Genomic DNA, 72,089 nt, shown 5'->3' with positions numbered 1-72,089 from the left:
TCATTTTCGGATCCTGAACCTAGGGATTCTTGGGATTCTTGGGATCTAGCACACGAGAAGACTCTCCACCATTTGCCCTCTGAGTCCCATTTGGTATCATTCTGGTAGGCAACCCAATCCTCCTCTCCTGCCCATGCTACAAGGCTACAACATAATTCCTGTATGATCACTCCAGGCAACAGTGACTCAGAACATCTGATGGAGCCACAGATCCAGTGAAGTCTTACATCAGGTTTTGGGAAAAAAATCACCCATCTTCTAAGCCGAGAGTATCCAAGCCAAAAACTGTATGCACAAGGACACCTAAGCAAGTTAAGATGTATTACCTGAAGGTCTGAAGTGAAAGCATATTAGTTAAGCTGAGCTAAATTTCCGTGAAGATGCTCTTATTCAAGGCACCTTTTCTGCCGTCTGTAATCAGTCTGGATGATATATTAAGAAGCATTGCTGTTAATTACTTAGAAAAGTATGTGACCTGGAAATCAAAACCACTTCATGTTTTAGCTGTGAAGATATTAGTCTGAATTTAATTAATTTATTTATTTTGAAGATTTCATTTATTTCTATTCCAGTGCTGCTACTTCAAAGCTGAAGCTGTGTCTCTGAAGTGTGATGTATCCAAATGATTTCATGGTGCTCCTTCAGTTCAGTTATTGGAACAAGGTTAAGAAAAAGGGAGAAGAAAATAGAAAGGTGAGAACTGTGTTTAGCAACAGACAGTCAAAGGAGTAACCTGTCCAAAGGTAATTGGAAGTACCTGAGTGTAACAGAAACTATTGGACCAGATCTATGTATCTGGAACCACTGTGGTTTTGGGATGAGCTGTTTATTCCATTGCTCACCAAGCATATGGCAAGAGTTGATAACTCTGGCACAAGGCGTAGTTGAAAGCAGGTGTTATGCACATTTTTGCTTGTTCTTCCACTAATCTATATATGTATAACATGACCTTCTATGAGTTGTGACTGAAAGAGAAGAGCTAATGGGTATGGATGTTGTTTTGGTGCTCCCCAGGAGCACCAGCCCCATGAACTTAATGACATTTCGGACTGTCATTTGACAGTCTTCCAACAAAATATTCTGATCTTCTAAAGCATCTCAAGGAAACAAGTACATTAAATATCAAAATGGCCCTTAGACATTCCTGTTATCCTTCTGTTTGTCCCAGAAGTTTAAGAAGGTGCCAAATACATGTCTTTCAAAAGGTTTTTAAAGTCAAACTGGGTGAATAATGGAAAATTTCAGCAACTATTCTATTGAATATTTAAGCAAATTCCGTCCAGATATATCCATCCTCTCATCCGTTAACTCTCTGCAAACACTCCAACAATTGAGTTTTGCTGGCAGGAATGTTTGTAGAGAGCTAATTTCAAAGTGGCATACATATTTGCAAATACTCAGTTTTAGGTTTATTTACGCATATATCTGTCATGGAGATATTTGCATATTCATTCAAATAAAGAGACGGGAAAATATTATGCAACTTGTCTGTCCAGCCAAAACTAATAAACCTGACACACAGTGTTAGTAAAGGATTTTAATGTTGTATAGAATCCTGTGATGAATGAGGATGCATGCAATTGGATTTAAGCATGTTAAGTGTACTGCTGAACTGGAGTTTGCAGGTAAGTTCCAACCCAATGCTTGGAAGCTATCTGTTCTCTCCAGTCAAATGCTTGGAGCAGTGGGGCTATTTTAGGTTTGTTGTCAGTTGTTCTGCAAGCAGTGAGGTTGAACATTGGACCAACTGTTGACTGTGAATTATTCCCCTAACACTTCTTATAAATGAATAAATTTAACAGACATACAGAGGGGAAGGCAGGGACAGATATGACTAACAAATTGAATGGAATAGATTGTCAATATTTATTTGCATGAAAGATTGAAGATGGACATTTGCCAAAGTTTCTGACTCCCATGATGCTGACACTGTGGCACTGCAAAGCAGAACTATCTAGAAAACTCCACATCTAACGAGCACGGAGCATCCGTTGTCTGATTAGTTGTGATGAGAAACAGAGGTATGAAAGTCAGTGGCTGAACTCCCTTTCCACTCAGAAGCTACTTGATATCAAGCTTGGGCCATGGGACCCAAACAGATAAAACTGTGTAATTTGATTTTCCCATTGATTAATTTTGTGAACTGTTCAAGGAGCTCAAATGAAATCAGGAGAGAAATACAGGGAAAAAGAGATGTTCCTTAATACATTTCAGGGGAAAAAATGTGAAGGAACCTATTAAGATTTTAATAGGCTGAACATTTTTATGAAATGTAACAAAATTTTAAGTCTTTATGCAATGCTCTTGCTTTTGATTATATTTTCACAAGGAAAAATATAGAACTTAAATATTTTGACAGTGTCAAAATATTCAATTTTGATTTTATCTGAACATTTTGATTTTGGGGGTTTCAAAAGGACATTTTGTTTTGAAAATATATTATATATTATTAATACAAAATTATAACACTAAAATTAAATAAAAAATCTAATGACAGTTTGATTTCTATTAGAACAGAATGTTTTGATAGCCCAACAGTAATATTTTTTCCCAATTTCAAGGAAATTTCAAAAAAATTCTGTTTTTCTCAGATTCTCCCAGCATGTTGCCCATGTGGCCCCTTGCTGATTACATACAGCATCATGTTATCCTTCCTGGCTAGAAGCTTCAATCATTTCCTAAGATGGGATGGCAGATAACAATTCCTTTATATTAATTTCCTTCCTTTTCCTAAACTTTGGGCATGACATTATTCCTCCCAAGAACAGCAAAAAATCGTTCCGAGGAAGCAGCCTTATCCACACCAAAGCCCTGTAGAGAAAGTGGAATGCTTTTCAGAGGTACCCAACTTATTCACATGATGCAGCTCAGGTGCAATATGAGCCAGGTTAGCATGGCAATCTGCTGTGAGCACAGAGCATCTCTGACAAAGAGCAACAGGAACAGCTCCTGCCCCAGGCCTTGGGCTTTGAAAGGTTGCAAATATTTTAGTGATTCCCAGGAGCATACCAAAATGTGTCTCCAGAGCTGCAGAGGTGTAACTATGAATTCTTATCAAACGAGGAGACTCTGGAGTCACTGGTGCACCATGAGATTTTTCTTGCTATCCTTTCGCTTGCTGCCTTTGAAACTTTTCTACCAATACTAGAGAGGCGATACACCACAGAGCCCGTGGTTCTCTTCAGACCATGCTGGATGCACAGCAGACAGCCTGCTGAAACATGCTGTTCCTGGAACTCAGATTCTTTGGACTAGATACATCTCCTGAATCATATGGATTTCTGCTTTAAGTGTTTATTCTAAGAAGAAAGTGGTTGGCACATACCACAGGGTTGTTAAACTCATGGCCTGGTTCTGCTCTACAAGGTGGGAGTCACTACTTTGAGTATATTACTGCACAAGAAAAGAGAGTCATGGCTTGAGTATTTTTTCCTATATCTTTTCTTCACTAAATCTTCCTGTTGCAGCAAAGCAGAATATGCCAGCCAGTTAAATTCATTATTTTATCATTTGAAAAGAAGCACAAAATTAAAATGGAATGAAGCCAAAATGACCTTATTTAGAAAATTAAAATGAATTTTGCAAATATTTCGGGAGGTATTTTGCAAATAAATGGGAGGTATTTGTATATATATCTCAGCTAGAAATTGGAAAAGAACTAACAATAGTATTTTTCTTGTAACCCACACAAAATTTTAAAGCTCTTAAACATTAGAGCACTGTCTATTCCGGAAACCCATGGTAACATCTAAATGTGAATGCAGATCCTCAGCTGTGTACTTGGGAGTCTCTTGATTTCAGGAAGTAGAGATCAATTAAGAATGAACACAATGGTCCCTTTCCAGTTCGGTCTGTCTTTACCTTTAAATACCTGACATCTGTCTCCAAAGCCAAAATTTCAATATAACCAATGATCTTTGTCGAAAACCCTCTAGAGTTCAAAGTACGTGGGAGCATATGTGTGTATGTGCATGTGAATAGATGATGGAACGTAAAAAAAAAATCACCAGATTCAGCAGTCGCTAGTATTAACCATGTCTAATTGAAAACATTTCATTCATCTTTGATCTTAATAGCTTTTTGAAAGTGGCAGCCCAAATGCCTACTGTCAGAGCATGGGCTTTAGAGTCCAAGACTGAGTAGAATAAATCTATGTCTCAGCTGCCTTTGATTTTTAGTTTCTCTAACTTAATAGCAGCATCCGCATCCACCCACTTCCTTGTTCCTCTCTAGCCCCAGTGTCCTTCTTGAATCCCACTAAATGAAAGTTGGAAAGAGAGGGAGGAAGAATGCATACTTGTAATTAAAACAGTATTCATAAGCATTTTAAATCCTCATTTTAAAACAAACAATAAAACAAAAACAAGAAACACACACACACACACACACACACAAAAAAAAAAGTCCCAGACCTACAATTCTAAGATCAGCATAGTCAGGGAAATGCAAAATCTTGAACAATAAAATATTCTCTTCCCATTTCCTCCTTCTAATAATAGTCAAATGTGCTCAAGTCTCCAAGGATGTCCATCTGTAAAAAGAATTATGCAGCCTCCCTGTGGAAACTTATTATTTTGAAAATTTGGATTCAGCTGCTCATCTGTTTTCTTAGTCTATTACAAGTAGCTCAGCTGGATTCATCACTGTGTTGGAACTGATGGGATGCGCCTGATTGCAGCATCTTCCATCTGGGATGGAAAGTTTAGGTTCAGCTTACCCATCTTTGGAGACTTTCTTTTTTTTCTGCTGCAAGACACATCAAGAATGATTTGATAAACAAACACAAAACAGCAATAATAACCATCAAATCCCTCAGAAATCAGACACTTTGATCTGAGTGCCTAAACTGTTAAGAAGATGATCTCCCAGAACAAAAGGTACAAAAGAAACAATTATGAAATGAAATGTTTGTTTTCCAAAAAATGACAAAGGGAGGCAAGGCTGATCTTTCAGCTTCTAGCAAGGACATCCAACATTCTGAGACAATACTAGTTATTCTAGGGGCTTCTGTAACTCTTTAGACCCCAACATGTGTACAGATAGCTTGGTTAAGTAGCTAACCCACATCCCAGTAAATCTGGGTTTTAAGGCAGGTTTATTACAGAAATCCCATGAATTAGGTTCTGATTTTTCACCCTTTCAGCACAGCATTAACACAGTGGCGGACTCTTGTTCGCTTGGCGAAAACATACATCTACTTCTAAAAGCTCATAATCTGCATATCAATATGATATACTTCAATGGGGTTTAATCTCCTCACATTTTTCATTTGAGGGACCTGTATGAACAACTCTAACATATAGAATCATAGAATATCCCAAGTTGGAAGGGTCATCGAGTCCAACTCCTGGCTCCACACAGGTCTACCCAAAATTTCAGACCATATGAGTAAGAGCACAGTACAAACAGTTCTTAAACTCTGACAGGTTTGGTGCCATGACTATGTCCCTGGGAAGCCTGTTCCAGTGCACAACAACCCTCTCAGTGAAGAACCTCTTCCTGATATCCAGTCTGAATCTCCCCTGTTGCAGCTTGACACCATTCCCTCGGGTCCTATCACTGGTCACAAAAGACATCAGCAGCGCCTGCCCGTCCACTCCCCCTCATGAGGAAGCTGTAGGCCGCGATGAGGCCTCCTCTCAGCCTCCTCTTCTCTGGGCTGAACAGGCCCAGTGCCCTCAGCCGCTCCTCATATGTCTTCCCCTCTAGGCCCTTCACCATCTTCGTTGCCCTCCTCTGGACACTCTCCAACTGTTTAATGTCCTTTTTGTAATGTGGTGCTGAGAACTGCACACAGTACTCGAGATGAGGCCGCACCAGTGCACAGTAGAGTGGGACAATCACTTTCCTTGACCAACTAGCAATGCCGTGCTTGATGCACCCCAGGGTATGGTTGGACCTCCTGGCTGCCAGGGCACACTGCTGGCTTATATTCAGCTTCCTATCAACCCCAATCCCCAGATCCCTCTCTGTGGGGCTGCTCTCCAGCATCTCATTGCCCAGTCTGTACATATAGCCAGGGTTGCCCCGTCCTAGGTGCAGGACCTGGCACTTGCCTTTGTTAAACTTCATGCGGTTGGTGATCACCCAGCTCTCCAATCTGTCCAGATGTCTCTGCAAGGCCTTTCCACCCTCAACAGAGTCAACAACTCCTCCCAGTTTAGTATCATCAGCAAACACCTTCTAGTCCTACATTCAAATCATTTATAAAAACATTGAAGAGAACTGGCCCTAAAATGGAGCCTTGTGGGACCCCACTGGTGGCTGGCCACCAGCCTGACGCATTGCACCAACAACTGCATTGTCCCCCAGGTGCGCTTCAATAATTTAAATGATAATCTTCTCCATAATTTTATCAGGCAGACGTGAGACTGACAGGCCTGTAGTTGCCAGGGTCTTCTTTCTTGCCCTTCTTGAAAATTGGTACAACATTTGCCAGGTTCCAGTCTACTGGGAGCTCTCTAGATTAACAAGACCATTGAAAAATAATTAAGAGAGGTTCCACAATAATGTCAGCCAGCTCCCTGTACACCCTGGGATTAATCCCATACAGATCCACGGACTTGTATGGATACAGGTGGGGCAGCAAATCCCACACACATTCAGGGGCGGCTGGGGGTTTATCATTTCCACTATCACGGTCCTCCAGCTCAGGGCACCTGGCATCCTTGAACCCATCATCTGTGCCTAAGACAGAGACAAAGAAGGCATTAAATGTCTCTGCGTGTGTCTTTGTCTGTGAGGTGACCTTCCCCATCAAGTAGCTGACCTATGTTTTCTCTGGTCCTCCTTTTTCTATTTACACAGTAAAAACAAACATGGTCTCCCACAAACCTGGCCAGCTTCAACTCTAATTGGGCTTTGGCTGGATGAATTTTCTCCCTACAAATGTGAACAGCATTCCTGTATTCCTTCCAGTTTGCTTGAATGCTTCCAGCAGCCATACACTTTCTTTTCATGCCTAAAATCCAGAAGAGGATCCCTGGTCAGCCAAGCTGGCCTTCTGCTTAAAGACTGACCTTGCTAACCAGTTCCCTGAGCAGCCTGAAGTCTGCTCTCCCCACATCCAAGGCTGAAGTTTTGGTGGCAGTTTTCTTCCTGTCACCAAAATTTTAAACTCAACCGCCTCATGGTCACTATGACCAAGATGGCTGCCAACTGCCATTTCCCCCACAAGACCCTCTCTGTTCTCCAGCAAGAGATCTAGGATGGCACCTTTCCTAGTTGGCACCCTTAGCACCTGCACCAATAAATTATCATTGAGGTGCTTTAGGAACCTCCTGGACTTGCACACATGTTGGCTATGTGATAATGCCAGTTGATGTCTGGCAAGTTGAAGTCCCCCAAAAGGACAAGGGCAGTTGATCTTGAGTTATTTCTTAATTCCTCAAAGAATAATTCAGCAGTGTCATCATCCTGGCCTGGTGGTCTGTAATAGACTCCCACAACAACATTGCCTTTATTTGTTCATCCTTTAATCCTACTTATTTCATGGAATACAGCACATTTAAGCTGTTTGTTTATCATGTTATCCTGTCAATAGTTGTGGCTTACATTTTTCACGGACAGTGTAACAGTAATCATTAGAAATTATTATGCCGATGTTAAAAATGGAAAAACTGTTTTTGTGAATTTCTTGGGAGAAGACAGTATCAGAATTTGTAGCTCATGGTAAATAAATGTCTTCTGAGAAATTGGAAAATAAAATCTGAGTTTTTCTTCAGGGTAAGGAGACTGATTATTTTACTGATTTTTTTTATTATTATTATTTTATTTTTTTACTCCAAGTAGTGGAGTGATAAATGAGGAATACATTGCTTCAGTCTCTGCCTTTTTATTTCAAATTCCTTACTTAGTTCTTTTGACAGGAATAGAGACTACTACTCTAAAAGGATGTTAGTTGTAGTACCTACTAATATTCAGTCTTTACTACCTAAAATGGACTCCCAAGAGCCTGGAACACAAGAGAAGGAACACACTTCATGAAGCATACATAGGTGCCTTAAAATAGGCTAAAAAGAGAAGTTGCTGACAACAATGGAAAATATAATAGAATTCAGTTTAATATACCACCTTTCCAATTCCAGGTATCCCAAAGAGCTTTGTGAAGCAATATGTTAGGAAAATGTAAGCAGTGGCATAGGAACTCCATAAATAAATACTGTGGCTATTATTCAGTTTAGCAATAGTTCATGTTATTTAGACATTAAGGGCTAGATTTAGGCTGGTTTTCCACCAGCTGCTTTCTAGGCCTGGGGTCTTTCAGGGGAAAGTTCATGCTACAAAAGACAGAGGCACTGAATAAGGAAATCACATTTTCCAAAATGAAAATGAGCCAAGGAGTTAGTGGAGAGAGCTGGTGAAAGACCAAATAGTCTCACGTTTTCATATTTGAATGAACTCATGATTTTGAAACACAAATGAGATATCTGAGGATAACTGGAACTGAAAGATTATGTGCGCCTGATGGGCAGGTGGCATCCATGGAAGCAGTTTCTGCACCAGTCCTTAATAGACCCCTTATTTCATGAGGTAATGGAGACATTCTGTTAGTTTTCAATTCCATGAATAATAATGCTAAATTTAGTCTGACTTTGTGAAGGCTTGTGGAGTTAATAAATTACTTGTCAAATCTCTTGTGATAATGAAAGACACGCAGAGGGGAGGAAGGCCTAGGGTTGGTGTGGGCCTGCTGTGCAGGCCTTCTTGTGGGCCTCGCCAAGAGACCACACCTCTTCCTCATGGTGCATAAATACAGGCCTCCAGGCCTCAGAAGGAAGTGATACATCTGAGACTGTCTTAATTAGGTCCAGTCAATTCAAAGCTCACCTGTCTCTATTCCTATGTAAATCTTTTGGCCTGTCTAAGCCAAAAGAGTGTCTCAGTCTATTCAGGATGCTGCCACAAAGCAGAGAGGGCTGCACTGAAAAACAGACGCTGTAGCAGTCCTGCTTTTCTCCTTCGAGCTGTGCTTTACTGATACATCAAGTGCTTTACTGTTACATTAAGTCATGTGTCATCATCTACACCGTGTCAATTTGCTTCCTTCAGAGTGTAAATCCTCTTTCCGGGAGAGGGATGGCTGTAGGCTTTCCTCTGAAAACAAGAGACATCTGCAGGTTGTCCTCTCTCCTTCCCTCTGTCGCTGTGAGATCAGGCATTTGTACACGCTTCCTGCTCTTCGCCCACTCTGAGGGAATTACCCCCTCAGCTTCTCCAAGAGTGATCCACTAACTTGGTGACATATGGTCAAGCACAACCCTGCCAAGTATGCAGAAAAACCACACTCCAGAAGATTTTCTCCCTGAACAGAAGGAAGTTGCACATAAGGTGCTTTAGACTGGAGGTTTCTGTATCGCTTCAGGGATTAAAATCTAAAGAATAAAGAACTGCAGAGCTTCTTTGTGCACCTAGGAGCTGTATGTGAAAGAAACCTTGGGCTCAGAGGCCTGTGGCTGCACATCTGTGTGTGTGTCTTTCACAGCCTGTTCCCAGCTCCTTGGGCATGTCCACAATGTGTCCCCACATGGAACAGAGGCCCGGGTGATCTCTGTGGGCTCCAGGCAGGGATGGGGAAGGATTTGGACAGACCCAAGTTTATCATATTGGTGTGGGCTCCTGCAAGGCCTCACCAGCAGAAGTAGTGCTGGTGGTGGTTGCCATGTTGAGCTAAAGAACTCCTGGATCCAATGGCAGCCACTGTGAAGCAGCAGAAAGAGGTGGAGAAGAACAGAGGGAACAAGCAGGTGAAGGTGACTGCCTCTGTTTTTCAGTTATGTCTAAAGACTAAAACTAACTGGTATCTCAATCACTAGCACCTAAGAATATCAGTCCTTGTGTTCAGCTGTGCTGCCACATTGTAGAATGCCTCTAAGTGACACATTTCAGAAGTCTGAGGTTTTGAGAAGCCTTCAGAAATCCTGGGCTTTCTGGAGGCAGCAGAAGATACTGAGGGCCCCATTGCTTATCTTCCTCCTCTAATTAGCTCCTATGTCAGCATAGCTTCCTCTGTTTTTCAAATCCTCTCCACAATCCCAAGATCACTGGCAAGTTACAGCAGCATAGAAAGTGTGTTTGTCCCCTTAATTTATGTAAAACTGAGTGGTTGCTTCTCTGCAACATGATAAGGGAGCTAAAATGCTAGAGGTTAGAAACAAATTGAGGGCACCCCCTGACTTTTCCACTCTGCTGCACTAAGGAGCTGGAATCCATTACCCAGCACACCAAAAATATCTCACAGTCCCACACAGATTAATTTTAGGTTGGTCGGCTCATTGCTTTTACACCTTGTGTGCAGGTGTAAAGCTTGATCTACAGCATTTAAATTTAAACAGCCTGTATTGCCATTTTCTGTAGTGGTACTGATAGGCACACAGGATTGTCAACAAATAGTCACATTACTTTTATATCCAATCCAAACACATCATCCTTTCTGACTTCCTCCCCTTAACCAGATCAAAAAACAACCTTTAAATTTTATTTTTTCAAATGGCAGGCTGCTAATATTGTGTATGGATATGATTTCTGTTTCAGACTCCAAAAGGGAATTCCTGAGATGCTGAACAGGAGGATGAATTTAAAAAAAAAAAAAAAAAAAGATATAGGATGTGGTATGTGAAGTTGGCTGGAGGGCATTTATTTTATTTCATGGCAAATCTGGAGGTTTTGTTTAACTCTGGAATAAATATTGAAGACCTTTTGAATGCAAAAGCCAAGCTGAATGCAGCTAGTGGGGATATATTGCAACAAGAGGACATGTGCTAGCTGCCCATCTGAAAAAAAAAAAAAAAAAAAAAAAAAACCAACCAGACAACTCTAATCCAGTAACTGCAATTTCTGTAATCCCAGACCTCAGCCTGAACCACACAGCTCCCTGACTGAACGAACAGCCCTTTGTAACTTTTTAGACACTTACGCACCAACGAGAAATCCCAAGATCTATAAGATAGATGCCTTGAATCCATGCTCTTCCCTTTTGGGAAAGGGGTTAATTGCAAGCCAACATTCAACTATAGCTCCAGGGTAATCTGACTAGCTGGGCCACAGCTGCAGATGGGGGCTAATGTGTGTTGGGTTTAAAAGCAAGAGTGTGGCTTTACATTTTACTAGATAACATGTGAAGGCTGTACTGTTTGGAGACTTTTTTTTTTTTTTTTTTCTTCTGAGTTGAAATCAGCATAAGACCTCAAAGAAGCCCGTATCACAGGTTAGGAAAAACAGTTCTATGTCTTCTGTGCTCTATCCTGCACTTACTCCTCCATACTTCAGCATGGAATGTTACAAGCAATGCAGAATATGCAAATCTCAGTCCTGTCATGATGGGTAAGGGTGTCAGTGAAGCAAAAGAATTTTTTTTCTTGTTTCATCCAGCTGTAAGGCAGATTGTGACTTCTTTGCAGGGAAAGTTGCAAGGCAGTGTCATCTGTAAACTGCCTGAAAAAATCTGCTGCTGCAAATCCCATCTGCACCTCTGCTAATGTCTTCTTGCAGGACCTGGAAGTTCTACCGAAGCCTGTGGGAAGATCTCCTGGCTCTGAGTGTTACAAGATAAGGAGCATGCAGGTCTCTTCACACTGCTGTCACAGCAGCTTCCTGAAGTGCTATCTGAGTTAGTTTTCAACTAACTGATCTGGGATTTAGTAAGAGAGAGCAATTAAAGCAGGATGGAGTTCAGCAGAGTAAATGATCCCTCCCTACTGCTGTGACCTGATGTTACCCCTATCCAAGGTATTAAAAACCCAGCAACCCCCAGCACTCCTCCAGGACTTTGCAGACACCTGCAGTACATCTGTTGTTCAAGTTTAGGAATGCCTACAGTAACAGAGAGCTCTGGCTCCTAAACAGAAGCAAGCAGAGACACTTGCAGCAACCCTCCAGGTTGCTGTGCACAAAGGGCAGCAATGGATTTTATTTCCTGAGCTTTTCATCATCTTTTCCTTCCTATCCCTACTGCCATGCCTGCTAATGCCTATGCACATTAACCATGAAAACAGTGCCCATTTGTCTCCTTCTCCACTGTGCCTGAAGTATTTTTGGACTCTGGCCAACAGGAGTAGCGATTCAACTGACACGGAGCATTGCATTGAGCATATATTCACAAGTGCGTGTTAATGAAATTACAAGCCCAAATGAAACTCTTCTCCCCTTCATAAATAGCTTCAACCCTGCAATCCTAAATCAGCAATCCAGTAAATTTGGGGAAAACAAAAGGCTTCCTTAATAGGAAGATGCAGCTTTCTTTCTTTTATTATTTTGTTTCTTCAACTGTGTGTGTGATGCTAAATGGCTTTAAACAGCCATTTAGCCACCCACAGAGAGAAACTAGGTTTACAGATTTTCTTGTTGCATAGTTTTGCTACGTGTGCTCCCCAGAGTATTGGCATTTTGTTTGTTTTCCTGCTTAGAGAAATGGATGGATCCAATTTGCAACCCCAACAAAAATGAATAGAAGTTAATTCCTCCCTCCCCCCTGGTTTTACAGTCTGCTTTGATGGAGATAAAAAATAAAATAAAATCAATGAGAAACAGAAGATGCAATGTACAGAAGACAAAAACAAGAGGAGCCCTGTTATTGCAAGAGTAATCCTGGAAAGGAGGATGCCTTTCTTGTGAGTAAAGGAAAATAAATGAGAATGGCAAGAACAATCAAAGTGTAAGCAATGTGACCCTGAGGAAAGACCAGATGAGCTGAGGGTTTCAGCCTGAAGAACAGAAGATAAAAGGGTATATCATAACAGCCATTGTCCTTAAAGAAGCATTGAACTGTCCCCTTGCCTAACCCACACTAGGCAGGACTGGAAATGATGGGTTTACACTGTAGCAAGGCAGATTTAAAGCAGAGATTAGGAGAAAAAGAACTGCAATAGCAAGGACAACAATCACAGAAGCCTGTGGACCACCTGGAGAGCAGAGACACCCTGAAGAAGGCAAAGAAGCTCCCACAGCAGCCACTCTGGGCACAAATTCAGTCATTTTTCAAACACGGGACTGATCCTGTTTTGGGTTGGGGGAAGCTCCTAACATTGTCTTCCTGCTTTGGTAGGGATTTCTTACTAAAAAGATCTGGTATTTGTGACCCTGTGAGAAGAAAACACCTGAGAGCCTGCCTGTGGTTGGTGGGTGCAGCTCCATTCTCCTTCACAGATGTCTTTGCATGTAACACCTTTTTTCTCTCCCTGTGCCCAGATACTTTCTGTCTCTGCTGTTCATCATCCGGAGTTAAAAATTCAAGGGTTGGTTTGATTATCTTATTACCATGGTGACCAGGATGACTTTCATGCCCATCTGCGCATGGCAAGATGCTACAAACCTTTACTTCAGTGCAAACCAAGAGAATTGTTATCTGCATTTTTCTCTTCATAACTTAGGGCCATCTTAATGCAGTAGTTGGAACTGCTGCACAATGCAGTTACCTGGTAAATACCAGGTTTTTAGGGAGCACCAGAGAGCTAGAATCTGCATGGAAATCTTTTGTTTACCAGATGGAGAGCAAGATTTCAGTTTGAATTGACATTTCCTAAAAGCCAAAGTGGTGCCAGTCCCAGGGGATGAATATATCCCTATCCTTAGGGTCCTGCAGAAGAGAATAGGTTGTCATGTAAGGAAATATGTAAACCCAAATAGGGCTAAAAGTTTTCTCTAAGTAAAATAGAAAAAAAAAAAAAAAAGAAAGAAAAAAAAAGATGACAAAAAATATTAAAGAAACAACCATCAGGATTGTTACAAGATCTGGGAGATGGATAGGATTTTGGAAACAGCCTCCAAGCAGTGCTTAGAGCAAAGGGTTTAGTATCTGGCTGTCTCCATTTCATTACTGTTAATGGAATCTCCTATGTCCAAATGAAAGACTAATTTAAGTCTTACTTAAATATGCCTTGAGTCATTTTAGTGCATTTAAGTCTTAATTAATCTTCCTTAACTCTTTTTGTCACTTCCTTTGAAAGGAAGATGAGTTTAATTAAAGGAACTGTCAACTTTATTTTAGTCTTAAGATATTTTTTTTGTCTTAACTTTGAAAGGTCTGGTCGTTATTGCAGTCTAAGATCTAGTAGATTAAATGTTCCTGTATCTTAAGGACAAGTCAGTCCACCACTTGGAATACTTTCATTGTGCTTAGCTACAACATTTGGACTGACTTCAAGGCTTTGTTATGATAAGAAATATTAAGGTTTTAATTAAAGCTGCGTGCAGAAAATGTCTTCCATTTAAAAACATTTTATTATTATTATTATTCCAGACCAAGCCCCAAGCTTTGTAGCACAGATACTTAATTCAGATGGATTTGACATGGGTAGCATCATGTGTACTTCCTCCATATAATCAGGATAGGCCTGCTAGAGCTCATGTGTGTGGGGCACAAATAGGAGCACCCTCCTTTTCTGGAAGAACTGTACAACAATAACTGAGCTTTATGCTGCTTGTGTCATACGCAGAATCATCTAACTGTCTGTGGGAATGATTCAGCAGGTGACAGTACCCAGCAGGTCAGCAATAATCCATCCACAAAAAGGGGCTCAGACCCCGAAGAGGAAGCACAGCACTGTGCTGCATCTGCCGCTACAGTTTTGATGCTGCGTGAGGAGACGAGGTCTGGAAATTCAGTCCTCCCAGCCTGTCACATGAGTAAACTGCTGAATGGCTGTATAGGCTGAAGTTGTGGTTTCACCAGTGCATTCTGCAAATTTGCTGCTTCTGCTGCAGTGTCTGCAGTCCCATCATGTCTTAGATCTGATAGGACAAAAGTGCAGTGCCATAGAGGATGGAACATGTTTTTTCATGGCCAAGTAACTGCCTGTCTGAGCAAGATGCTTCAAGAGAAGCAGCTGGAAAAAGAAAACTCCTTTTTACAGTAGCAGCTTGTTTCACCCAGCTGAGAGAAATTCAGCAGAGGAAAGGAACCAGGCAGTCTCAGGGAGAAAGTCGTGGAGATCTGTGTAAAAGTACGGGTGAAAGACGTTGAATGTTACTGACTGGGAATTTCCTTCCACTGACTGCCTTCAAAGACTGGGAAGTCCCTGCACCTGCAGTCTTGTGTTCCTCAGGTCTCAATCCTGGAGGAAATCGAGGATAAGTCCCTGGCTCCATGGGGCTGCCCCTTCCCTGCTTGTAGGCTTATTTCTCCCTCCATGAGCTGGATACATTTGTCATTTCCAGCTTCAGCCAAACAAATTCCAATCCACTCTTGTTTACTTTTGATTGCTTTGTCCTTAATGTAGCATACAAGGATTTTATGTGCTTCTGTTTCATCAATGTAATTCTTTTGTTGCTATGGCAATCAGCTTCAATTTTCTTTCGTTCTGGCAATTGTATTTTTATAGTCTCCTGCTCTCAAAGAGATAAGATGCCTTGTATATCACACAGACACTAAGTATTGCCTCTATATAGACACAGCCAACCTTTGCTTTAAGACTTCCTTGCTGTTATTTGCAACAGTAGTTTACTGTTGCTGATGTCATTTTTATTCCTTTTTGTGGGCTCTGTTTCAAATAAGCCGTTTGCCCAAATTTACTCATCTGTGCTACTGCTGAGGAAATGCAGTAGCATAAGAGGTGCATTCCTGCTGGCAGTCGGTGACTATGGAGAGCACACGTTCAAACCCCAGGCTTGAAAAGAGAGATGAACACAGTGGTTACAGCAGAGTAAGGATCACCCCAAATTCTCTGCTTTTTTTTTTTTTTTTTTTTGATTATGCAGAAAATAATATCAGAAAGATTAAGTATCAAAGAAAATCATTCTTCAAATTTACCAATGCATCTTACAATCACATTTTCCAAAATATCATAGGAGAAGTTTTGTGGGCACTCCATCACCTTGGGTCACAGAAATACTGCATCAGAGGTTCAAGGCTACAGCTTGTGATGGGTAGCAGGATGTGAGAGTAGGAGGGTGGCTGGGCAAACCTTGCTGTGGGAAGAAGCCAGCCCCAAGGACAGACAAGTCCATCTTTATGGGATGGTCCTGATGCCCCTCCACCATGTTAGACAACCTGCCCTCATTGACTCTTGATGGCCAAGAAAACACCAGTAACCATAAGAGGCCCAAGATTTCCACAGTGTTGTGAAATATGCTCAGAGGCTTTGTGCAGGATCATTTAATCTCTGTATAAACGTATACCAAGACCCACTTCCTATCCCAGAGAGAAAGGGGGAGAATCTAAGCATGAGGAGCTTTAATAGTATGCCTAGGTCACACAGAGAAAACATTGCAGGAATAGAAAATAATCTGAGATCTCTCAAGTGCCAACTGTCCCTAGTCAAATATACAAATGGCTAATCAGCACATTTTTTGCAACCTGCTGATGTGTTTGAAAATCTGTGCCTATTTTTTTCTCCCCTTAGAAAGCTAGTGCCATTCATTGTTAGGCTCTGGAAATGCTCCATACTAAAGTTATCAAGTCTGTCATCTCTTCAACGTGGTGCAACCAGCCTCCTCACTATCCTCTCCACCAGGCAGAGGGTGGAATAGGAGACAGAATTAAGAGAGTCATTCTGCCAATATGCTGAACTACGTATTGCATTTGTTAGGCCATATGGCTTTCTGATCATCCCTAATGAACATTAGGTAGTGCTTAAAACTGGATAACATATTAAGGAGCAGAATCTGAGAAATCACACCCACTTGTCTCTGCAGCTTCCCTGTGGCATGCTAAGGCTCTTCCCTGCTGACAGCCATAGCTTCTACACGCACGCAAACCACTGAAAAATTCATGGCATGACAAAGTGGACATAGGAATCAACATTGGCTGGATCGGTCCTGTTCCCAGCAATTTAGAGTGACAAGATTTTACTATTTGATAAGCTGCAGTCCTATTATGCAAGAAGATGTCCGTTCATTGGAGTGAAGTCCATTATAAATGACATGGAAGTATTTTTTTTTTCCCTACAAAAAACCTTGCAACCCAAATGCAGGGAATAAATCATGCAGTCCCTGGGGAGACGATTTGCCTCAAACAATCAGGCTTCCTAGGATCGCCAGTCAGAAGTGGTTAGCATATGAGTAGCACTGCTGTGTGCCTGCTCTAGAAGAATATTCCCAGTTGCTTTGGGAGAGAAGGGGCTGCACCAGATGGCAATTAATTAAAATGGAGCACTGAGAAGCTGATTGAAGATCTAATGAGTGATATTTTATTGATTTAACTTTTTTTTTTTTTTTGGTAAATTATTATTATTTAATATGTTTTTGTACTTTTCAAAGAAGCTGCATTCTTCAACATCCTGTGAGGGAGGAGTTATAATCCACTTTCTCAGACAGGACCCAAAATAACTGCCATTAGTTTAGAGCCAAGAGAACTGGACACTTTCAGACTGAGAGTTTCAAACCCCACTCTAAAACAGGGACTTGAAACCCACTACTTCTAGATCCCAAGTGGATTTAAGCAGCAACTGGTCTGTTCCAAAACCAGGAACATGCTGTCTGTGCTGAGCATACAGACATGTTCACGGTCCCATTGCTGAGGGTGTCATTGCTGAATGCATCCCAAATGGAAATGGAGAATCAAAGCTCCCTGTCCATGAATGCATGTGATGTGGGAACACATCTCTCAATGACTACAGTTATTGCAAAAGGCTGCTCGTTTTCCTTTTCGGGAAATCCATATCCATAGCTAATCATTGTTAATTTTTTAGAATTGAGCAAATGAATGACCACCATTTCAGTGATGTCCATCTTCATTTCACTGATTTAATCACAAGTGGCTGAGCTTCCATCTGTTCAAGCTAGATAATGACAGAAGTCTGAGATATAAACTCCCTTCCTACTCCTCCCTGTGGTGTAAATGCCTGAAGTAACTAGGAAAATAAAACTAACATTCACATTTTTAAGGAAAAGGTACAGCTTTGAAGAGGCTTTCAGGGTAGGGCATAACTGCATTATCTGAGCGTTCCCTAGGCTCCCAACCTTAGATGCTATCGCGCTGGGGAAACTTGGTGTGCTAGCTCTAAGGAACACCACGGAGCGTGGAGTGGAGTGGAGACACCACGGCTAGGCTCTGTGATCAGGTGGGACCTCGATTGTTCTTGTGCACAAAGCAGCACTTTTTGCCACCCTAAGCCAAAGACCTGTCATGTTTTGACAAATGCTGTACCCTAGTGTACTTTTTGCTCATTATAATATCATTATAATACCAAAACACACCTCCATCCCAAAAGCTACCCGCCTCCAAGGTGCGACCACCCCTCACTGAGCATGCGCTCTGAATTTCTCGGAGCCTATTACTTTAAACGGAGACGGGAAAACTTTACACCAATCATAACTAAGATATGCTTGACTAGAGCCACTCAAGCTCCACCTAAAAGATAGAAAATAATATAAATTGGCTCAAGAGAGAGGGGATGTTAGGGAAGATACCATCGTCAGGGGAGATACCATCCCGAGGACATACAACATCCTTAGGACCTCCTGACTCCTGGGATCAGTCGACGGGCTGAGCCTCTCTTCCCCCCCCATTGGGACGCCTTTGGGTGAGATCTGAATATTTGCTTATAAATCTCTATATAGAGTCTTTGATCCTTTCAACGCGTTTATTTCTAGGCTGTGCACCCATAACACTTATAACACCTATAACACCTGTAGCACCTGTAACACCTGTAACATCTATACCATCTATAACATCTGTAACACCTGTAACACCTATAACATCTATAACACCTATAACACCTGTGTATTTCATACATACTAACTTGCTTTTGCAGACAGTCACTATCGCCGGCAATCCAAAAGAACCTGATTATCTGTTGCTGTAATAAACCATACTTGATTGCATTGTGATAGCTTTCATTAATGCGACTTGGGTGAGGGTGATTATCCGTGATAATTCAGTGTTCTGAATCTAACCAGACCCCCAGACGGTTAATGCATTGTTGGTGAATGTCTGAACGGACCCCCAGGTGGTTAATACGTTTTTGGTGAATGTCTGAGTGGACCCCCAGGCGGTTATTACGTTTTTGGTGAATGTCCGAACGGACCCCCAGTTTTGGTGAATGTCCGACTGGTTCAGTACTCTGAATTCAAACGGGCCCGTGACGGTTAATCAGCTACACCCCTTTAACGCGACAGTAAAATTGGCGTAGTCGGCAGGATTGCTATGGATAAACTACTGCAAAAATACAAATGTGCCCCTTCCCAGGCGGGGAAGGAATGGGCCCAAAAGTTTTGGAAAGATGAGGAAAAGGTGGTGGAGCGCATTGAGCAGTGTCAGTCTTCACGAAGGATTGGTCTAAGAAAGGGTAAAAGTGCGATTTGTGCTGTGTTAGGAGCTTGTTTGACTTGTGCTCAGCAAGAAGCTAAGGAAACTCCTGCTCCCAAACTAATCTCTGATGCGGAACATACCGCTTTGAAATCAGAGAATGAAATATTGAAGTCATCATTGGCCTTTGAAAGGGAGACAGGAAAGGCATTAGGAGTTAGAGTGGATAAACTCGTGAGTGAAAATAATTATCTTAAACAATTGCTGGAAAGGGTTAGTCATCTGTTAACTAAAATACAGCCTTGCGCTCCGGTTAAGCAGATTCGTAGACTGTTGTATAATGCAGACCCTGAAAGTTGGGATGGTGATATCTGGTCTGACGATGATGATGGTGTTGAAGAGGTTTCTGACCCTGAACCTCAATCGATTTCCTTGAGACCTTTGGTTAAGACTGAGACTGCTGTTGATGATAATGATGAAATCCGCACTACTGTGCGAACGATTCCGTTGCCACCAGCAGAGTTGGTTAAAATACAGGAGAAGTTCTCAAGGCGGTCAGGGGAATCAGAAGTTGAGTATGTGTGTCGAGTTTCTCTTAAAGGAGGAGATCGAATGATGTTGAGTGAGAAAGAGGTAGTAGGCTTTTGGAGACCTGGAGTATTTTTAACCACCACACCAGGAGCTGACCTGGCTGTAGCAGTACAGAAAGCAGCCTGTATTCAGGCGATATATGAAAGAGATGAATTTAGGAAATCCCCGATGTTAGCTCCTATTGATCCGGTTCGGTTAACCCCTCTTATCCGTGGGCTCCCTGATTGTCTTAAAATGTTTGTAGCAAACACTCAGGATCGTATACAAGCTGCTCATAGGGATGGTGATCGTGGTCGTAGGCGAAATCCAAACTTTCCTATTCCCACATGGAGTGAATTTGTCCAAGACCTAGATAAATACGGACGCCGAATGGGCTGGATTAATTCATCCAGTATTAAGCCCCAAGATCACTCTCGGCGAGTCCGCCAAATACACACTAAAAATCCCAGATACCCTAATTTTAAAAACAGGTTCAAATTTAATAAAGAACGGGATGAGCTCTGGCGTAAGGCCCTAGCTTTGGGTGCATCCCGACCACTCTTGCGTGGTGCTTCTCTAGATGACCTCCGTACATTAGTCCAATCTCTGGGTAAGAAAAATGTTCCAGATGGAGGGGATTGCTTAACAGGAAAAAATCCCGTCCGTAAAGAATGTACACCTTCGGCACCAAGCTTAAGTGACAAAACAGAATCCCAGCAAAAAAACTCCTATCCCCGGGGACGGCAATGAGCCACCCTGCTCGGCAGGTATTAACAATTCAATGGCTCTCTAATGAACAATCTGACCCTATCATTGCCATTCCTGTTGGACCCCGAAAAATATTGGTAAATTTTCTTATTGATACTGGGGCTCAAATGTCAGTAATCACACATGAGACCGCACAGACCCTGGGTATAACACCTGGTCGACGCAGGGTTAAATTTACAGGAATCGATGGTGTGGAAAAACAATGCCCTACCGCAAAAATTTCACTCTGGTTGCCAGAGGAACAAAAATTAACCAGGGTAGAAGTATTAGTTGGTGCTGCATACACTAATATTTTAGGATTTGACGTACTGCGTGGTCGTATGTGGAAACTCCCTGATGGAACAGTGTGGAGTTTCGCGACATATCAAAGGGATTCGGACACAGTAAAATTGAGCCTGCTACAAACATCCATACCCTTACCTCCCTCTAAAATTACTAATGTTCGGCAATATCCGTTGCCAGCAGCAGCACTTATGGGGATTGACGGGGTGGTAACAGAATTGGAAGAAAGAGGCATTATTAAAAGGACCCATTCACCTTATAATTCCCCAGTGTGGCCAGTAAAGAAATCAACTGGGCAGTGGCGCTTTACCGTGGACTACAGACAGTTAAATGCTAACACCGCACCTTTAACTGCTGCAGTCCCAAACATAGCAGAAATAGTGACATTAATACAAGGCGCTGCCCATCCTTGGATGGCTGCTTTGGATGTTAAAGATATGTTTTTTATGATTCCTCTCCTTGAGCAGGACAAAGCTCAGTTTGCTTTCACCTGGAAAGGAATCCAATATACTTTTAATAGGCTTCCACAAGGATACAAGCATTCTCCCACAATTGCCCACAATACTTTGGCTAAAATTCTAGCAGAAATTCCTATTCCACCGGACAACACAGTATATCAGTATATAGATGATATCCTGATAGGGGGAAAGGATCAGGAAAGCGTAAAAGGCACAATGGAAAATATCCGGAAGACACTGACTGATTTAGGATTGGAAATCCCTGACTCAAAGTGCCAAGGGCCTGCTCAGGAAGTTAAATTCCTAGGAGTATGGTGGGTTAATGGAGCTGCCTCTATTCCTCAGGACACGCTGGAAAAAATAGAACATGGACAGAGACCTTCTAGTGTAAAGGAATTACAACAAGTATTGGGTGCTTTAAGTTACTGGCGTAAACATATTCCAGGTTTTGCCATCATTGCGCGTCCTCTCTATAACTTGCTTAGGAAAGGAAAATCATGGGAGTGGACTGAACAGCATACTAATGCAATAGAATTATTAATAAAGGAATTAAGGTTGTTCCAACAGCTTGGTCCTATACACCCTACTGACCCTATCCATGTGGAATGGGGGTTCAGTGAACATGGCTCTCATTGTAACTTATGGCAAAGGGGGCCAGAGGGACCCGAGAGACCACTAGAATTCAGCTCCCACTCTTTCAGTGATACTGAAAGGAGATATTCGGATCTTGAGAAGGGATTATTGTCTTTAGTGCGAGCGGTGAAACAGACAGAGCAATTAAGGAGAAAACAGAATGTGATTGTTCGAGGACCTTTCCGTATCCTGGATGTAGTTCGTAAAGGAACAATACCACCTGCTGGCATTGCCCAGAAACCCACGGTTCGTAAATGGTATGCCTATCTAGAAGGTATTAATGAGATTATGCCAATCACTGAGGGTAATACTAAAATATCCAAACTACAAAAGGACATAGATAGTACCCTCCTGTTTCAGCTTCCACCGACCAAACCATCTCCAATCCAGGAAGCACCTCCTCTAAAGGAAGACAGTGATCTTACAGGAGTGTGGTTTACAGATGCCTCGTCTCATAGGGAAAACAATAAGTGGAAATACAAGGCTGTGGCATTGGAAGTAGCCACAGGAGAGAAACTGATTGAAACCGGTGAAGGCAGTGCACAGGTAGGGGAACTCAGAGCAGTTTTATTAGCTGCACAACATGGTGCTACCCATATTTATACTGACTCATATGCTGTTTTTAAAGGAGCTACTGAGTGGACCGGTCACTGGGCAGTTAATGATTGGCAGGTAAATAGAGTTCCAGTCTGGCAAACCGAAAGTTGGAAACAACTGTTAGAGATAGGAAAACAGCGAACACTACATATAGGATGGGTAAAAGGACATGATCAGTCGAACACTGTAGCTGCCCAATTCAATCAGCAGGTAGATAGCCTCACACGGTTGCGTCAAGTTGATCTCACTAATGATAACCAAGAATGGGAACGGTTGCTCGAATGGTTACATGTTAAGCGTGGCCACACCGGACGGGCTGACTTATACCGGGAAGGTATAGCTCGAGGATGGCCTGTATCAGTCAAACTGTGTGAACAAGTGGTGACTGCCTGCTCCCAATGTCGCTTACGGCTTAACAAGGACCATCCGAGTAAGGCACCTCCCTTGCACATTCGGGACAGGAAAACATTGTGGCACTCCTGGCAGATTGATTACATCGGCCCATTGCGATCATCAGGAGGGAAGAAGTATGTTCTAGTAGGAGTAGAGGTAATATCTGGTCTCACTATGGCTACTGCTTTTGCATCAGCTACTGGGGAAAACACAGTAAAAGGATTAAAAGGATGGTTCAGTACACTCCCCCTACCTGAAGAAATTCAAAGTGATAATGGCTCACATTTTACAGCTGCAGTGGTACAGGACTGGGCCAGAGAGGAAGGGATCCGATGGGTATTCCACACCCCCTATTATCCTCAAGCAAATGGTATTATAGAACGCACTAATGGATTGGTCAAGCGTTTCGCAAATATTCACAAATCTGGATGGCATTTGCGGTTACATGACGCCATCTATCAAATAAATAATAGATGGAGTGGAGATGGCTGCCCCAAAATGAAAGCCTTCTGTACATCTTCTACCACCATCACTCCAAAGCACTACACTGAAACAGAAAAGCATCATACCAAAATGGAAAAGCACACTGTAGGATTTTCTCCTGGACAGCCTGTGCTGGTAAAAATGCCTCAGATTGGAATAGTACCCATGACACTAACTACTCCCAAAAATCCCTATGCATGGGAAGCTAAAGATTGTTCAGGAAAAACACACCGGATCAGCACCCGGTGGATTTCACCCTCTTTCTAACCCTGCCGGTTGAATACAACCGAGCATATTTTATTTTCTTTTGTGTTCACAGGAACCCTGAGCGAACTGTATATGGACAGCTGGAAGATGACGAATCAACAGTTTGGATTAATGATGCTATGCTTTACCCTGACCTTGATGCAATTACAGACCTTAAAGGAAACTTAGCTACTGTGGCTGTGCATGGAGCTGAGGTGTTTCACCATGGCATTTAACCATGTATTGTCACAGTATTGCACAGTCACTGGAACATCTCAAAACAGAAAGGACCTAAATCTCTCTACTTTAGTTCTACATGGAAACAAAATATTTTCAAAAGATGAATGGAGTTGGAATGATTCTCTAAGAATGGCTGAACTTTAAGCCATGTCTGGACAAACAATACAAATTGGTTGCCAAATAACTAAAATAACTGAACCAAATTTTGATTGCTGGTACAATTTTACTTTCACCAAACCTATAATTGTGTACTGTCTTTGGGGCTACAGAGGCACAGAATTACTATTTGAATTCATGGTCAAAGGATATGAAGCCTCTGCCCCTGCAGATATTTGAAAACGAACCGACTCAGCCTCCCATTGGTCTAACTCCTTCCATCTTCAACACAGGTCCTTACATAATTAAAAATGTGGGACAACAACAAATTGTCTTTAACCCTAGTTGGTCCCTAAAAAAGGGCCACAGGATGCAACTGGGTTATTAGGGACAGGATTAGGTATATTAAATAGCATTGATGCTGAGGTTTTAATGAGTAGAGTAACTGCTACTACAGATGACCTAAGGAAATTGGAACAACCAATAAAATCATCTTTATTGGCTTTAGGAGCAAATCAATGGCTTCTATCAGATATTTTACCCCATTGGGAACAAATTGAGGAAAATGATCATCAATTAATTGTAAATGCCCTTGGAAAAGCCCAAGGCAATACCTCCCTTGCCTTGAGCTGTATCCAAGCGCAGTTATGGATACAATCTGTAGCAGCAGCTATTATTAGAGAGGGAGAAGGAGGAACTTTGCCCACTGAAATTCGAAAATTGATTTGGGATAATGCTTCAGAATTTGAAAAAGAATTTCAAGCTTGGTGGCAATTAGTCAACTTTACCCATTATGCAGAAAATGATAAAATTGTTGCCTTTATACTTACTATAAGTAATGCCACCGTATACAATGTATATCCAATCATTGCATTAGGACTCAACCATAATGGAACTATACTTTATCCTAAAGAGCATAAAGTATGGGCCCATCAAAAGGGAGGAAAGTGGCAAACAATTGATGTAAATGCATGCATTGTGCGTGAACAAAAAGGTTTCATCTGTGAAAGTAACACGCTGGAATCTCAAGACATTTGTCTTGACACTGAGCAAAATATTTGCCACTTCGAGATACATCCTAATGAAACCCTTGAAACTGTACTTATATATATTGGGAAAGGTTGTGTTTGTATGAGAACTCATTGTGATTCTATAGTCGTAGATGATACAGTGGTAGATACCAGTAATCACTCTAATGTTTGTGTTTGCAATTTTACCAAAATTCTAGGATGTGATTTTAAATACTCAGCTCCTGTCACTTCTTATCAACTTATTGCATCTAATTATATTCTGCTTCATGAACTGCTGCCTACTCCTATTGGAATGAACCTCACCTTGGTGAAGAAATTGCTGGTACATGAGGACCTGAAGCAGCTGATGACACAAGTCCGAGAAAATGGACAAAAGACTCTGATTACTGTCCACCATGATGCACAAGAAATACATCGAGTGATGGAAAGAGTGCAGAGAGATGAGAGACACCGATGGTGGGACACTTTGTTTGGATGGTCGCCAGCTGCCAAGGGAATCTTCAACAAGATGCTTCACCCTGTTATTGTTCTGCTAATACTCACTGTATTATGTTTTATACTGACAATTAGTTTGTATGTTAAACTCTGGTTTATGATGAAACGTTTAGCATCCCTACACAATGTACATACACTCGATAAACCTCAATCCGAGAATGTATGTGACATCCCCGACATATTCCAACTGTCGTGAAGCTTGAGTGACTATAGTCACGGGGTGGATTATGTGGTGTAAATGCCTGAAGTAACTAGGAAAATAAAACTAACATTCACATTTTTAAGGAAAAGGTACAGCTTTGAAGAGGCTTTCAGGGTAGGGCATAACTGCATTATCTGAGCGTTCCCTAGGCTCCCAACCTTAGATGCTATCGCGCTGGGGAAACTTGGTGTGCTAGCTCTAAGGAACACCACGGAGCGTGGAGTGGAGTGGAGACACCACGGCTAGGCTCTGTGATCAGGTGGGACCTCGATTGTTCTTGTGCACAAAGCAGCACTTTTTGCCACCCTAAGCCAAAGACCTGTCATGTTTTGACAAATGCTGTACCCTAGTGTACTTTTTGCTCATTATAATATCATTATAATACCAAAACACACCTCCATCCCAAAAGCTACCCGCCTCCAAGGTGCGACCACCCCTCACTGAGCATGCGCTCTGAATTTCTCGGAGCCTATTACTTTAAACGGAGACGGGAAAACTTTACACCAATCATAACTAAGATATGCTTGACTAGAGCCACTCAAGCTCCACCTAAAAGATAGAAAATAATATAAATTGGCTCAAGAGAGAGGGGATGTTAGGGAAGATACCATCGTCAGGGGAGATACCATCCCGAGGACATACAACATCCTTAGGACCTCCTGACTCCTGGGATCAGTCGACGGGCTGAGCCTCTCTTCCCCCCCCATTGGGACGCCTTTGGGTGAGATCTGAATATTTGCTTATAAATCTCTATATAGAGTCTTTGATCCTTTCAACGCGTTTATTTCTAGGCTGTGCACCCATAACACTTATAACACCTATAACACCTGTAGCACCTGTAACACCTGTAACATCTATACCATCTATAACATCTGTAACACCTGTAACACCTATAACATCTATAACACCTATAACACCTGTGTATTTCATACATACTAACTTGCTTTTGCAGACAGTCACTATCGCCGGCAATCCAAAAGAACCTGATTATCTGTTGCTGTAATAAACCATACTTGATTGCATTGTGATAGCTTTCATTAATGCGACTTGGGTGAGGGTGATTATCCGTGATAATTCAGTGTTCTGAATCTAACCAGACCCCCAGACGGTTAATGCATTGTTGGTGAATGTCTGAACGGACCCCCAGGTGGTTAATACGTTTTTGGTGAATGTCTGAGTGGACCCCCAGGCGGTTATTACGTTTTTGGTGAATGTCCGAACGGACCCCCAGTTTTGGTGAATGTCCGACTGGTTCAGTACTCTGAATTCAAACGGGCCCGTGACGGTTAATCAGCTACACCCCTTTAACGCGACACTCCCCCCCAAAATTATTCCTATAAGTGGCTCAGTGCTTCAAAAAAGGAAACATTTCCCTTCATTAGTATTTATTTTCAGATTAATACAAATTCATGAAAAAAATAAGTCTCACTACCTGTACAGCTTGTCTGCCTGCGTTGGGATGAAGCAGTAACTCATCATCCTGACTTTGCATGTAAATCTCAGTGCACACAGGGTAACATTTATGCCTTAGTTCAGTCTAGCACCACCGTCTGAACCTGGTAGGAACTTTAATTACAATTTTTGAATCTCAATTTTAAGACTAATTTATTTATTTATTTATTTATTCCTTGATTCACTTCCCAACTAGGACATGTCAGGTTTGGAACACTTTTTTTCCCTGACAAAGAAACAAAATTACTGATGAAGAAAAGGTCATGTATTTATTTATTTATTTATGTATTTATTTTGGTGGAAAATTCAGAATTGTCAAAAATTTCTTGATATCTCCCATGCCAACTCTTTGACCTATACCATCTCCATCTTACCAAAAAAAAGAGAAGGCCAAATTTGAAGTTTCACTGCTACTGTGTGGTTATACTACCCAGGCCTTATTTCTGAGTGCAAACACCGTCATTTCTGGTTTATGATTTACTGCCAGGCTGTTGAGGTTTTTGTTGTTGTTGTGGTGGTGTTGGTTTTTTTCTTAAGGTGTTTTAGGAGACTTTTGTAGTGATAATTACTCAATGTCATGTTAAGCTTTCATCCAATCACGTTTGTAATGTTTTAAGCCTGCTTTATCATCCCAGTTATTGCACTACATTGATCTGTGCAAACCAAGTACATTGCTTTAGTATTGCTGTCTTTCAATTCCCTGTAGAAATGCCTCACATTTTAAAACCATTTCCTATGGCCTCAGGGAAGTAATGGATTTATAATAGTCTGAGTACAAATGCACACAATCATTTAATAAGCGTATAACTATAAGCACAACTCATGCAGACTGTAGGTGTCAAAGCTACATCCTGAAGCGTATGCTACCTGCAAGAAGTAGAGGAAGAAGAGAATTGCAACCACATACATCTCATGCAGCAAACAACAGCCTTTTCTCTGATGCTGAATTGTTGTCAGACTGATACAGGTCTTCCCTTCTTTGCTAGATGAAACTGCCCCTCACCCATTTTTAAAGAAAGAAAAAAAAAGAAAAAAAAATATCATCCACAGAACCGTACAGTGTCTATGTGTGCAACCTCAAGAGCCCCTGAACGGGGCCACTGAGCTGAGACTGTGATATTGGGTCACTTTCTCTTCCGTGTTGCAAATGACTCATCTGAAGCTCTCAACTCTCCCTGCTTGCTGCCTCAGCTGTCTGCATCCCTTCCAAAAACCTCTCTGTATTTACCAGAGTCATCTACATCAGGAGGCAAGTCAATGAAAACAGCTAAGGGTACTACAGGGCACTAAGGAAAAAATCTTTTTTCTATAGTGGCTAAGAGCCATATTTAATAGAGGTTCAGGTCCATTACAGGATGATCAGGAGGGCATGTCAGAGGGGAAAAGAAAGGAAATCAGAGAGCGAACTACAAATCTATATATGGCACCAAGGAATCTGGCGGCGGAAGGTAGGGAGAGATAACTCTCAGACATGCTGAGCAGCAGATGTTTAGATGTGTTTTAGTTTATGCTAGTGTGGAAATCTCACTCAAGCATTTAGGTCTGGCTGAAATGTTTGAGTCAAAGGAGCTCCTTCCAGATTACTTCTGCACAGAGCCAGAAAAACATACAACTTCAGCTGATCTCAGAGAGGGTCTTCGCCTGTGAAAATAGCAGCAACGGAGTTATGCTACAGTGATTTCACTACTTCTGGCCTTGCCCAACTTTAATCTGAATGTTAGCAACTCTGCGAATTTAGGGGAAAAAAAAAAACTGGATGGAAAAGGCACTAACATTCTTTGAGAAAGATAGTCTCATGCCATGAGGAAAAAAAAAAAAAAAAAAAAAAAAAGAGAGAGAAATCTGAGAAGTTTTAGCTAGCACACATGCACAACAGAATGCCAGCAGGTTCTGATCAACAGGTTGTAACTTCCAGAAGAAAATGTGGGCGGGCAGTCAATTGTCAAAACATCCCATGGTGGAAAAAATTATAAACATGATTTTTTACTTTAAAAATGGTATTTTTTCTTTTCACAGTTTTCTTGATTTCCTCAACCATTTTTTTAAAAAAAACTTTTTCCAAGTAGAATAGGCAAATCTCCAAACTGAATGTTTCTTCATTTAAATTTCCCTAGAGCAAAGGAATCATGAAACTCTTTCTTGACAAAAAATCCAGCTCCTTCAGTGATATCTTTTTTTTTTCTTTTTTTTTTTGCATGTCTTGGTTTGTGATCCAACTGGAATATGTTAAGAGTAATAGCACTAAACTTCAAGGATTAGCTCTAAGTTGGCAGTGATGCATTATGTTCCTTGGTTAATTCATTCATAACATCAATATGTCTGAAACAAGAACAGAGAGAAACATAATTACTTATGGCAATATTTGGTTGAAGTGAGACTCATTTGTGCTGTACAGATTTTTTGCCCTTTCTCTTGCGGTAGAACTTACATTGTGATGGAAGGAATAAAGAAGGAAGAAAGTGAAAGAGAGAAGAAAAGGGTTTTTGATATATTCTGATTGAAATGTTTTCCAGAGAAAAGTAGTCAAGATGCTTTTAAGTAATTCTTGAAAGAGTGGCAGCTGGATCGGATATCCTCCCTCTCAGAAGTGACCAAGATTCGTTGTTGTTGTTTTTTTCTCCATCTCCTGCTGAATTAGAATATTCCCCGTACTTGCTTTAGCCATCCAAGCTTCTGCCAACATTGCCTAGGCTTACATTAAAATTTAGGGGAGGAAGTGTTGCTCTGCTCCCTGAGGATTTGATGGAAATTTTGTTTTTGAATCAAACACTCTTGGCAAAAAGCTTCAGATTATTTTCTAGCTTCATCATTAAAAGCTTTGTGATTCTTCCACTGTAAACTGATTTTTACCCAGAAGTAGCACTTCCTCCTTTGATGATGCACTGACATAAGAACACTTTATCAAAGCAGTTAGGCAATGATGTGTTCCTGCGTGGGGTAATGATAGCACAAGGGTTACTTTTTAAATGGAAAAGATTGAAGGGCAAGGGATCAGTCACAGCTGATGTTCAGTGAATACAAGGAAGCATCCATCCTAGTTTTCTTTCCTGCATTTACCACTTGCCTTGGAAAAGGAGGAAAATAGAGAGATTTTCTTTAGGTGTCAGGTTTCCATCAAAGGAAATGGAGCTGCAAAGCAGGCCCAGGTGCAGTGATGTTTTTCACTACCGCCTTCAGTGCGTTGTCCCCCACACTAAAACAAAATGTAAGTCTCTGCTTTGGTGCTCTTCTGGACTGACGTTTGACCAAACATTAACACTGTCCCGACAGCCCTATCAACCAGCAGAGCATGTCTTGCCTTGCTTTCACATTTCTGTGCTTATTTCACCATTTAGCTGCGCTTTCCTCACCAAAATGACGAGGTTGAGTATTTCCGGACATACAAATGTCTCCTAGACTGCACAGAGTAGTGAACGTACTGCTAATGGAGAAATTGCAGATATACTCACGGTGCTGATCCCCGTGTTTGGCATCACAGGCTGTGATGGACAGCTGGACCCTGTCTCCTGTGAGCAGCACTGCCATGGGGCAGCTGAGCTTGGGTTGTAGCCATGGTCATCATGGGGAAGCTTTGTGCTGAGGGCTAGCTGGGGCCTCCTGAAGCTTTCTGGATTTGAAAGGCGCATGAGCACTTGGTGCAGACCACAAAATGTCTCCCGGCACCCACCCCTTTCATCTTGCTCCACATCAGTTAGCAGCTGGAAGGAGAAGATGGAGATTTTGTCATGGCAGCCAAAGCAGAGGGGGGATTCTGAGCAGCCAGACGGGGAGATGTTATCTGTACGAGCACTGTGCTTCCTCATCCCTTAGCACTTATTTGCAGCTCCCTGGTATCCAATAATTATTGTCTTGGAGCCTTTCCAAGAGTACTTTGCTGTGTGTGAAATTCAGCTAGACACATTCTGGATGGCACAGTCTCCCGGCTGGATGAATATCACTTGTCACATCAGGTCTCTGGCAGAAATTCTGAACTCCAAATTATTGTTTCTAACAACTCCACTGAAACTTTGGCTTGAGATCTGCCATTCCACCCAACTTTCCTGCAGGGCAGTCCATTTGCAAGAAAATGGAAGAGAGGGAATTCAGAAAGGATGCAAGAAAAGTATGCTAACCTAGGCCTGGATTTCAAAAAAAGCACGTAGACATTGGCCTAAATTTTCAGTAGGATTTAAATGAGACTTCTATGTTGTCCTGAGTAAGAACCATCAATAAATTGTTCTTAAAACCTTTACAGTAGCATTTCTACAGCTCTCATTGCTCTTCATAAGTGCCAGAAAAAGAAAGGAGCGGTGAGGGAGAGGGAACACTGGGACATGGAATTTTATAGAGAAAATATAAATAAATTATATTGTCCTGTGCAATTAAAAAACGTTATTGCTAAATAATAAATAAATACTAAATAATACATTATTTTTTTTTAAAAGGTTAACAGCTGATTTCTGTAGGGAAGCCATGAATTAAACATCATGCAAAACAATTAAACTCTGGGAAATAGGATTTCTGATATAGTGGTCAACAATTAAAAATGAATGTGCTGCTTCACTCCAGGGAAAAGCAGTAAGATGTCATGCTTTCATGCCATGGGGAACAAACGTACCATGTGTCTCCAGCTGGAAAGTTCTGCAAAATAGAAAGAAAATACACAATGAGTGGCAGAGACTTAATCTGAGACACTTCTACACAAAAGGTGCAGGCTGCAGTCGTTATTTCTGAAGGAGAGACACCACTGAGAGACACTCACTCCTCCCAGCAGCAACCTTCTAAATTCTCCACCTGCACTTGCAAATGCAATTCTTAACAGCATGGGCATCTTTACGAGCAAATCCTGATTCAGGTCCACCAATTATGATAGGTTTGTTGAGAAATTGGTTGCTGTAAGTGTAACCAAACCGCAGCCTCCTTTCATAGACAACATCTACGGCCAGAAGACTGCAGTAACAGCCCAGGAGAAGGTTTAGCTAAACACATATAAGAATTCATGTGTTTCTTTGCAGCTGTCTCTGAGCAACAGAGTATGAACACAGTATGAAAAGCTGCTCTAATGTAACCTTGCAGCTTCTGAATGGAAGCCTTTAACTATCCCCTTTACTTTTTATTCTATTACACCTCCCCAGAAAGATGTTGCTTGGGCATCATACATATTAAAGAAATTAAAGAAATAAAATGCTATCGTTTAAGCTAAAGCTAAATATCTTCTGATACGATCATTAATACTTTCTTAAATTCATTTCTGCTGGAAGCACCCTGGAGAGAGTTCACTTTGGTGCCAACAACCCACCTGAACGTGTTGTCCACTGCCTGTACCCGAGCTGTGTGAAGAGACAGAATCTATTACCAGTTGCCTCCCCATTCCCATTGCTTGGGGAATAGTGTGAATTGTTTATCATGGCCACTGTGCATTTGAACAGATGGTAAATATCTGAGTTCTTGCCAACAAGAGTTAAGAGAAGCCACTAAAATCCATTTAGAACCGGAAGCAAGTAAAATAAAAAATACCTAGCTGAGAATTTACCCAGGTCTGTTGCAGGTGAAGTCTGTTGGCTAATGGGTAGTTTCAATGTGCTTGTATGGAATGGTTCATTAGAAAACTTGTCTCTGCCTCCCGTGCTGATAGGAAGAACCCCAGACGGGTACTTCTTTTCAGTGATAAACAGGTTCTAGTTATAATCTGAAAGAAATTTGAGATGTTGTAGGGGCAAGTTGAAAAGAGACACTGCATTTTCTATCTATTTTATATCAGCAATGCAAGCTATTATGGAAATTATTTTAGACTTGGCAGAGCTTTCCAGAGAGAAGCAATCAAGACATAAAAGCTCACAATGGTTTGGCTCGCACAGCCATTTCTTTCAGCTCAGGCAATCTCATTTCTTTTCCCTCTCTACACTGTAGGGCTTCATGGTTATCAAATACAAACCAGTGACTGAAAAATGGGTCATCGTTTTGCAGCACATCTATTGGAGATGCCAAGAAACTTTTCCAGGATCTTTCACATAGCCGTTGCTTGTGGCTTGATTACAGTGAGTCACAGGCTTGTACAGAGCTGGTGCCCCTGAGACGGTAAACTACGAGGCAATGTGAATGGTATATTCAAACATATTTGTTCTCTGTAGGATAATCTGAAACACTTTAGCTCTTTTTTCCCTCCAGTCCTTGGCTGTTACATTGTTTTCACCTAGCTGGTTGGAAGATGGCTATGGGGAACGCGCCCCTTCTTTTTCTGTCATGGTATAGTGCTCATATTTATTTCCCTAGACAGCAACATAGGGTTGGCGTATGCAACCTCACATCAGTGACCAATTCTTTTCCCTGTGACTTTGTCACACCGCTTCCATCTACAATCTCACTTCTTGAACTGCTTTCTGGCCTCAAGTCCCCATATATGAGTGATATGATGCCACTTGAAGCCATCTACTACCCCTAGTTAAGAAAACACTCTCCATTTATTATTTTTCACTTGGTTAATCCAGAACTACAAAGATGATTTCAAAGTCTGGATTTGGAAGGCAATATCTTTTGCTCTGGTGTGAACATTGTACCCCTTGGGTACCCATGGACAAAAGACTAATGAAACACCCAGGACTGGACATTCTCCAAGAGCTGGACTGAAATTCTCCTAAGTTATGGAAAAGAAAAAACAACACTGAAGTGACATTATATGACTAAATCCCCCTATTATTTTTTCTTAACCCATATTTCATCAGGATATTGATTGCTGATACAGACAAAGTTGTTATGGCTATTTAATCCAAATGAGAAAAATATCAGTAAAACTTCCTTGTTGAATTTACAGAGAAAGTTTACATCTCCAGGATTACTCCATGTTGAACAAAGGAACCTACATACAAAAGACTGGAGACAAATGAAAGAAAAAGAAAAAAAAAAAAAAAGACTTTGTGAAAGGAACCATCTCTCTGACCTGATGTTCTGTGTCCCTCAAATGCAGTTAAATATTTGGACAACATCAGTTTAAGCTGGAGTATGGTCTGGTAGGGACAATCTGAAACCTGGAGGTTCTGCACTACTTCTGTCTCCATTAAAGAGCAGATGGATTTCACTACAGCCTGGCAATGATAAAGACAGCATTACAGAACCAGCATTTTTTTGTCAGTGAATAATTTGCCACAAGGTGGCTATGATGTAGAAATCGCTCTTGTATGTTCTCATCCTTGGATAAATATGCAGCAACTTGTCCATAGGCCCAAATCCTGTAACAAGGCTCAAGCAGGTTCTAAATTCTTATTCCAACCTTCAATATTCCACTTACCAACACAGGCCGTATTTCTTGACTCATTACATTGCAGAAAAGATAGTCGTCAGTCCATTGGAAAAATGGTTGAGTGGATTTTGAGCCTGGACTGGTAGATTTTCATGCCAATTTTTAGGACTAGATTTACCATCTTGACAGGGAGTAGGCGTAACATTTCTGTCTAGTCATTCAGTATCCTGTTTTCTCCTGAATTGAATCTAGCATCTTGCATACTCATTCTGTGACTAACTATGAGAGTTTGGCCAATTTTTCCATCCATTGTCCAATTCTTAATTCATACTTCATTACTGTATAGTGTAGATACACCTATTATTACTCTATGAAGAACTTAAGTGTGGGACAGGCACTGGGGTCATTAGTATTTTCAATGCAAGCCTAAGGTGGCTGGGGAAAATAAGCCTCCCGTGAGGACAAAGCTTGGGCCAACAGTACATTGTAGACAAACAGAACTTCCTGGAAGTGAATTTAAGCAGCCCACTCTCAAAGTTGTGGTTTAAACAAGCTGCACCAGACCAGTCCACCCCCAGAACAATCTCCTTTCTAGTTTTCTTTCAAAACAGGAAGTGCTTCTGCCATTTAAATGAGATCAGAAAACTGCTATCATAGTGTCGAGGAATTTACGATGGGATTCTCTGCTCTGAAATGTATAGTCTACGTAATAAGTTTGTACAGCATAGAGAGATATGATGCAGCTCAGATGTGTGTATGGAGGTCAAGATTTCCAGTAAACCTTGCAAAAATTCAAAAGAAAGGTGACACAACCAAGTAACAGTTGGCAGGAAACAAAGTACATGTGGTCTTCATGTTTGTTTTATTTATTTTTATTTTTATTTTTCCTTTAACGTAGGCATTTGGAATCGTATCAAAATGGGTTCTGTAAACAGCACTTCGCACTTCTCCCGGCATGTGTGCTTGGTGCCTCTCACCAGATGAGGTGTGCTTTTCCCTGTGGCACATCTGCCAGTGCTCCCTTCAGAGCCATTTCCAAACACAACTAACATCCCCTTCCCTACATAGCAGGAATGGGATGAAACAAAAGGATACTTGAGCTCTTCTATGCAGCCAGCCAAAATCTCAGAGGAGCCCAACATTATAATAATGTTTAAATCTCACAGAAAAAAAAAATCTACAATCTTTTCAAGCTTTTATCCTTTTATCCCGAGTACTGGTGCTTAGAGTCACAGAATTTCTTACACTGACACCTACCAGCAAGGCCAAAAAGCTTTTTTTGGTCAGTCTAGTTTTTAGATGAGATGGTCCAAAAACAATTCAGTTTTTATTGTGCCAAAATTCAGCCTCTCAAAACAATCAGAGCTTTGTTGTGAGAGAGAGTGACTTAATCACTGGAAAGAATGATGCTTCTCAATGTATCATATTTGCAGAAATGTTTATCAATTTTGAATCAGCATAGTCTTGGTAATGGGAATCCCATATACACTCCAGATCATGTTCAAGTTTGCAGAAATTAAAAAACAAACAAACAAACACCTCCCCTGGGTTCACTGTAGCTCAACAATATAGACAAAAATGTTCAGGAGACCATTGTTATCCTCAGTGTTTAGGCAGAGAAATCAGAAAATCATTTATCCTTTTGTTAAGTTTACATTATTTTCTGGTCACAGAGACAGGAGCTCTAACTCTTGGGTGCTTGAAGTCAAGGAAATAAGTTCTAACTTTAGAGTTTGATCTACCCTTGTGGTGTTACAGTAGGAAATCAATGTAGCAGCAAGGGTTTAAAATTGAAGAACTGGTGTCATCAGCTGAGCCTACTGACACAGTTGTTATAAACAAGGAATTAGGTATAACACCTGGCTTGGCCAGAACAGCCCTTCACCTGGTCGTCTACATACGCACCACAGCTGCTGTATCTTCCCCCTCCTCACTCATGCTCATAAGCACTGCAGGCATCTCAAATGTTCAATCTGCATGTCAGTTTGTGAACATTTCACCTCACAACTCCAATTAATGCCAATAATGCTAACAGAAAATACCTAATTCTCCAAGGATGAATATCTGATGCCCAAGTCTGTAAGACTATGCTTTCAAAGGCAAGATGTCCATATGTTGATTTTAGCTCTAAATGTCATAATTACACAGCTCCACGCAAATTCCAAACCATTTGCTTATTATGGTCAGATTTATCATCTTCGGTTACATTCTCCCATTGCTAGGGCACCTTTGCAATCAAAAGATAGGAATCTCTTATTTGCAGGTCTTTTCTTCCCAGTATTTTAAAAAGAACCACTGGTAGCTCATTCCTTAACTTAGCTGTCTAGACAGCTTTATGCTCTCTTTTCTCCTGCCTGAAAAATATATAAATATATATTTTCCTAACTTAGATAAGTAAGTTCATATATAGGTTAATGTGAATGTTTCTCTAGATATGAATGTTGTGTGAACCTATTTACATTTCTCTGTCTGTCTCAACTATATATAAGAGAGGGCAGGAGCTTTGAGAATAAATAGAAAATTAATACAAGTGTCTAAAAAAGGAGATTGAATGAGAAAGAGTTATTTTCTCCCACATCCAACAGTTCTATGAGTGTTTCTTAGCCCGTGTACAGATAACTCTCAGATATTCCTTACAGAGGCTCCACCTGCATTTATAGCCAAGAAAGAGTGAACTTGCTTCTCCGGATGACTGTGTGTAATGGATTTTTAGCAGCACTATAAATACCTCCGTATGAGTTCCTAGTCTGCAACCTGGGTTCATTTGGAGCCCTGTCCTGTCTGCTTTTCTTTTGGTGTACGACTGTGACGGACTTCTGCAAGAGCTCTGGTTTTTGCCAGATTAAACACAGACTGGATCTGTAGCAGCCTCATGCAAAGGTTGTGCCCATGAGATGCCTGAGAGCACATGCCTAAAAGCAGTCCTGCAGTTTCATGCACAGCTACTGCTGCGGACCAAAGTTCCATCCTAAAGAGCCATGGAGTAAGCGCTGAAATAACCTTCCAGATGCCTGAAGGGCAGCACCTCACCCACCAGAGGTATTTCCCCTGCTCTGGTCTTTGGCCTTATTCATTCTGGCTTTTCAGACTTCTGTCTGGTAACCATGGATTGTGTTGAAAATAGTTGGGCCAACAAGTTAAAAGTCCATGACTGAGAACAGCCCATGGACCCTACTGTTTATCAAATACAGGAATAAAAGTAAGATGAAAAGTCTCTATATAATTAGAAATGCAGGGCATGAACATCAATTTTATATATAAATACATATCTATTCCTAAGTGTTGAAGTAATTAAAGGTGCTTTCCATCACCCTGCCCATTCTCTCAAGTCTCTTGAATGTGCACGTATTCTCAGAGTTCTGATTAATGCAGCTTTGATAAAACACTTAAGAATCTTTAAATAAAACGGCTTTTCCTAAGTGCCTTGCAACACTTTCTGACAGGGACATAAATAAGCAAAGCAAAGAGGTGATGGAGTAGGAAACACTGGTCACAATGTTAGCCCTCTCTCCTCCTCTTTCTGCACTCCCTACAGATTTTAAAGGTCAGGAAAATGTAGAACAATGCCCGTGTCCTAAGAAGAATAAGAAAGGAAGGTTAAAAAAGTTTTCTTACCAATGAACTTGAGGAATTTTGTTCCTTTTGCTTCACAGAGCACTGAGCTGTCTGGGTTACGTGAGACTGAGTACTTTACGGTTAACATTTGCTGTGATTGGTTGAGCCACTGTATAAAATGGAAAGGAAAGTTCACCTTTAAAATATATATTTTTAGCAACTGACCCATATGGTACAAAATGCTGTCCAAAATGTATTTTTGTTGCAAGAGGCTTTAAAGAAAAGATAAGGTTTCATTTGTTAAAAAAAATTCACTTCAAATGATGGCAACATTTCCCAAGTGCTGGGCAACACCACTCTTCTTACCTCCTGGTAGGAGGAAACCGTAAAATCAGAGAAATGCTCCCTTATCCCCATACACATTTTCTCTACATTTTATCACTTATTCCTATTTCTCAGTTCTTCACAAAATAAATCTTCTGGCACCTCAAACATATACATTTTAAATAAAGTTATTGTTTAAAAAATAAAATAAAATCATCAGCCAGATGACATTGACCATAAAGGTTCTGTATCCACAAATCTGAAAACAGATAAAACTATTGAACAATGGACTTTCTTTATGCATCTTTACAACAGCAGAGACAATGAGGATCTGAACAGATTTGGGGTTGTACTTTAATCGTAAATAAAGTAACTCCAATAAATATTGAAGATGTACCGGTCACAGTAAACATGTTTGCTTATACTGCTTGGGCACAAACCAGCTGGCCCGTGTTGCATACCCCAGTGAGCTGAAGTGACAGAAAGTCCCAAGAGTGGCACGTACGCAGGAGTTGACAACAACCTCCCAGGGTTTTAGTGATGGAGTGCTGCTCACCCACGTATACCTTAGGGTCCCGTAACCTAACGGCAAGCCCCATAGGCCCTGGTGCCTACCCTTCTTCAGCAGGGTGCCTGGTAGCACCGTCACAGCACAGAAACACAAAGCCAGAAGGCACTTTAAAAGGGTTGCAGTGACCATGGCTAGGAGAGGACAGCCCAGCCATCCTTGAGAGATGTTCATCCAGCTGTTCCTGGAGCCTCCCCAAACAGTCCTACCACTTCCCTTCGAACCTCAATGACAGGGAAAACTGATTACCGCCGCGCTCCTCGCAGCAGCTTCACATCACACCTCTCTGTTGTGGAAGCTGTGCTAAAACTGTTCCGAAGCTGTGTGTTGCTTAAGAGACGCGTTTTGGCTGCCCCTGTTCTAGCATTTATATCTCTGTTACCCAGCAGGTGTAGTGTACTCAGGCCCGCATCAGTTCTCTGTTTTGCCTTCCTACCAAGCTATCAGCCCCAAACTGCAGCTGCACTACCTGTTTGGACTGAAATTAATCCAAATCTTCTGTGCGTCAGTGTGGGGGCAGAATTGCCTTTGCTCAGCAGGCTGCAAATGCACTCTTCAGTCATTCAAAGCTCTGCCTACAGCCAGCTCTAATTTTACTCTATTTTGTTTATGCTGGAGTGGCTGGGCTGGTATTTTTTCCTTTCCTCCACTTAATCTACCTTTGTCTTTCTAATAACATCTTCTAATAATATCTTCCATCCTGATTTATTTATAGCAACTGCCCTTTTGTTCAGGTATTACTACTGAAAGTGGTCTAAAATTGAGCCCAATTACTGTGGAGGTGCCAGGGGTAAGTCACTTATTTGTAGGTTAAGTTTTAGATTTGAAATACTATTGAGATAGATGGATTTTCTGTGTTGTTCCTGCTCCTAGTCACACTGCAGTCTGGATGGCAAGGGAATGCAGTGAGGGGAGCAGCGTGGGTGTGCGCCAGCATTTCTTTCTGAAAACTTATGATCTCAGAGGAACAGTGACTGATAGATTATCTTTATTTGCCTGGCAGGTGGTACTTAGCATAGGAAAGTTGCATTGGGCAAGCTTGGTCCTTTCACGCTCCAATTGAAAGAAATAAATGGTCAACAAAAAGCACAGAGAGAAATCCATTCCAAAGATGCTCTAACAAGCCGTATCAGTTTGCAAACACTACTTGCTTATTTCTCTCCTCTTGAAACAACAAATCTCCTTGTAAGATGTTACTGTGATGTGACAGAACAAAGAGGAGCCCTGCACACTGGCAAATGGCATCACTGGCAAAGCCCAGAGACACAGGGTGGCAAGCAATGTGATGAGAGCTGTGGTATTCAGTATGTCCCCGTGCTGTGCCACCAACGCTGAAGATGGAAGCAAGGAGGAGTTGTATCCTATGGGGGGCTGAAGGAACCCCCCTGTGCCTACAGCTCTACCCAGGAAAGCCGTATCTCAGGTAGGAGTGGGAACTTCACGTTGGTCTCACATCCAGGCTAGAAGCTAGCTTCTCCTTCTCCTGACATTGTGCTCCACATTTACCTCAGAGGCGTAAAAGAGAGAGCATGAGGAACCTCGTGAGGCCTGTAATTTCTCCTGTCTCAAACACAAACTCTAATGAAACTGAATTTAAACATTTGCTTAGCCAGATCTTGAGAAACCTCCAGAGGTGCATTTTCAACACCCTTTCCATGCTTTCAGACTATCAGTCTATTTCTATCCATCCTTCCCACTGGAATGTTTTTATTTTATTTTGTTTTTATTTTATTTTGTTTCATTTTCCCTCCCTAATACCTAACTACTATTGCTTTACACTACTGGATGTTGTTAGCTACAAAGTCAGCTCCTGGTCCTTACTTATGAAGCAAATTCAGCAGCAAAACTGTGTGAAGAAGTCATTTTGCTTCATCTGTTGAATGCCAGCATGAAACATTTGGCATGAAATAAATATATTTATTTTTTTAATTTTATTTTCCACACTGATGTATGGCATGTAGGCTACTATAAAAACTAGCTTTCATATAAAAATACTTAATTACTGCATAGCAGCTTCATGTCTGCCAGGGTCAGTCAGAATGAATGAAACAACATCTTTCTATAGAGTTTTGGCACTGGAAGTATGAAAAAGAGCCCAGAATTCCCATGTGGGTAATCTTATATTTCTGTTAACATGGGTGCTCAATTCCCTCTTGAAAATCAGTAACGAAAATAGTTCTTGCAGTGGGTTATACCAAATTGATTCTGTATATGTAAAGCACATAAGAAATTAAAAGAAAAAGAAAAAAGAAAAAAAAAAAGAGTAAAAAAAAAAAAGTAGTGCTATAGATTGCTTGTGGACACTAAAGAGAAAACTGTGTGGGTGGAAAGCAAAGGAGGAATAAGGAACCAGCAAGCTGGCAACACAAGGGAGGTCCCAGCACATGGGGAATACAGTGGTGGGGAAAGTTTTATTTAAAAAAATAATAATTATTAAAAAAAAAAAAAAAAAAAGGAAAATAAACTCCACAACTGCAAGAATATGTTGGGCTGCCAAACTTCTAGTGAAAAGTGGCAACTGAATTCTGTCCTTGCTGAAGAGTTTGGACCAAGTTAGAGAGGAGCCCATCAAATAACTCCAGCGAATGCAAACAGATGTGGTGAGGCAGGAATTAGACATTTCCTAGCCTAGGGGGAGCAGAGCTCTTTTGGCATAGGAAAAGAAAAGCAGGGAAAGGCTTTTGCGTGGGTTCTACTCTGGCCAGCTGTGAGAAGCAGCAGGAGACACCATGGATGTGGCCACCATGACAAGAATCACAGTGCTCAGCTTGTACTGAGAGTTTCTCCAGGAGCCAATTACCAAAAGATTTCCCCCCGGGGCCCCATTTAGTGCCTGCTCTGAGTCCACCAGTGGCAGAGGAGAGCTACCAGTCAACGCAGGTCAGACAGCCAAAGCTGTCTCCTTGGAACCCCGCTTGCACTGGTGCCAGCCATCACATGCCGACTGGGACTTTGTGTCTTTCTCTCCCCTCCCTTCCCCAGCACCTCATCTCTTCCCTCTTCACTCCAAGTTACTGCCAGTCACTCCCAGGCAAACATTTTCTTTTCATTTAGAGGATGGATCCTTCTTTTCCCCATTTCTATGATTTTCAGTGTGATAAAATGACACTTCTGACAAGCAAACCTTCCTCTTCCCCCACCTCCCCTTGTTCTGTGGATGTTTTCTTCGCCAATTAATCTAACATAATGTACCATTTAGGTTTGAGAGGCTGGCATGACTCCTGAAGGAGACAGAATGTGCTGCTGGGAACAGAGGGGTGGGGGTGATGGAGAGGACCGCGAGGAGACTCCAAACTGCCTGGAATTACTCATCAGGAGGGTGGCAACATGGGAGCCTGGAACATCTTCCTTCTTGTCTCCTTCATAACAGACATCTCAGACACACAGCTGTCAAAACGCCACCGAGTCATTGTGTCTGCATGTGATGAGAAGAGGGACAAAGTTCTGCTGAAATCCCATCAAGCAGGTATTATGGATGTGTCTATCAGGCTCTCTGAAGATTGCCTCACATAATTAGCAGGTAGCAATGATGCAAAATACTAGCTGGCGAGGGATTGCTCTTTCCCTCTGAACATGCCTCTCTAAAAAGAATAGCCACGTTTTTGAGATCAAAATAAGTAATTTGATAAGAGAAAGAAAAAGAAAAAAAAAAAAGAAACAGCATCCTTCCTTTCCAGTCACATATTTCTGCCAATTCTAAAAATCTTTATGCTAGAAATGCTACTGAGTCACATGGAACAACATATACAGAACACTTGAAACTGCAACTGAATTTCTGAAACAATTTTTCTACCTGAGTTCTGAATATTTTTTTCGGTTGGTTGTTGTTGTTTGTTTGTTTACTCCCAGAACTTAATTCCATTTAGTTTTAGTTTGTTCTGTGAAAAGCATCGTCAGCTTGCCTTCAGAACATACTGCCCTATAATTTTTGTACTTTAAAATTTTGTTCCTGGGTTTTGAGTCTTTCAAATCCAAGAGAAATGCTCTCCCCCTGCTTTATGTTAAATCTCATGGTCTCCCATAATCTTGCAGTTCTCCACATTGATGTAATGGGAGAATTAATTGTGAAAAAATCACCAGACTCAGCTCTTGACACATGCAAAAAATGGTCTCTGACTTCTTGGAGCATTTTTTTTTTTAAGGTAAGACAGAAAAAAAAAATCCCCAAGCCATACAACAACAACAACAACAAAATAGTGTAAAAGCAACATTGGCTCATTGCCACCCAAAGCATAACAAGAATCATGGGATATTAGCAGTGTTCTCTTGGATGCCACGGGTTGTTTGATGATCCCAGTCTGATCGTTTTATGGAACTTTCTTGCAAGCAATACTGTCTTTAGCCCACTGAGCATCTGCCTGAGTGTAGTCCTGTCTACAAGACTCATAGCACTTCTGCTGTAGAGCTTCCCAATACTTTTTCTTTTTCTTTTTTTTTTTTTTTTTTTTTTCCCCAGTTAGCTTACAATGGATTACTGAGTGAAAAAAACTGAAGGATTGTGCGCTATTGTGTAGGAAGGAGCTTTAAGGAAGTGAATGCTAGCATGTTAAAAGACTTCACAGACTGTACTACAGTGGCATCAGCCTGTTGCACTGCTACCAGTTCCTAATATCAACTCATCAAATTCTCTGCTCCTGGCTCCTCTTCTGAAATGACAAAAGATCTTCTGCTTGGTGTGTGAACCTTGAGAGCAATCTGGCTTCAAATGCAGTGGGAATGTCCTGTCCTTTTGCATTGGTACAGGCAAACAAAGCTGTGAATCCGCTGTGTGTCTCTCTAGCTCTGAATGAGAAGGATGCTGAGCAGGGAGGTGTACAACATTTTAAGGAGGAAAAGAAAAAGTGAAGTGATATTTTCCTGACAGTTTTGCAAAAGAGGAAGGACAAGAAGTTAATCTTCACTTGTGTGGCTTAGGGAGATTTAGCTTCAGCCCAAGGCAGTGTGTTCCATTAAAATTAAAGAAAACAATTAACACTGTTGGCCAAAACATTGCTGCAGAATCCAACAGAAGATTTTCCTCTTCTTATCATGAGACATTGAATAAACAGACAGAAATAAAAATAAAGGACTCCTTTTCTGTATTATTTTTGGCTTCTTGAAGGGGTTTTAAAGCCAATTTTTAAATATATATATATGATGTTGTTTAATTTTTGTGCACAACATTGGGAATCTGTCAAGAGGAATGGATGCCATGGCCTTTGCTCCCAGGTCCTGGAACAATGGTCTGTGAGACTACAGAAGAGCCCGGGTGACTCTGACACATCTTTCATTACCCACTGCAAAAGAAAATAGATGTTGTGTAAACTAGAAGCTTGTAGGCGCTAATGGCAGATTTTCACATGGGATAAACATATGTTCGCTTTGCTAAGAGCAAGTGAATTTCCCATTTCACTACAAAGAAATAAAAGCCTTATTTTAGCTGATGAAAATTTTACCCTAGAACACTCTGGTAATTACTCACAAAACTCAAATCTCTGCTTTTGGATGTTCAAGAGGGTGATAAGAACAATGTGAAATTCTGGCTACCTCTTAATATTACTATCAATCTTGAAAAATACCTGAAGCATTCAAGTTTTTTCCTTTTGTGGATTAAGATTCAATGTCAAATTTGAAGATTGATGAAGAATAAGACATGACTAAAACTTGAAAGTATCAGCGCTTAGCTGGAGAACAAACCAAGGGAAGTCTGGATGTGAATTCCATTTACTTTTGTGCTGGAAGATAAAACCTAGTTCAGAAACCTCAGAAAAACAAATTCTCCCCTACCCCCTTCTGTCGTTTCAATGACATCTTGATGTTTAGCCTTCAAACTGCATTACAACAATGCTTCTCCTGTACCAGCATTTTGGTTCCTGCACGTTAAGCCAACCCAAAATTGCACAAGTGAAAGAAGGAAAACAAAAAGTAGAACAAAATTTATTTTCTACATTACGTTCTCCAGGGTTTGGTCTGTTCCAAATAGAAAGGGGTGACAGCTTCTCTCTGGGTGCCTTATAAATTTTCAAATTATGTCCCAGTTATTCCCTGCATCCCTTAGCTATCCTGCAATTAGAAAAAGATTGAATAGTCGGCACATCTTGGTGATTATTTCTGAGAACAGTGTAACAGCTACTAATGCTGCCATTCAGTGTTTCACCCTGGAACTAAGACAGTTCACATGAACAAAGCCAGCTCCAAACTCCAAATTACTGTTTCGGACTCAAAACCCAGGCAGGCATCAAGATCTAATGATTTCGATACCCAGACCTTGAGACTCCAGTCCTGACAGAAACCTGGCTCCACAAAATGATGCTCCAAGCTTTAACAAACATTTCATAGCATCTTTTGGCCTAAGCTTTATTTGTTAAGTAACACACACATAAAGCTAGAGCCATTTAAGCATGGTATGCCGCTAAAACAGAACTTTCCTATTCACATAGCAGCATTCAAAGCCTATTTTATGCCTGTGCAGTTGGGATCAGTAGAAAATGAGACCCAGTCACAAATAAGGTGAAAGAAAGTGTAGACTAGAGGGATTTGCTAGTATACCTAAAGCAAGCTTTCATTTCAGGGACTGACAGCCTGAAATTCTTGTGCCAATGTTTTTCCCCTTTATAATTTTTTTCATGTGGTTTCTCACCACAGGAGTTTTGTGACACACAGCAGACACTGCGTGGCTGCCAGATTCAGCATGACACAAAACCAGCAGTGAATCAAACATCAACACATCCTAGTGTTCCTTCTCCCTGACTTGGCACATGGTCACGCAGAAGGGCATCTCACTTCGGTTACTTAATTCTTTTGCTGCATTCATCATTTTCTGGCACTGATTCCACACTCAGATTTTCTTTCTCCCTCCATCCTGCAACAGCATATCCTCTTTGTTCAAAGGCAGCTCTATTTTTTTATTTTTTATTTTTTTGACTATGCACCTGTCCGCTCTAGTTCTCCCATCTTAGAGCATTAATGAAAAAGAGGTACCATTGACTATTGCTTTGTTGCTGGAAGAGGCATCAGTAATGCCAAGATCTAATTTTGGGGAAAGTTTACTAGCTTTTTAAAAAAACAAAACAAAACAAAACAAAACCTGAAATGCACTTTAAATATTTTTAGAAAACCATTGAGACTTGGAAGTGATATAAAAGCCCAAAGACAGATAAAAGGCAGAGCAGAATAGGAGGGAGAACTGCATTAATGATAATAAATCTTGCGTAAGAAATTACTTGAGTTGAAAAAAACATTGAAGAATACCAAAAAATAAAAGGAGACCCTCTAAGTATGATTTTTACAATTTTAATTTAGGAATCAATAGCTAGTCATGTCATACTGCTAGCTCACGACATGTCACTGTATGTCTACTACCATATTTCTCTTCATAATATACACTTGCCAGTTAAAGAAAGCTTTCCTTCTTGATATAAATGAGTTGCCGAAGCAGTGGAGTAAGATTGCAGTCAATGATGAGTGAGAGTGGCATTAAAGTAAAGGCTATGCAAAGATGTGAACATGGAGCCCTTCAGTAGTACTAGCCAAATGGCAGATCAAAGAGGAGAAAAATAGATATGGGAATAAATTGAAAATAGGTAAAACAAAACAAAACAAAAAGTTAGAGTTGAATTGGGAAAGAGCCCTAGAGGATTGTAAGGTAAAGGGGAAGAAGGCAGGCTACTACATTTGAAGGACAAAATAGGAGGACTCAATTCAGTATTGGAGCTGAGCTAGCTTGTGTTAGCCCAGCAGAGCAAGAAGTTGGGTCTCGCAATGTGATTATTGATCTCTTCCTTTCATGCTGCTCAGAGCTGAAATGCCCTGAATACAAATGGGAGCTTTTAATGGATCCCAGTTATTTTAAAGAAAAGTTTTAAATGTATGGTCACTTCTGAGACACCCACACGAACATCCTGTGAAACCAATACCAGGAGACATATCCCTATCCCCACGGAAAGGAAAGGAAAGGAAAGGAAAGGAAAGGAAAGGAAAGGAAAGGAAAGGAAAGGAAAGGAAAGGAAAGGAAAGGAAAGGAAAGGAAAGGAAAGGAAAGGAAAGGAAAGGAAAGGAAAGGAAAGGAAAGGAAAGGAAAGGAAAGGAAAGGAAAGGAAAGGAAAGGAAAGGAAAGGAAAGGAAAGGAAAGGAAAGGAAAGGAAAGGAAAGGAAAGGAAACATGAAAAACATTGAAGAAAAAAAGACAGATTTCTTTGCTTGGCATTTGCTTTTGTTCTGACAGTACCATGTGCCCAAATCCCCAGATCCTGTTCATGACTGATGGAAAAGAAAATGCCTGATGGATTCTGACATGGAGGAACCATCTGGGCAGAGTTTGAACTGAGGCTCATAAAAGCCACGTGAGAAAATGAAATTTAGATATGAAGAACCCCTGCTATTGCCACACACAGAGAATGACTTGCAAGACAAAAGGCAGTGACAACTCCAACAAAGATGTTCCCATAGCAGAATGCAGCAAGTAGCCAGTTGAGGAAAATTTGGGTTGAAAAGAACCGAGCCACCAGATTGGCATTAATTCAGTTTCAAGATACTCTTCAAATCAACTGTATCATTTTGAACACCTAATTTATTATTACTATTCCATATGGATACTGCAATAGTTCTAAGACACTGTGGGCACTGGGAGCTGCATGGATTCATAAGGAAGCAACGCTCTCTGTGGGACCAAATTTAAGGATGCTGAAATGCAAAAAGGATAACAGAATATCAGTTGGAGACAGAAGTCCATGACAGGTAAAATCCTCATCCCCACTCACTGATTAAATCACTAGAAAGTGAACCAGCTTCCTCTGAATTGATTCAAAGATTCTTCTTTATTTCAATGTTGTTTTGGTTACACATTTCCTGAATCTAATATCCTCATCTTTTTCTCTCTGTCTCTGGTGATAGAGATAGTTACATTGATGCACAGTTGGTATCATTATTTTTCTCTAGAAAGGCTTGACAAAAACAATCATTCTTTGCTCTCCATTTCCTGTATATAAAATAGAGCTAACGCTGCTTGCCCTTCTGACTTCCTTTCTCATATCCATTTTCTTTTCAATTCTTCAGGGCAAAGATTTCCTCCTTTTATGTCTTCTGCAGCATTAAAACAAACTAATAGCTTCTATTGCCATGAAAATGTGGCTTAAATGAAGAAAACAGTAGTTATCTTCTCTTTTGAAAGGTATAGTAGGGATTTTGCTGTTTTGTGTTGTTTCAATAAAAACACTTTGAGCATTAATATAAACTTTCCAGGTCTTGAAGTACCAGACAATACCATTACACATACCAGGCCAGGCTGAGATCACGAAGTATTTTCGCAATCTAAGTTGTGTCTCTTATTCTGTTATTCTTCACCCCTTTTAAAAGCATCATTTGTTGTGTTTGCCAGCCACATGGTGAAAACAGTTTGCAACCTTGCATCTTGGATTACACTTCTTCCTGCAGAAGTGGCTAAATAGCTCAGAGGACAAATTTTGGTTTTATTTTTTAATTTTTTGGCATGATTTCTACTTGTTTGAGAAAGTAAATGCTTTGACATTATTTTAGTGTGGGCACTACAGGAAATTACAGCTGAATGAGTGTCTGAGCATATATGCATCATAACATAATGAAGAATTGGCTGCCACAGCATCATTTTGGGGAATACTATACTTCAGGACTTAAAAAAAATAAAAATTAAATTAAAAATTATCAGGTCTTAACAAGTTACAGCTTCCAAACTGGCCAAACTTAAAACTTCCAAACTCAAATCCCCAGCACTTATTTCTTCCTATAGAAAATTTATTTGCAAGTATCATGGGATGTTTTGTAGTGCATAGGAAATTACCTATCTCTTGATAACTTTTCTCCTATTCAACCTTGATGAACATCTTCTACTACTTATAGAGTAGAATATTTTTACTTACAAATATAGATTCCCTTCTCTCCCCTTCTGAATAACCTTTGTAGCAAAGCTTTCAATAAGGAAGTAGTAGCCTGAGGTAGATGAACATCATCTTTTCTTCTCTGCTTGCCTAGTTAGAAAGTTGCATAGAAGAAAGAAAAGACCAAAGATCAACACTGTTTACACAGCCTAAATGTGGTATTGTTTATCAACTTCTCTTCTGAAGTCATCACCACCTTTGGGATGGGACTGCCAGAAGAATAGTAAAACAGATGGTAAGAATAAGGAAACAGAAAAAAAGAGAAAGGTAATTTCAGCAGAGGAATATACAATGCAAAAATTTCAAGCAAAGGTATAAGTACTGATTTACAGGACAAAATGCTTTTCTACCTCAAGACACAGAATGGTCACTGAGATAAGCAGATACCAACAGAGAGAAAAGCAATACAGGTAAATTGATGGGCCTCAGCATTTGCTACATTATCACCTTTAAATCACAAGTTTGTTTTCAAATGCTCTGATTGCGAAAGGACGGCATGTACTATACACTTCTTTTCTTGGAAATTCTGCAAGTGCATCAGAAGAGGTTTAAAGGGAAAATAAGACTGACAACATGTTAAACTGGATGAACAAAGAATATTACTTTTGCTTTTGGTACCATAACCATAGATGAATTCACACACACACAAATAAATTATTCACTTATGGAAGAAATGAGATTACTAAATGGAAAGACACCCTCCTAGCTCATAATGACCCCAAGTTATAAATTTCTGGAAGCTGAAAGAAGCACTGCTCTGTGCTTGTCATGCTTCTCTATTCAAAAGAGTAGAGTCCCTTGCTGTTCAACAGTCTACTTGACTAGTTGGACTTTCAGTCCATAGTTCTTACATTTTGTTATGTTCTTAACTAGCAGAAATAGAGAAAGAAGTTCATAAAGCTAAAAAAAGTCACTTACATAAAAATACTATAAGCAAAAAGAAAAATAATAAAAAACCATCATTTCTAATACTTACTGGACTGCAAAATGTATTCTTGTTGGAATGCATGCCACGGTATGTGCCCAGAAGAGATTTCTCTGTAGAGCTCCCTGGGTTGGAAACTAACAACAATAGATATACACTTCTACATTACACCTGTTTCTAAAGAACATGTAGGTAGGGGGAAAAAACAAAAACAAACAAACCAAAAAAAAAAAAATCACCAATATTAATGTACTTGTTCTGTGTATTCCCCCATTACTGTTGACAGAAAAATCCTATATGCATGGAAGGAAGGAAAAATGAATCCTTTTGTTGCTAGGTAGTGGAGCTGAACAAATTATTTACAATGAATAATTTATCTGACTAAATTAGATGCTTTCTGCTTGCTGAAGACCAAAGTCTTCTGTAATATATATATTTGAATATCTGAATGTCAGACAATTCCTCTGAGCGTACGGTACCTACAAGCTGGTAGTGAGCAGCTCTCTGACAGTAATGGGCTTCACTGGCTGAGCTCTGTACAAGGTCGATGCAGCCTGGTTGCAGGATGCCAGTTGTCCCATCCAGTTCCACAGGGAGCTTTTTTGGACCTGCAGGTAGGATGTGAGTGGGGAAGCACGCTGGGAGGCACGGTGTCTGTTCTGGCTGGCTGCGTCTTCGAAGTGCTCCCAGTTTGCATATGTATAATTCAAGTCCTGTGTATACCAGCTGTGACAGTCTGGGTTACTATTTGCAAAGAATCATATTTGACTGGGAAATGATGAACTATTTTGATCCATCTGTACATTTTGATATATTGCCAAATGAAGAGTTGAGGCTGGTCAGAAATGTAAATAAAAGGTCTGGGCCAAGGCCCAATATTGGCTTATATTTGAGACAGTTTAATTAACTAGGTGATTAGCTCCAATGCTAATGTCCAGAAGCAATCAAAGAACCGAACGCTGAGACAGGACTTACTCTGTAATTCCCATCACCACACGAGCCCTTTCCAGGAAGATGTCGAAAGAGAGCTTGTCCCTGACTGTGGCGGCAGAGTGATGGAGATGGAGGGCAATGGGGTCGTAGGAGCCCGCGGGTCACGTCAGCACACTTGGACAGCTCGGGAGCTTAGATGCACACATCAGCTAAGAGTTTCCAACTCAGTAAGCAGGGGATATGATAGATGTGATGAAGGACAGTGACTCAGGCTGCCATGTTTGGGGTGGAGACAGAAGCAAAGACATGAGTCACTGATCAAGCCAGGCAGGAAGGGCCAGATTTCCATCCAGAAGATTAATGTGAGACTGACTCATTTCCAGAAATCAGATTGAGGGTGGCAGGAGATAGCATTTCTAGAAATACGAGGTTTTAAAGCACGTGAGATGAGATGATTTTAAAGCACGTGAGAGAAGAATATCTAGAAAGACCTGAGATACATGAAACTAGAGATTATTTTGGAGGGGGAAGGGAAACGAAAAGGATGCACAGCCCCTTCACTCTCCCTCAGTAAAGCTATTTAAGGATTGGGAATATAAAATTTAGTTTGCTGTGTTTGTAATTTCTGCTTCACTGATGAAGTCCCTCATGTGATGATACTGAAGGATTTAAGTACTTTAGTAAACAGCCAAGAGAGAGAAGCAACCTTGGAAGAAGACTATCTGAACCACAGACTTCATATAGGTATACCAAACATACTGCTACCATGAGATCAAACAAATGAGTAATCAGATTGCAAATCTTCTGCATGCTAAGTAAGTCCATGCTGGTGGGCAAAAGAGTCCTTGAATTGCACACTCCCAGTGCTGTATCCCTCAGCAACGGGACCACCAACCTCTCTGGACCTCGTGGCTCCAGTCATAGCACAGGAGGGAGCTGCAAAGAGAGTGCCTAGAAGTAACGATGGGCTGCTTGATGCTCTTTTTTGTCTCTGTCGGATAGACTCTCATTTCATGAATGTAATACTGGACTGATTTATTCTGAGGTGGTTCCAGTGATCTTCTCCCTCTTACAAAACGCAAGGCCAAGGCTAAGTCTAGCTCTGGCTCCCGCTTGAAGAAGGAGGAGGTTCCACCAGCAGCAGTCCCCCTATCTTCAAGTTGCAGCAGGGAAGAGATGGTGCAAACACGATTATGTTACTGTGACCTAGAGCTTGGGAGAGGAGTAAATGAGAGGAAATCTGCCGTGACCTTGAGACAGCCGTGTACTGTCTGCATACAAGTTTCCTCCACTGTAAAACAGCATTTATGAAATTTCCCTAATTTATAAGGATATTCTGAAGGTGTAGTTCATCTGAAGACAGTGACTTGAAGAGGAGCATGTTTTCACCCTGTCAAACATTATAATTTGCCATAAACTGCAGGTTTTGGGGTTTAAAAATCTTTCTCAATATTCACAGACTGACTGTTCTGATTAAGCATGCAGTGAAGAATGCGGTGACTTCTGTTCAGAGCGTGCTTTCATTGGAACATCAGAACTATTATAGCTGTCTAAATAATACACAGGGTTGGCATACATGGTATCATTAATGATTTACATCTTGAGATAGTAATGATTTGAAAAGATATGCTTTCTGGTTTCTCCTGTCAATAGCATAGCATTGCACTGAAAAAAAAAAAAAAACAAATCCCTGATGATTTGTTTATATTCATCAATGCACATTTTAAAACATCCTGAAGCACTGACCAAAATAATTGTTTGACATCAAGAGGTTCCCTTTTAACTATGCCTTTTTGGAATACTCCAAATGGCATAATTTGCTCATTAGGAAAAAATCTACAAAAATTCTCCCTACAATCAGATTAGTGTTTCCTTTAACCAGGTGTTTTGGGACTTTTATTTTTCATCTGAAACAGGCCAGAGTGGAAGTCACAAGGACCACAAAGTGAGTGTGAGGCAGTCCTTAGTGCCATGCAGATTTTGGTAGCTGTGACTAGCTGACAAGGTCTGTGATATTTCCCCCAACACCCTTGGTCTGTAACTGGAGCCTGACTCTAAGCAACGGAGCAGAGAGAGTTAAGATATTTCAAGGTGTTTAAAACTACTTCTAGATCCCACCCCTAGTTGAAATGCAGTCTAGCAGATGGAAATTCAACAAGAATTGACTGATAACCCCTGCCTGATCAAGCACATTATCAATCTCTGACACAAGCAGATCACTCCACATTTCCATCTGTCTCTGTTCAGTTCTTGCCTTTGCTGCTATGCTGGCCTGCACGGTAGATCCTGTATTCTCAGCTCTCTGAACCAAGGTCTCAAACTGTGCCATCTAGCACCCTCTCACCACAACAACACTTGCTACATCTCCTCTCCCTTGGCTCCCTGACTCCTCGTCCCCTCACTTCTTTCAGTGGTCCCTGAAAAGCTGTCCCCTGGGACAAAGTGCTTGCAAAGCAGCCCCCATTTCTGATCCTCTCCTAGCAGCCACCCAGGAGCAGGCTGTTGTAACATCATGTTGATTGCACTCACGCCCATGGGCTTTGCCTTCTCTAGGGAAAATCATTTTAGAGATTAATCTGTTGTGACATGGACTTTGTTCGATAATCGCTATAAAACCTTGGCAGGAAGTGGGAGAAAGAGGAAGAATAGCCTGACTTGTGGTCATTTTTCTTGGGGGAATTTCTTAATTCCACTAAAAGATACATTTTGTGTCAAGGGGTGGTTTAGTTTCCTTTTCCACCTTCAGTAGGCCAGAAAGGACAGAAAATACCCACATCCCAGTCCCTATAACAACGGAAGGTTTCCATACAGCTGGGATGCAACTGCCTTGCCTCCTGTCACGAGGATTAGGCACCTGCTTGTCTGCAATACATTGCAGCTCTCAAGTGAGGTCAGGATGGGTCTGTTTGTCTCCAAAAAAAGGCACTAGGCTGACATTAGACAACCAACAAGACAGAGTTTTATCTGCAAACAGCAGAGGCTGCTCCAGCTCAGGGAGCTCCCCCAGGAGCAGCACAGAGCCAAGTTGTTTTGCTCTTCCCCACCTCAATCTGAGCTCACGGAGCTCACCCCAGCCTTGGGGCAGGATGCCAGCCCCACCTTCCCATCAAGTTCAGCTTTCCCAGTGGTGGACTGCCATGAAAACAGACAGAGCGACCCAGCTGTAGTTTTGCTGAGCACAGACTGCAGAGCCACATCTCGTTACTGAGCTGGCAGGAAGAGGTTTGCTTGCTGGCAGGGATGCTGCACTACAACCTTATGTATGCTGGGGACAGGGGACAGGTCAGGGGATGAATGAAATCCTCTGCATTAATCCGATAAAACATGAACTTCCACAAAAGTGACTGCCATCTTCCCATCCGTTTCTTCTGCTCATGCAAAAAGGAGCAGGAATGCATGTGACAAATAGTACTGAATTTAAGTGAATATACTATAAAGAGTCTTTTAGTTCAGTCTGTTGATGATGCTCAAACCAGAAAAAAGACTACAGCTCCTTGTCACAGAGCAGGGTAATCTCAGCAGGCCTAAAAGAATAAAAATTCATTTCTGCCAGTAAACTGAAAATGGCTCAGAATAAACATGGCAAGGAAATCTTAAAAGAAAGAAGTACCATAACTTCTTGCTTCTGGATAAGGAGGAGGGGAAGATTAAATACTTTCATTAAATTAACTCTCATCCAAATGAGGCTTTTGTTTCATTTCTAAAATAAACCCATTTCTCTGTTGTCTTTTTTTTTTTTTTTTTTTTTTCCTGAGTGGTAAATATAATGCAGAATTCCAGAAGCCTCATTTCTAAAGAAACAAATGTAATCAATTTCACAGAGCACTGAGACAAATCAATATGGAAGGAGTCAGAAAACTAAACAAAAGCAATGGGAGAAAAATATTACCCTTATTTATATGGCCATAATACATGGGAGAAAGAGATATTTAAAATTACAGAGCTAATTTCTAAAGCAGCGAACCACGGTAGTCAGTAATAAAAAATAACATTAAACTATTTCAGCTGAAAAATACAAGTCTATGATGATTGTAATAACCCATGTGATGGTCATTATTGTCTGCAGTATAGAAACATAAGCTATTTTGGCTTCTTTTTCTTTTTTTTTTTTCATTTGTCATTAACAGAGTAAGAGACGAGAAAAATAGTGATTGCCCAATAAACTGCTGTGATATCATATGACATTTCAGCTTCACTTTCAGCTTAAAACTTGGATTTTATACCCTGGTGAGTCTTTAAGAAATGAAAGATAGCAAGACTTTGCTGAAACTGTGCATTATCTGACTCTACTGCTACTGGATGTTGTGAGATGTACATAATCAACTTTAAAGTGGCTTCAGCATTTCAGCATTTAGAAACTTATCTCAAAGTTTGATTACATCAAAAGGGAATTTATTTATTTATTTTAAATAAAGACTGCTCCTGTCTCCACTCTGCCTAGAAAGCACAAGCTCAGCAAGCCCACTAAGAACACCACACATACTTTTCAATGTATTTTAGTACTGTATGAGCCAGTTGGGTGAGCTTGGGAAGAAGTACCTTTTGCTGTTCTCTCTTAACAAACCCTAATTTACTTTTTTTTTTCCCCCACACCTGGAGTAAAATTTACAGCTAATTTGATTTGTCAATTGTAAGCCAAGAAGTAATGTATGTAGAAAAAAATAAATAAAATAAAAACACAGCAGAATTGGGAATAGAATTCTTTTGACATCATGTTCAATGAACCTGAATGTAAAGAAAGTAGTACACATCCACTACTGCAAAGGAAGAAAAATTACAGTAGCTACCTACAATGTGTGATTACTTTTCATGCAGGAATCTCCCTTCTGAGCCATTGGAAAACAGAAAAAAAAAAAAACAAATGACCATAAAAAAATATATATGAAAAGTTCTATTTCAGCAAGGAATCGAAAGGCTACAGTTAAATTAAACCAAATGTTAATCAGAGCACATACTCCTCCTATTTGGTTACAAGCGAGCCAGAAGTAAACATCCAGGAAAAAAAAAAAAAAAAAAACTAATATCCATCTGGAGACATATTAAATGAAAATAATCACAAAGTCAACAAACTTAAGCCCATAGAAAGTTACATGCACATTTTTATTCTGCCATCAACTCTGTTTTACCTTTAGGCCATTTCATATCTGCTTGAGTTATAACTGGTGTAATAAATGAGTTCTTAGGCAGCATATTTCTATGCAAATTTACATTGCCAAATTACTATTCTTATTCCAACTCCATCATAGAGGAAAAAATAGATTGAGGGATGCTTTAAAAAAAAATCCTTATGATAAAAAAATGAGGGTTTCAATAGACTTGTCATTTGAAATATTATTTTTTCACTCGCATGGAATAGAAATCTATAAAATTTAATAGGAGTAGATCCAAAAAGCTTCTAGAGAAATTATGCTAAAGGACCCTGAAAAAGTAACCCAGTCTGCAGAAGTTTTATTTTACTATAAAGCAAGTAAAAGAAACACAGTCCCTGTGATTGATGGTCGGTCATCGACTGGTTTTCAGAGGTGATCATTCCCATCCTGCTTTCCCTGTGTACTAAGATCACATGCATCACATTAATTGTAAAACACATTTTTTCCCTTTGGAAAATTCCAACATCCAAATCAAACTAAAGTTCAAGTGAGGCATGTGTTTAACTGCACTTTTTAAAAGAGTCACAGCGACTTCAAAGGGACTGCGTAGGTGCTTAAAGTTGTACAAGCACTGAAGGGCTTTGCTGGATCAGAGCCCTGGAAAGCTGTGGAGGAGAAGCACAATGCAAGAGCTGAATATGGTAATTTTTTCCTGTGTTTGCACCATTCTCTTACTTTTTAAAAAGGAGGAAAAATTCAATGTATTTTTTTTGCAGTTCATGATAGTATAAAGAAGCATTTGCAACATGTGCAGCCAGTTGGCTCACTGAACTGGCTGAGAAAACCTAGCCTTATAATTTCGCCTATAGTAAATGCTGACAGAAATTTCTCTGATACTGTTCCACTGCAGCTGCCTCATTGTTCTGTTTTAACATAATCAGCACAGTGAAGAGGAAGAAAGGAGTGTTAATTTTATATCAAATAAACTTTAATTGAGTCTTTCATACTTTAGTACTGTATAATAAATGCATATAATGGTCTCTGGAGTTAGTTCTGGTTGTGATAATATGGAGTCTCAAAACTTGACTTGGGTACATTATGGCACCATTCAGCTTTGTGTCACTATCTTGCAGCCTAAGCAAGAAAAGTTCCTGAGACACCCTCAAACACCACTGGAGACGTCCCTGAGAAATCTCACATGCACCCACGTGTGCATATACATCACCATGTACATATACATGTATCTACGTGCATACATACACACCCACCTGCAACCAGAGGCTCCCAGTAGTTCGTTTCGAGGAATGCGTTCAAGGTATGCATTACCAAACAAAATAAAGAATGATGCAGAAGAGAAAATTAACTTGAGATTGGTGTGGCACATCAGAAGCACTCAATGAATGGAGGTGATCCATGGAGTGACTGACAGAGACTTTTCAAAGTCACCGGAGAAGCAGCCTGTAACACGCAGCAGGGAAAGCATGGTCAGTCCAACTATCCCTGTGTTTTTGTATTTCAAGTCATGGGTTATTGCTGTTCCTGCTACAGAAATGAATGTCCTCACCTGCCTCTCCTCATTACAGGTGAGATGCTTTAACATAGTTTTTTTTTAGACATCTAAGCATTGCTAAAACGGGGATAGCTCTATTCAAAGCACGAGTACAAAGCAATGCAGTTATCTCCTACTTCCCCCCGCAAACTCTAGTCCTCTTGCTTTCTTATACCAATTTTAAGTTATTTAAGCCATGTTGCTTAGATCACTTTCAACGTTTAGATATTGTGGGTGAAAACAAACTTCTTCACTGCTTTTTTTTTCTTTTTTTCCCCTACACAACTTGTACCCAAATCACAGATATAAAAGTAATGGGGATAAAGGTCATGTCACCCATCCTGTGTCCCACAGAGGAGTAGATTAGATTTAAGGTCATGCCTAAATTAATCTTAGAATCGTCCAAAGGTAGAGATGATCCCTTCCAGGTTTCATTAACCCAGCAGCTAAATTATTTTTTAAACTTCTCAAAATTATTTAATTTAATGGTAACTTTTCCTCTCCCAAGCAGATACACATCTTCCCTCACTATTATTATTATTATTATTATTATTATTATTATTATTATTATTATTATTATTATTATTATTATTATTATTATTATTATTATTATTATAAATAAAAAAATTATTTGTGCAACCCCAGGTCTTCCCATTGTTCTGGTTGTTAAATCTCCAATCATTTGACACTAGTTAATTCTCATTCCTTCTAAAACATAGAAGCCCAAAACAGGAAATGGTACCCTAACTTCCACATCAAACCAGGATAAAAATACTGTGAGAATGCCACATTTTATGCTTTCATTTTCTTATTGAAGGAGATGCTTGATTCAAGAATGACAAAAGCCTTCAGTTTAAGCACAAAAGAAAAATTATGGTTAAAGTTATTGTCTTCTCTGTGGTGACAGCAGGACTCGTATAATGGCGTTAAACCTTCTCCTGTCTCCTTGTAGTTTATAACATCTGTTTTCAAAGCAAGTGACTGTGTAATTTGTCCAGTAAAACCTGACTGAGGAAAACTGCCTGCATTTGCAGATGTTGATTTCATTGCAGACCTCTATGTTGCAGGTATATTTCCCTTCTCTCTCTCATTCACAAAGCAGCAATTTGCAAAGGCTTTCCAGCATCGATGCACAAGGCATCGCACCTAAACTCAGTGCTGGTAGATCAGGAAAGACACCAATGAAGGTGCCAGCAGTGCAGCAGTCAATATAAAATCCAATCTGATATTTATTATAAGACCTGGACAAAAAGAATAATTCATCTCATTAGTTTCGTCTTTGTCAGTACAATTAATCGAGCTAATTCTCTGCAGATAGTTCTTGGTTGCTAGCATATTCCCAAGCACATTGCAGCACGTATTAATTGCTTCAAATTCAATTTGTTTTGCTTGATTGACCAATGAGGTCACAGTGCATTGTGGCTTTGTGTCTGAGAGTGCAAAGAACCAGCTTCTCAAAGAAATGCAAGTTTGCATCACCCAAATATCCATCAAGCATCAAAACTTCGATCTTTCTAGAAATATGCCTACAATCTTTGCTAGAGTAATTGTAGGAAATGTGCAGTGAAAATGAAACAAAGGAAAAATATTCTCTTGCTTTGCCTCACTACTGTATTGACTGATCTCATTTCCGTCTTCATTTTCAAAGCCAATTCAGGATCTCACAGCACACTTCCACAAAGAGGTAAGTTCAATGGAAAAAAATTATGAAGACCAAAAGTAAAACTGAACAAAGTAAACAGCTGTTGCCAGTCAAGGCTGGAGAAGAGAATCAGAATTAACACGGAATTTGTAAATTTAGCAAATCTATTCTGAGAATTCTGAATGATGAATCACCCTTCCCAGCCTCCCTAACTTCCGATCCGCCTTGAAAGAAAGTTCATTTGGTTTAACTTTGGCCCTCTGTCATCTTTCTACAAAAATATCCCACAAATGCTGTTTCTCCAAAGGTGAGAATCTAGACAACAGGACTAAAAATTTATCATAGAATGTTGCTTTTATTTTCAGGGTATTTTATTAGACTATTTGAATTATACTGTAACCTGCTATGCATTTACCATGAAGTATTCCAGGCTTCTCCCTTTGTCTCCTTGATCACTGTCGGACATTTAAATTTCCACGCCCTAGGGAAGATTTGCCAGGAACACAGGTCCGGACCTCTGGAAGGACCCAAAACTGGTCAAGCTGAGCAGCCCTATGCACCCAGCTGGTGCTAAAGCGAGAGCATCCTCCACAAACAGTGTTGCAGAATGCCAGCCCCATACAGCAAGCAGCCTGGGAAAGTAGAGGGGGATTAAAGATTTGACTACTGAGAAAAAGTGGTTCTGTTCTCTACCTGGTTTTTGTCCCATCTCTTTATTTGTCATGCCTCGCTCTCCTTAGATTGATGTTTCCTTTTCCTGCAAGCTCCATTCTCTGTGGTATCTCTCCCTCTTCTACAAGTGCTCTTTTTAACCTCTTTTCTCCTCCCTTCTCTCTAACCCCTTTTTATTTTTTTACTTCTCACAGTCCTTCTCTGCCCTGTAACCTGCCACTTTCTGCTCAATAAGAGAACCATAAATCAATACCACATACTGTGATAGTGCTGGCTTTTCCTTTTATTTAAATTCTTGCCCTCATACCAATCAATTAAAAAAATCTACTAGCTCAGCTGGAAGGGAGAATAAGTGCATACGAGCTTTTTCTTCCCATACTGTTTGAGAGCAGTGGTACACACAGATCTCGTGTGCCTGCACGCATTCAGACACACACACACCCAGATGGCACTTCAAACCACAGGTTGTGTGTCAAGATTCATGCTGTCATTTCTTTTGAGGTTTTGGTCTCCTTTCACCGTCAAAGGAGCAAAAGGAAAGGAAAAATAAGCTTTTGCTGTTTCCATATTGTATCTTACGCTCCTTAGAAAAACAATTTCCCCCCCAGAACATTGTGTCAGACGACAGAAATTATAATTTATCATACAGCAATATTGATTTAAATGATTCCACAAATCTACTGAAAGGTCAGGCTCTGAACATATTACTCATCCACTAATCAGTAGACAAGTTTGGCCTCAACAGTGCCAGACAGCTTTTATTTTGGACAAAGAATATATGCTCTATCTATACAGCTTCCCCAGCCCTGCTACAGCCGGAGCCTGTGGCAGGGGCTGGGCAGCTGAGGGCACAGCCCCAGGTACCAGCTGTGGGGTGCCCAGGAGCCTGCACTGGACAGAATCCCCATCTTGTCCTCACAGCAGGACCCCAACTGCTACACAAACTATACTACAGGTAGTGTTGAATCAACCACCATTCATAAGAAAAAAGAAAAAAAAGAAAAAAAGAAAGAAAGAAAAAAAAAGAAATTTGACTGAAAAAGTCCGTTCCTGTGATGGCAGTCAGGATGAGTAAATTCACATTCATAATGCATTAAGTCACCAGCAAAGACACCTCCCCTATTTTTAGCAAGTGAAGGAGCCTACAATAGCTAGGGTCTTAGCTGAGACGCCCCAGCTAAGCACCAAAACCAGGTGGGACTGTTCTGGGCCCGTACCCTTGCAACAGAGTGAATGAGTCAGTGTTAGCAATTGACAAGTCTTGCTCATTGGAGAAAACATTTTCCTTTTCAGGACTTTAAAAAGTTTCATTTTCTTACACTACAATTTCCCATGACAGAAGTCTCCGTGATCCTGAAACCCAGGTGCATTTTAAATAATTATTTAGTACATCCTATTAGAAAGGCATCTAGTAGCTGTCTGGTGCCCAGGCTAAATTCTAGTTGGTCCTTTGATGGTAAATGAGAGGCATAAATCAATGGCAATTGATCAGTAATTATACAAAATTACAGTATGCTTTTGTGATGTTTTTAAAAGAAAGTGTCATTTTGCTACTCAGCCTGACTAATTTCTGGCTCATATTGAATCATTGTGCCATGTTTGCAGCTCATTAAAGCCATGCTCACAGATCTCTTACCACTTTTTTTTTAAAAAAAAAAAAAAAAAACGTGGAGAAATGGTGCTTTCTCCAGGCTTCTGCCGTATCTTCTGAATTGCCTTGAGGCAGCATGGCTTTGTCAGAGTAAAGCCAGCTCTGCATGCTGAACTTAGATCAAGACAGCTCAAATCTCACCCTGGCAGGTGAAGCCAAGGTCTCTTACTCAACCTCTAGGACTGTCACACTGAGGTAAGGCTTGTGGAAAGGAGCTCAGAAAGAACAAAAGCACAAATATGTTTAAGTACCAACAGATTGGTTAGTCCTAGTCTTGCTTCTTGCACATCAACTAGACCCATGAAATCTGGAGCTAGAGCACAAAGCACAAACACATGTACAAACACAAATCCACACACTCCACAAAATAACAGCACAAATCCTTTTTTTTTTTTTTTTTTTTTTTTTAGGTTCCACATAAGCATTCTTTAGAACATATCTATGCTTTTTTCCCCTTTGAAAGAATTGATACGGCCTTAATTTATTTCCATTTGCTTTTACTATGCTTCACTGTTCTGGAAAATTTTGCTGGAGAAATAGAAACAAATAATCAAAAGTAACAAAACCCCCCAAAATAATGTTATCTGTTATCTTTTCTGTAATATCAAACCAGCACAAAAATAATAATAAAATAAAAAAAAAAAAAAAAAAGAGAAGATCCCTTGCTGTGTAGATCAAATGTCTACCGTGGATTGTATTATGCCAGCTCTGTGAATAACTATAAAATATTATCAGCAAAAGTGGGTATTGTAACAATCATTAAGCAGCATTTTCCAGTCATGCAGTCTTGCTCCATTAAGACCAGGGTTAGACAGCAGGACAGCAACGCGTCTGAACAACATTACCATCACCAGCTGACTTCATCTGATTCTGCTGTTAAAGCAGTCACCGGGCCAACTGGAATTATCCAGCTTTCCAGGCACCTCTAATACCCACGGGGGCTCACTGCTATTCAACAGCTGTGGTCACACAGTTACAAAAAAATCTGGGGCAAGATCTGCAGTGCTAATTGCAGTGAAGGTAATGGGTGGAAGCAGTTTGTCGTTCATACTTCTGCACTTGTGGACAAATTAATTCATCTTTCCCCTACTTCCATGATTATTCTTATTCTTGCCATGCCTAGAGGACCTGGCTTAGATTGGGACCCAATGATATTGGCACCCTGTGTCCACATAACAAGAGCAAGCTGCTTCTCTAGGAAGCTGGGAGATACAGAAAGCAAAGAATCTTTGTATTCCTGGAATCCAGAACAGAAGTCTGTCACAGAAGACAACCAAGGAAAATATTCGGCATAGGATACATCATTTTGGCTCTTCCTTTGTTACAGTAGAGTCTAATATTTCTTTTTCAGAATAAAGATTTAAACCCAAGTTAACATTTGGACTTGCAAGCCTGTTTTATTTTCTCAAGTGCCAAATGCCCAACTTTGGGTGAGATCATTGGCATCTTTGCTAAGCAGGATCATCATGCCCCCAAAAGGACTTAGGATCTTAACTTTGGTTAATCTGCTTGACAACTTTGAAAACAATCTACCATCTGGTACCCAGATATATCCAGAGAATAAAAAACTCTCTGTCTGTGAGTAAAGAAAGAAACAATAGTCTGCAAACTTCCACTTTTCTTCTGCCATGAATAGTGAAGAATCTTATTGATGCATTTTAATAGTATTTTGATGGGCCAGAAACACTAGGAGTCACATGTCACATTAAAAAGCTAACAGAAATCTAGCAGAAGGAAATGAAAGCCTGTCTAGCAATATTTTGTTCTCTATTTTAATGAGAAAATTTAGCAATCATGATTTTCTTCCTGCCTTCCCCCCCCCCCCCCCCCTTTTTTTGTGTGTTTTTATGGTGTGTGTGCATGTTTCCTATCAACTTATTTAAGGAAATGCATCTTTGGCTGTCTTCCTTCTAGGTTACGCTGATACATAGCCAACTCCAAGTACACGCTGTCATTGTTAACAACCTCTAACTTTAGCCAATTTAACATCTAAGTTGAATGACCAGCCTAGCTAGGATCCCTGCAGAGCTCAATGGAAAAAAAGACACATTCCTTTGGATGCCAATTCAGTGAAAACACCTAACCTACACATCCTTGTTTTTTATTTTCCCCCACTGCTAACTTATTTAAACACTGGTCGATAGTCCTCCAATGCCTGCTCAAAGGTTCCCCCCTCCAGCACGAGAGTGACTTAAAAATTTCTTGTACAGTTCACGGGGAAATAACCATGCAGCACCAGAGACACACAGTAAAAATACTCCCACTGCCCACATTACTCTGATTTACAGAGCAAGTAGTTAAATATAAAAACCGGCATTTCTGAAGTAACACTGTGGGTGCTGTCCCCAAGATATTCTTCCATCAATAAGGACACATGATCACAAATTAGAGAAGCGTGCTCCATGGCAACCATAATGAATAACATCACTTCAAGTGCTGCCAAAATGGCAACGTCTCAAATTTAATATTGCAATACGTTATCTGTTAATTAAAGAGCAAGGGCTAGTTTCAAAGGGTAACTACTAAGGTTTTAAAAATATGTCAGAGATAATATATTCCATGCATTGCTAATTATGTAGGCATCTTTTAAAACAAGCCAGAATTAATTATGTATCAGATCCACCCCCAGCATAAGGGAATAATTGAATTTCTTACACAAATTGGGCACAATAAGAGGCATTGTATGGACTGTATTCTGTGCCACGCTGCACACCGTGCTGGTAATGGGCTTCCACACTACACTTCACTCAATGGGAAGGCTGCTGCCAATTAACACTTAATACGTGTTAATTTAAGATTTCCCTTTTCCAACTAATTGATATCTGATTAAACCCAGAATGGCTTTTTTTTTTTACTTTAAGTGTTCATTAAATAGCTAAAATTTCCTCACAACTTTTGTGTTTTATATAAGGCCACAACCACAAAATATGTAGTTCATGTAATTTCCAAATCATTATAGAGTAATTGGACTTATCAGTTACATGCTAATTAAACTTGGACTGAATGCTCTTTCTGCGATCAATTGACATTGGGTAGATGCACAGTACCCATCTCATTAAGTTCAAACGCAACAGCTAAAGCATTTAAAATACAGCATGGATGCTTAGAGCATAAAAGCACATCTATGCTGTTACACGAACAGCACCTGCACCTCTTGCAGCTGTAACAAACTGAAAAATCCAGCAAAGTACCCACAACAACCAGGCTTCGGGGCAGGCCACAAAGTGCAGCCCAAAATCTGGATTAACACCAATATTTTGCCTACACTATGCTCTGCTCTTACCATATTGCTACTAGTAACGATCTTGAATTGATTTATATCTAACTTTAGAGTATCCCAAATCCAGTAAAGCTCACAGCTTCCCTGGGACGTGGTTTACACTCACTAGCAGATCTTACATATGTTAGGACACGGGGCCAGCTATTTTTGGAGACCGACACTTGCTGCTTGCCTGCATTTAGCTCTTGCCATGCAACAGTTAAGAACTTGTAATTTCCACAGGAAATTCATCATCTCTGAAGAAAAGCAAGGAAGAAGTACTGATACTTCCCAAGTTTGGATGTACTTTCCTCACTCGGAGACATATTTTGACAGTGTGACAGGACAGGGAGATAATGGTGCTGTTCCATGATGGGGAAAACAAAGTGGAGACCAAAAGCACTTTAAGTCCACTGAGTTTCATTGACTTTTATTCAGGAACAGCACAATTATATGTGGGAAATTTGGAGACACAAGGTAATGGAGTGCAACTGCAAATGTTTCTAGTAATTAAGGAGCTAGAAAATATGACAAAACAGCTGCTTTAATATTTTTTTCAAGATTTTTATCCACTAGCACTTCTCAGAAACTGTGCTTGGTATTGCTTCACTGCTGTAATTGGTTTTGGTGACTGGAACCAACAAAAAACAACCCGTGAGTAGCACGGAGCACACCTGGACAGAGCACCCAGAGCACATCCTCTGTTCCTTGCTGCAGAGCCTGCACAAACATAAGCAGATAAAACTAAAGGAAACACAGAAATTACTAACCCACAGGGACAAAGCCAGTGCCCAGGTGGTTTGTCATTTTAGTTTGTTTTTAAAGTATGCAGAGTTCTACAAACAAATACTTTGCAGATATTGATTTATCAAGCTGATAGTCCTGTAGTGCTAATTTGCAAGCATTCTGTGAGTTCAGAGATGACAGCCAAGCTTGAGTTTTATTTTTCTAATGAAAGCCTGAGAATTAGTAGGAAGATCTAGACAAGATGTCAGAGTCAATTACTAATGTGATACTCTTAAAATACAATTAAACACGGACAATGAGTATTTGCACTCATTGCAAACAAATCATCTTAAAACAGTTAATCTGACTGCTCAAGACAAAGCTAATTTCCATGGCCTATATGAATAAAATCCTTTAAAAATAGTTTTCCTTTAAAAAAAAGAAAAGAAAAAAAAGAAAAGAAAAATAATTCTAGAGCACGCCTGCAGTTATCATCAACTTCCAGCACAAGGAAAGTAATTATTTGCCTGAAAGCTAAAAAGCTACAAGCTTCGTGCTTCTTATTAATGCCATCAGACTAATTGTTGAGCCTTACAATGATGTAACAGTGACTACCCAACCTAACTTTGGGTATAAAAAAATTCTGCAGCTTTTTTGCTTTTAGACCAGCAGATCTAAACATGTCCTCTGAAGTCAGCAAGGATCCAGGGAGGTGGCTTCTCCATGAAAAAATACTCCAGAGTGCAGACTACTTGGGGAAGTTGCTTCTACCTGGGGACTCGCTTGGGTTCTGGTGCTGGTTTGCCTCTTTGGGACCACTGGATGTCGGTGGCTTGGGCAGTCCCAGCTCCTGGCCTGGCAGCAGTTAACAGAGACTCCTCATCTTTAAACACGTGGAGAAAATCAGGTGGAAATCTGCTCGCTCCCTCCCCCTCTCTTGCTTCACCAGTTGCAGAACGAGGGCTATGGAAATTAAAGGAGTCTCTGAGTTTTAAATTGCATCACAGTTAAAATTAACATTCATTTCCCTGACATATACATCACCGCAGCAGGAACTCCTTTCCATTTGTTTACATGTTTAACTGGAAAACTGGATTAGAGCTGACATATATTTTCATATGATTACCTCTGATTTGGGTGGCAAGTCTGCAAAGAGCTACAAAAATAAATAGATTCATATATCATTATTATTATACTTGTGGGTTTTTTTAATTTATTTCAGAAAGATTGCCTTAATGGCACACTGATTTTATTTGTGTATTGAATTACTTTTAATTGTCCCTTGTTTTAATCTTGTAGGAACTATAGCCTTTTAAATCATTATATTTCACTGTGAAGCTCCAAGAATGTCATCCACTTATAGGTACTGTATGCAACAAGATGTATTGCTGCTATTAATGCTCTTATTAGGAGTGTATGTTATGGTGTAAATGTCAGTTGATGCATCTTACGGGAACAAGAAAGCAAAAATGAAACCACGTCTCTTTCCTTTCTGGCACTTTAGCCTTTCACTTTTTCTTTTCTTTTTTTTTTTTCATTAATAATTGATTGTTTTTATTTGGATGAGGGGAAGATGGCATCCCCAGTAACACTGTCATTTTGGACTGTCTTGTCAAGAGGAATGTGACTTTCTTCAAGCCAGCTGGGGCCCAGCTAACTGCAATTTGAGCTGTGTAAATCAGCATTTTGTTGGTCTTTTCTATATTTTGGCACACTTCCTCAAGAACCCTTTGCACTTTTTTTTTTTTTTTGGTAATTGGAGAACGAAATCCAACTACAACTGTCTTTAGTGTAGGGGAAGTTAGCAATGCCATGTAAAGATAAGATTGATTGACTTTTTTGCTGGTAAAACTTCATTTTCAATTGTCAGACAACCATTGGGACAAATTCTCTGCTACAGTTCAGCTTTTACATGAAGTTTCAGCTCAGGCTGTTCACCACTTTCTGAAGCTAAAATCAGGCAAAATATATTGCTACAGACAAAGTAAAATAAAGTTTAGAACCATTTCACTGATTTTTTTTTTCCTTGCTTTTCCCATCTTTCCCCCTCCAGATCATTTTGTGAATAATAAGATCCAATAAAAATCTACATCTTAAATACACCACTAATCTGTAGGACTGCATGCTGTTTCCTTCATTTAATAAATTTTCCTTTCCAGTATGAATCTCACTACATTCAGATAACTTAATTTTCACTTGCTACTCTGCTGTGCAGAAACCCGGTTTTGCTAGAGTTTTCCAGAGCTCTTTATGAATTTGAGAACCATTTAAGTAATTCTGAGTTATCCAACTTTTCAAGGCAGGAACTATAGCCATAGGTGACAGCATGGATTCTCATCCCAGGTCTCCCTATTCCCAATGATAGGCTTCCTATGACAACGACAAGTTATTTCCTTTTCCCTTCCCCCTGCCAAGTATAATTTTTCCTGCCACACAGCATATAGAACTGACAAAATCCTTACAGGATTTAAATTAAAGGTTGTTGCCAACATTTCACCTTCAAATGAGTGCAGCTTTTAATAAATTATATCAAATCTAGGAGAGGTACAATCGTGATTCACTCTAGAACATCTTGAGTGCTGGGGTATGCCAACAGAAATAATTAACTTCAACAAGGCTCTCTATTAAGATGCAGCATGCACGATTAAAGGAGTTGTAGTTTTGAACAAATGGTTCAACATGCTGGTGTCAAATGGAACCGTTCTCCCTCCTCCACTGCCTTGGCAGCCGTTGGACTTCATTAGGAGGAGCACAACATAAAAGCTTGCAGACAGGTGCACAGCAGCATTAAGGACTCCTCTACAAGATCAGAGCAACAGCTTGGTTTTTGCTGTTGACAGAACAGAGACTGAAAAAGACGATCCAGAGCCACGAAAAGGATTCAGGGTGAGTATAAAGATAATAATAATAATAACATATTTAATGAAAATACAAGCAATCCACAGTATAAGCACTGCCTCCAAAAATAAGGAAATTGCCAACATATACAAAGTGATTTATGTCTGTTGTCTCACTTAAGCCTGTGGAGATGTTTAAAAGGAAATTATGTCTAGAACTAGCAAAGCAACAATTCTATTTCCCAGCTTAAAACAAAAATTAAGAATTTAGCTCTTGATACCTACTGCATAAAGACCAATTCCCTGATCCTGAATATGTATTTAAAGGCTTAATCTACACAGAAATCAAATTACCAAACTTCATCTCCTTAACCTATACTTTTGCAAGTGGAAAAAAATTATCTCTGGAAATGTATTAACAGACATTTACGACACTCAGAAGCAAACCACTTAGAAAAAATGCTAGGTGTTAACTGAAATTAGGCTTGTTCTTCCAAATGAGATTCATCAGAAGGCTTGGTGCTATCGCACTTCAAGAGGTGAGCAAGAAAAGACATGGAAGTATTTAGGATGTGGGCTAGCCATTAAGCCTAGCTTTGCTGTGAAGTCTCAAGGAGCACGCACCAAAGCAGTCTGAAGGACCCTGGCAATATTCCATGGGTGGAGCCACGTGATAACTGCACATGGGTTGTGTACAAGAACACCGCAAAATCATCCATCTCACAAGTCAAAACATCTATTAATTGTATATCCATCATTGTGAGATGTACAAGGACTCCACAAAGAGAAACTGATATTAGATCAAAGTCACACCAGGATATTACAGGAATCAGGATGCTGTTGTTTTGGGCAGCTGGCAAAAAGTTCTCATGAACATGTAGGCCCTGGCTGCAAAGGTTATGGAGAAAGATGCTACACAAATATCCTTAATATAGGGCAAAAGTAGAGATACTCCCCTCCCAAACAGTGACAGAAATCCTCCAGCCATCAGCAGCTCCCTCAGTTGGCAGCATAAAGAGATGAGGAAAAAAAAAAATATTCTGCAAGTGGACTTGCACAGCCCTATCCCAAGCAAAACAGTCGTGATGAGTAGAAGAGTACGTACTAAAAAAATCATGTTTACTACTTATACTTACTAAGAGCAGCTTCTCGCCACTGTGATAAGGGTGACACACAGCTGAGGAAAGGGTAAGATAAACAGCCATGCCCTGACACACTGTGTGAGTTGACTTTTTGCTTTGCCTTTTTTGACAGTTAGACAACCTGCAGCAGGGCCCCAAGCCACACACCACCCCAAAAACTTTACCTTTATCCTTGTGCAAAAGATGAGGTCTCAGGTATTCACAGCTGCATTTGTGCCACTAACAGTACTGGACACACATTGACAGAAAAGTTCCTCCTTTCAGCCTATTAAAGTGCGTACATAACCACAGCTTTTCTGTAATGTTAGGGGGAAATCATAAAGCCAACAGTCAGCAGTTTTTCAGCTGGAATCTCTTCTCGTGTGAAGAAAAATGAAAACAGACACTTGGTCACACAGGGCACGTGGGTAAAGACCAAAATAGCATGCCTTCTGCTGCCCATAGGAACACAAATAATAACACACTAATGATGTTAAGTGTCATGTTTATTTTCCCCTTGCAAACTGATGCTTGCCCGTGAAGAATTGCTTTTCTTTAAATAAAGCACCTTTCAAACAAGTTCATTAGAAAACCATCTGAGCGCTCCTGACAGTCAAGCTGGTGTGTGAGACAATGTCAAATTACTCATCGTGAATAAATTACCAGATGAATATAGCCTCCTATTTTTCTTTTTCATTCTTTCCATCACTTGCTCATTTGCTAAATGTAACTACAGTGAATTTGTTGTTTTTCATTCATTAAGTAACTCACAGGATTATTTATTTATTTATTTATTTATTATTCTGTGAGGTGTATTACTGTAGTACTTTAAGGCTGTGGGCAGAATGAGGGCCTCAGCTAAGGATGGTATAAAAACTGTGAACAGAAAATGATAAATGCCCAGCCCCACTAAACCTACAAACTAAATTTCCAAGACAAAGAATGGCAGGAAGGGAAATGTAAAAAAAGCAATACTTCTGGTCAAGTCAGTGACTGAATTAAAACTAGATTCAAGTCTTCTGGAAATTGCTAGGCTAATAATACAGGCTAGAAGAAAATTAGGGATAGTAAAAATGAGAGGTGAGAAAAAAACACATGGAGGATTTATGATAGTGATGGAGGATAAGCAGCAAATAGAAAATTAGACTGCAGTGAGATTACACTGACTGCCTGATTTTTAACCTTCAGATTATTTGCAAACTCCAATGAGGTATTGCTCACAGTGGGGTATGAGATTTTTCTGTTGCATTCTTTTTTACTGAAATGGTCAAAATATGACAGTGAAGAAAGGTGAAACAGCATGCAATCAGTGGATAACAAAAGAATTGCTGCAAAAAAAATAATGTCCAATATGCCAGCCTTCAGTATTCACATGAAATCAGTAGGAAGAAAGACAAGAACAGCAGCAAAGGGTCACATGCATGCCTCAAAACAAGCTTATAAGTAATTTTCATAATATCATGCTCACAGTTTTTGGCTCGTTGGCTCCAAGCTTCTCTGTGTTTCTATTTGTTTTTCTTAAACGAGCAATTAGTCAAATCTGAGTTAATGAAGCTTGCCTAGTCATCCAAGGTCTGTAAAACTTTGCCAGGAGTCAGCATCTTTGCAACCTTTGAGATTCATGACAGACTTTGCTGACTGGCTTCTCCCAGCTTCTGAAATCCCATTTATCAGCTCATTTCAGGCATCTTTAGAAATGCAAGAGAGATGAAGAGGGAAGACATGGTCCTGTCAGGGTAGTTCATATCAGTTCCTTTAGACTAAAGATTGAGAGACTTAATCATCTCCATTTGAGATGACAGTGAAATATCATACTCTCACATCAATAAAGATCAGGGTCGGGGGGTTGGGGGGGGAGGTTGGAGCAGATTAGGAGTAGGTCTGAGAAAATGCTGCTGCTCTCTATTGCTGTATGGCAATTTGGAATTGGGGTTAAACCCACAGGGAATTATCAAACGTCTAGGATAAAAACTGAAAGCGCTGTTCTGATCAATATAAGTTTGATGGCCTGGAACACTGAGAGGGAAAAAAATGTTTTTCCCTCCTATTAGCTCCAACTGCAGGACTGAGAGGAGACGGAGAGGGCACATTTTGAAGCAAAAAGTATAAATACAGGGTCTTGCTCATAACAGCTATTTGCCAGTGCTCTGCACAGACAGGAATCTCTCAGGTAAAGAAGGAAAAACACACTTATTAGACTTCACAGACGTGCAGCAAACAATTTGTCAGCAAAACTTCACTTTAATGATAGAGCTGTTATAAAAACACCACCAAAGCATCTTTTGACGTGGACTCTCAAGTGAAGCAAAGCCTTAAATCTGCCAAAGTTAGCATTAAATATTTTAAACAACACTTTAATTCAGATTTAAAAATAAATAAATAAATGAATAAATAAATAAATAAATAAAAATAAATCTCTTGGAGGGAAAAGGGAAAAGGGAGACTGAAAACATTCCTCCAAACACTGTGTCTGTCTTCTCGCAGATGCTGGTGACATGTCTGAATGATTGGTCCCCAGAACTGAACCCGTGGACCTCTACATAGGAATTAAGAACTAAACTCTCAAAGTGAAGGCTATAGCAGACTCCTATTTTTAGTGCATTATTCATGGAGACATACAAGCAAGACACGTGGATTATTGGATTACATGCACACATCCTCTCTCCTGGGGAGACAGAGTCTGAACTAACGGCAATGTAATCTGCCACCTCCTCCTTCCCATTCCCCTTTTCAGTCTCTGCATTTCTCCATCTGTTTCAAGGCCATATCTTAAGTCACCTTTTGTAGTGCCTTCTCTCACATAAATCCTTCTACAAGCTGAAATGTATCTTAAGAAATCAATTAGCTCAAGCAAATTAACCATGTGGCCTCACACCTACCTTCTGCACTTACTCCTACCTTCTCCATTTATCTCCTACCTTCCTATGGAGCCAGTATCTCTTTCCTCCTGTGCAGTCATTGATCTCTTAAAACTATTTTAGAAATCTTGTCTCATGGGCTAG

This window comes from Anas acuta, chromosome 14 (assembly GCF_963932015.1).
Source record: "Anas acuta chromosome 14, bAnaAcu1.1, whole genome shotgun sequence".
NCBI classification, from domain to species: Eukaryota; Metazoa; Chordata; class Aves; order Anseriformes; family Anatidae; genus Anas; species Anas acuta.
Note: the sequence above shows the minus strand (reverse complement) of the source record.